Source organism: Schistocerca cancellata, chromosome 4, assembly GCF_023864275.1.
Source record: "Schistocerca cancellata isolate TAMUIC-IGC-003103 chromosome 4, iqSchCanc2.1, whole genome shotgun sequence".
Taxonomy (NCBI): Eukaryota; Metazoa; Arthropoda; class Insecta; order Orthoptera; family Acrididae; genus Schistocerca; species Schistocerca cancellata.
In genome coordinates, this window is record NC_064629.1 from 770,281,947 (window position 1) to 770,354,035 (window position 72,089).

Sequence of the window (72,089 nt, forward strand, 5' to 3'; positions counted from 1 at the left end):
ACTTTCTGTCATCTTTTAAGGCAGAAGCTAGTCAATTTAGAGGCAGATGGTTATATTTTTCAGGAACGACAGCAGTCAACTAGCATATATCACTAGTACCTCAATAGAGACATAGAATAATATTGTTAAAAAGCATACAACAACTGTTTGTAATGTATTTGTTAACTGACACCGAAAAGGTTGTGATTGGTGGAGACTACAGAGAAGCACATTGTAAATACTGTTTGTTAGGGTTTAAAACACTCCTGCACGGGGTCAAACACGCAATCCATTCTGTGGTTGAATGTTGCTGTCTCACAGCTGATAATACAGCACTCCTAAGCTAAGAACTTTTTATAAAAACTCTATAAGCTGGCTACTGATATCTTTGGGGACACGTGTAGGCTTGTGATATGACATATATAAAGAAAGAGAAAGTTTTCCAGATATGTTTAGCATGATCTGTGACAGTGTAACTACGTTGTTCCTTTTGCTATCAACATTTTAAAAAAGTACAACTACTGTTTAACATCATCTGCATTGCTTAAACCCAGCATCAAGTTCAAGTTGTATTGCGATTTTAGAAATAAATAGGCAAATTGTTTAAACAATGCCTTGAGCATGCTCTATTATCCTACTGTCATGACACCCTCCCAGTCCAGCAGCTACGCACAGACAGCATGAATTTTCCGCCATTTTTTGCCTGGGCCACCATCTTGGATTACGACATGGAAGGGGGAAGGGGAATGGTCAACAGCGCCGAATTAGTTAAATTCTTTAATGAGTCATCTGTAGAGCAAGTGACTCCAATCCCAATTCCTCCAAAACAAGAGTCGTCTGCAACAGGTGAACCACCATAATCATTCACAGCAGTGGAGTCACAGTCATTACCAATGAGAGCAGCTGACCAACAACAACACAAAGCAGCAGAGGCACCATCATTATCAGCAGCAGATTAGCAACAACCACCAGTAGCTACAGAGGCTCTGTCAGCATTAGCAGCACAGCAGAAAAACCAGCAGCAGCAGAATCACCATCACCACCCATCACCACCATCAGCAACAGTATCTAGTCCAGCAGAAGCAATTAGTCAAGTACCAGCCAGAAGGAGAGTGACACAACCATAACACTTGATGGATTTTTTTCTGCCAAGCAGCCTGAAGGGACACCAAGGTGAGCAACTCACCAAATCTAGGTATCAGTCCCTCAACTTTGGTGTGTCAAAATGTGCAAGGACTAGACAACAAAACGAGAGCTGGAAGTCATTTTAAACTGTAGCCTTAAGGAGTTTTCTGTGTTGTGTAATAATGAGCACTGGCTACGTGACAAGCAGATTTTTGCGACAAAAACACCACATTTAGACCTGGTAAGTAGCTTTTGCATGTAAACTTAAATATGGATGTGTACATATTTATATTAGGACCGATGGTGAATCTAAAGAGGTAAAACTTAGAAAGATGAAGATTTTAGAAAAAGATTTTGAATATTGTATATGTGAACTGAAAGGTTCTCAAATTATCATTCCTTGCATCTACAGATCACCATCATGTGATTTTACCGTATTCTTGCATTATACAGAGGATGTTTTAAATGATTTGGCCAGTAGATCAAAATAAATAATAGTGCTTGGTGACTTTAACATCAATTTTACAAAAGTAAAAGGAGACAGTACAATTACTACATCTGTTTAGTCCATACAACATGCAACCAACTGTGCAGGAAATTACCAGATATGGGAAGGGGCCCAAAACAACATTTAATCAGGTATTTACCAACAAACAGGACTGTGACTATAATAGTGAAGTAAGAGATATTGGTTTATCACATGTCTTAAGAAATGATGACAAGAAATGGAAAAAATAAGAAATCTGCATTCACTGAAAAATATGTACAGAGAACCCTTGGTAATGATAACAACATAAAGAGTTTTGATAGTATACTATAAAAGATACACTGGGACAGGGAACAAATTGATGATGCAGCAAGAATCATGAAACGTTTTTCACTGATTATAAAAGTTCCTATGATATGGCATTCTCATTAAAAGGAATTAAAGTCAATGAGGAGTCAAATGCGTGGATAACACAAGAGATTAAAATATCAGTGGTCACTCTTAGAAACTTAAGCACCATTCCAAAATGAATGCAACAATAAAACCATACTATAGAAAATACAGAAGGCTCTATAGGACAGTTTTACAGGTGGCAAAAATGCTAAGCAGTGATTCATACATCAACAGTGGAAGTAATAAATCAAAATCGATTTTGAAAGTTATAAACAGTAGTATAGGAAAATATAAAATCAAAATCCATAATCTCAAAATCGGAAGGGAGGGTACAGTGATAGAAGGCGCTCAACAGATTGCCAATATATTCAATGAACGTTATGTGAACTTAATGGCAAACCTAATTAAAATATGTGGAATTCAAACAACAAAAACGTAAAAGTACCAGCTTAAGAAAATACAGCAGTTCTGTACCCAGTAACAGAATCTGGGGTGAGAAATGCTACAGATTAATTAAAAAATAAAATGACTAGTGGCACTGACAGAATTCCAGAAAATGTAATCAAATATAGTTCCACTAGTATAAATTATCAGTTAACTGACATCATTAATACTTCTTTCAGGAAACAGGGTTGTTTCTATCAAAGCTAAAGTTATCCATAATAAATCCACTCTAAAAAAAGGATAATATAGCTGTCATAAATATTTGTAGACCAGTGTCGCTATTGTCAGGTTTTTCCAACGTAATTGAAAGAGTAATACATGAAAGGCTGGTTGGCTTGAATAAAAATGAAGTATTGAATAATGATCAAAACTGGTTAAGAATGAACAAATCAGGAGAAACAGCACTATTTCAGTTCATGAAAATCGTCCTAATTGCCTTGGATATGAATGAATTAAGATCTATGATATTCTTAGTTTTTTTTCACTTCAGTTGACCTAATTATTCGACGTAAATAGCCATGACTTGCTGTGTGTAGAAATAGATTGCTTTGGAGTCAAGAGTCTGCCCTTCAAATGGTTCAAGTCTTATGTCTCTGATAGACAACAGAGAGTACAAATACCTCATGAAGGCGAAGAATAACTTTCAGATTAAAAAAAAAACTGGCTATGGGGTGCCCCAAGGTTCTGTGTTATGCCCTCTGTTGTTCCTGGTATGTATAAACGATTTGCCGAATTATCTGAAGGCTGAAGACACAATGATGTTTACCCACAACACAAGCATTTTTATAAAAGGATTCACAGAGGCATATCTACAGAAGAATGTCTCTAAGACAATAAATGAGACAGGCAAATGGCTTAGGGATAACGCTTTGATCGTAAATAAGGAAAACACAATATGAACAAATTTCAGTAATGTTAGCAGTAAAGCTAGAAGCAGCATAAAATTTGAGTTTGGAAACTTTGCTATTGCACAAGCTCCACACACAAAATTCCTAGGCATAAGGGTAGATGAGCACTTGACATTGGAGAATTATCTAGGAGTTTTAAATAAAAAATACTAAATAAACGATGTTGGGTTCTACGAATGCTTTGGCACTCTTTCAGCATTGCATCACTATTCTGTGCCTATTATGCTTATATGAACATGTTATTTAGATATGGTGTGATCTTTTAAGGCATTACGGGCATGGGAAAACAAACTTCCAAACTTAAAAAAAGAATGGTTTCAATAATGAAAGGGGTTCCCTGTAGAGAGCAATACAGGAAAATATTTAAATTATTTAAAACAATGACAGTTTCTAGCTTATATATTTATGAATATATATGCTTTATGATAACTCAGAGGAATTTTCAGCATTGACTAATCAGGTTCATAATTACAAAACAAGAAACAGAGATTATTTTCGCAGATGAACCCACAAAAAAACCATTTACCAAAATGGTGTACATTATCAACCCAAAATACTGTTAGTGGCATGGTGGTTGAAGCAATTGCCTAGTAAACAGGAGATCCCAGGTTCGGATTCCGGTCTGGCACAAATTTTCACTCATTGCTGCTGAGTCTGCATAAAGCCCTGATGCAGCTGACACCAACTGTTCCTTCCCTTTCCTTTCTCCTCCTCCTCCTCCACTTTGCATAATGAGTATGCAGTAGGTAGGTCCTCACTTTCAAAGAAAGGAAAGGCAGCAGGAGTTTTCAACATTGCAATGAATGTACTGTACCAATTTAAGATAATGAGTTGCTGCTTTAATTTGTGTGCAAAAATAGCTACACAGTCACAGCGACACACCACTATATATACAGTCCTCAAATAAAATGACTAGTGGCACTGACAGAATTCCAGAAAATGTAATCAAATATAGTTCCACTAGTATAAATTATCAGTTAACTGACATCATTAATACTTCTTTCAGGAAACAGGGTTGTTTCTATCAAAGCTAAAGTTATCCATAATAAATCCACTCTAAAAAAAGGATAATATAGCTGTCATAAATATTTGTAGACCAGTGTCGCTATTGTCAGGTTTTTCCAACGTAATTGAAAGAGTAATACATGAAAGGCTGGTTGGCTTGAATAAAAATGAAGTATTGAATAATGATCAAAACTGGTTAAGAATGAACAAATCAGGAGAAACAGCACTATTTCAGTTCATGAAAATCGTCCTAATTGCCTTGGATATGAATGAATTAAGATCTATGATATTCTTAGTTTTTTTTCACTTCAGTTGACCTAATTATTCGACGTAAATAGCCATGACTTGCTGTGTGTAGAAATAGATTGCTTTGGAGTCAAGAGTCTGCCCTTCAAATGGTTCAAGTCTTATGTCTCTGATAGACAACAGAGAGTACAAATACCTCATGAAGGCGAAGAATAACTTTCAGATTAAAAAAAAAACTGGCTATGGGGTGCCCCAAGGTTCTGTGTTATGCCCTCTGTTGTTCCTGGTATGTATAAACGATTTGCCGAATTATCTGAAGGCTGAAGACACAATGATGTTTACCCACAACACAAGCATTTTTATAAAAGGATTCACAGAGGCATATCTACAGAAGAATGTCTCTAAGACAATAAATGAGACAGGCAAATGGCTTAGGGATAACGCTTTGATCGTAAATAAGGAAAACACAATATGAACAAATTTCAGTAATGTTAGCAGTAAAGCTAGAAGCAGCATAAAATTTGAGTTTGGAAACTTTGCTATTGCACAAGCTCCACACACAAAATTCCTAGGCATAAGGGTAGATGAGCACTTGACATTGGAGAATTATCTAGGAGTTTTAAATAAAAAATACTAAATAAACGATGTTGGGTTCTACGAATGCTTTGGCACTCTTTCAGCATTGCATCACTATTCTGTGCCTATTATGCTTATATGAACATGTTATTTAGATATGGTGTGATCTTTTAAGGCATTACGGGCATGGGAAAACAAACTTCCAAACTTAAAAAAAGAATGGTTTCAATAATGAAAGGGGTTCCCTGTAGAGAGCAATACAGGAAAATATTTAAATTATTTAAAACAATGACAGTTTCTAGCTTATATATTTATGAATATATATGCTTTATGATAACTCAGAGGAATTTTCAGCATTGACTAATCAGGTTCATAATTACAAAACAAGAAACAGAGATTATTTTCGCAGATGAACCCACAAAAAAACCATTTACCAAAATGGTGTACATTATCAACCCAAAATACTGTTAGTGGCATGGTGGTTGAAGCAATTGCCTAGTAAACAGGAGATCCCAGGTTCGGATTCCGGTCTGGCACAAATTTTCACTCATTGCTGCTGAGTCTGCATAAAGCCCTGATGCAGCTGACACCAACTGTTCCTTCCCTTTCCTTTCTCCTCCTCCTCCTCCACTTTGCATAATGAGTATGCAGTAGGTAGGTCCTCACTTTCAAAGAAAGGAAAGGCAGCAGGAGTTTTCAACATTGCAATGAATGTACTGTACCAATTTAAGATAATGAGTTGCTGCTTTAATTTGTGTGCAAAAATAGCTACACAGTCACAGCGACACACCACTATATATACAGTCCTCAAACGAATAGCAGGATGGACTAAAACCAATTTAATAAACAGATCAAATCGAATAAGATGAGGCAAGACGTGATTCCACAGATGCACAACCTATACATACATTTCCACTTATTAATACAGTAATTAATGTAGAGTCTCAGGATAAATCCAAGGATAGCTAACCGAGGAATAGGCTAACCATGGGTTAGCTTGGAGTGCGCATTGTACAACACCATTTTATTCCCTGGTTAGCTATTCCCAGAATAATATTCCTGTCCAGTTAAGTTGACAACTGAAGATCATGCTGGGTATGTCCGCATACGCCATCCCATATTTACTTACAAGGAGAATTCCCCAGTGGTGGGACTGGCTTCTTGAAACCGTCTATCTGGTGATGTGCAGCCATTCACCCTGGTGGGCCATCGTTTGCAAGCCATCGTCGGAAAAACAATCGAAATTTTACGTGATGGTCATTAGCGTTAAAGGAGAGGAGTATTGTAGACTGGCTGTGTGGTGTAATGGATCTCCCAAAAATACAAGAAACCCTACAGAATTTTGAACAAGCGGCAAGGACAAAAGTAAATCCGAAAAGAACTGCACTCACACCTATCGGAAACAAGAAACTTATCAAAAGTAGCTCACGGTACTCGGTAGCTTGAACACACAAATGCATGGGACTGCAGCTACACTTGTGTCCAATGAAAGTGGCGGTCCAAAACTGGCGTTCCGTTCTACACAAAATAAGAGGACTCACAAGATCAAACGGGAACAGAGAGCTGAACTTATTCCAGAAGGGGATTCTCATCAACGAACAACTACTATCAAAAGTGTGGTTTCTTACCCAAGTGTTAAGTCTTCCAAAAGAGATGGCGAGAGCCATCGAAGGGGCAATACATTACCTTCTATGGCGTCGTGAAATCTTTAAAGTGCGGTGCACCACGTGTACACTGCATATATACGAAGGAGTGGGCCTTATCGACCTAAAAAGGAAATGTGTGGCGCTTCTGATCCACAGTTTGAGTGTCACAGCAGGAAAAAATCGAAATTGCTTGACAGCAGACTTATTAAACGCATACCGGCCAGAGTCAGAAAAAGCGCTGGTTAACCAAGGAAAGATCCATTTTAAACCAAAGTACATAAAGGAATATTACTTGCTAAACTTATAGCTACTGACTGCACCAGACACAAAACCTTCCCTCAAACAACAAAGGCTAAGCACTATATGGATTTTAGACCAGACTGCATACTCAATAATAGAATCAAAGCAAAAAGACAACATAGAATACCTGTCATACTTATGGGAGGGAGATAAAAATGCTATGGTCTCCAAAAGATACAGATCAGAATTCATGAACTTTCTGCAAATAGCCCTCAATGCGGCACCCAAGAAGGCCACTGAGTACTCATGATGTTGCCACCTCCCCCACTCCTCGCAGATGGGAGCCCAGCTGAGGAAAGTCGAAGCCCATGGTCGTCGCCACTGTTGCTGCACCAGCCCTTAGACATGTCCCGCCCATACAGTACCCTATCCTGCAAAATGTCCAGAATGCAGTGAGTCAGTGTAGCCTAACGTGTTAACAGCAGCGATTGTCGTCACCACTACCAATGAATAGTGAAGAGCAGAGAAAGGAGAAAGCAAATTGAGAAAGCAAAAGGAAAAATTAGTATTCCGTCACTGCCAAAAAAGTGTCATAGTTTCACGTAAAATTTTAGTGCTTTATTAATAAATTAAACCTGTGTTGAAAATACTACTATGCTAAAACGCACCCACACAAAAAACTAAACGCCAGTCTGAAATCTCCTGCCTAATTACATGAAGTGATTAATTTAAACTACCCATCAATATGTATTTACCAATATTCCCTTTATTTAGGTATTACTATGTATCATAGTCTCCCTATCAATTCATAATAATGCTGAAGTTGCAACCCATATTATAGTCATAAAGCGATTTTATTTACATTGTAACGATGATAAACTAAAGGCCTCCAAACTATGAAGTGAAGTCCTCGAAAGATCGAAATATACTAAATTCCACTGCAAACTATGAGCAACAGAGCAGATAGTCAATCTCCTCTCATTATTTGTATCCAATAATAAGTTTTATTCTAGTAACATAAAATTATTTGTTTCTTGACATAAATTGTTCAAATAAAAAATCACACACAGTGAGGAAAGAAGTCAACAAAAATAACTCGAAAACGTTAAAAAAAGATTGAAATAAATCCAAAAACAGACACAGGGAAAAATATCCCAAGTCCAAAAACAAAACGAACTTTCAACACCGATGAGATATTCAATGAAAATGTAATAAAAAAAGGAAAGTTTTAAAAGGAAACACTGAAACGAAATTTAATGTAACATTTCTTAAGGATATGTGCTATTGGTATGTATATACTAATTGAATGAAGTTTTGTGATTGTTAACAGAAAAAGATAGGGAAAGCATTCATGTGCTGAAGGTCGTGGTTTCGAATCTCGTCAGGTGCTTTAAATTTTTCTGTTTTTAAATTTTCATCGAAAAGACTTTGATCATTATTTATATTCAGTTAATTGGTTTAAATGTTATTTTTTATTTCTATTCCTTTGTCATTTATTTTGAATCATCATATGAGTTTTTCATTTTTCTCATTTTTTCTTTATATCATTCTTTAATCTGTTCATATTGTCTGTGCTATGGTGTCGAAAATCTGTTTTCGTTACAAGATGTGCATTTTTCTTTTTTTTTGGTAAACGTCGTACAAACATTTACAACACTTCCTAAATTCCTGTTGAACTATGCATAAAATATACAGCGCAGCCGGCCCATTACTCCAAATTTAGGCAATGGTGCATCACGCACCGGCCCGCATGGGACAAAGTAGGCTGGCAGTACGAGCTGGTCAATGCGATACAACGCACGTCTCCGACCTTTCTCGCCGCGGACCACGTGGATCGAACTTCGTGACCCCCACAAACGCCTACGCAAGGTCTTGTGCATTCACTCATTTCATGGCGCGCATCAGTTCATTTCGCGGTGCTTTTTCTCCCATCCGCGAAAGACGTGATGCTTCGTAGGTCACGCCGAAAACTGAACTTTCAGAGACGCGGCCTTTGTCTGGCGATGTCCACGCGGTCGCGCCGCAGCTCATCACAAGAGTGTATACCCTCCAGGGTCGGTGATTGAGCCGTACCGCCAGTGCAACGCGCTTGTACTGGCGACCATTAATGATAAACATTGTTTGTACTATCTTGCAAGGTACAGAAAAATGCATTGTGTCACTAACAAAAACGGCTCTCATTATTTCCCGTCACCAAGGCTCTCCCTTGACCATAATGCATGGGTGCGGCAGTAATGACTGTAACCGGTGACAACCATATCCCTACTTCACTGGTGACCCTGATGTAATCTGAGGCTAACACATGATGATGAACGTTCGTCGGTACAAGTGACGTGTAACGGCATGTAGACTGGCACTTATGCTCTCATGCCTGAACGGTGCTCCATAGTGAAGAGCTATCGACTTTTTGGATGAAGTCATTTTTTGTGTGTGTGTATGTTTCACTCACGAAAGGTCTACTGTTATTTTTGTGTTTTTCTTGTCATGTGTTGTGTTATTTTGATTGTGTGCTTTCCCCTTGTGCGAGGACTTGACTCTAAGCTAAGATGGCGACTTTAGAAGAGCTGCAAAAGACTATCAAAGACCTGCTCGCACGCAACCAGAGGCTGGAGAGTGAGCTACAAGCACACCCTACTTGGACAGATGCTCTGCAGATGCTCTGCAGATGCTGACAGCCCAGAAAAATTTTGGAGTGCAAAGCCACACCACACCGGGAGCTCCTACAATTGCTGGAGCGCTTACAAGCACTGGACAGGTGTTGGTCAATCTACTCCCCTTTTGGCTCCACGACCATGTAAAGTAGTTCAGCCAAGTGGAAGTGTATTCATGAACAACCACGTAACCTGCAACCATGCAAAATTCAGGCATGTAGTGTGTCAGCCCAACCAAAATTACACAGCTGAAGTATGGTATTAATCGCTGCATGCCCCACCGATGCAGTAATCATACAAACGCCTCAAGGAAGATCTGATGTGGCAGATCTCATTGTGGGAGGAACAACGGGTCCACCACCTGCTGTGACAAGAGGAATGCACTAACTGGAGGCTCTCACAGTTCCTGCTCCACTTGCGGAGCCTCTTGCAGTCCAACATCATGTTGGACACATTATCTGGGTGCGAAGCCTCCCATCTCAGGTGCAGGCAGTGGTAGCAGCAGAGACAGAGATGCAGCTGGATGCCGTTCTAAATTTGTCTGACCAGGTGCACGATGCACTGGCGATGGTGTCTAGGACTGCAACCCTGGCAGCTTACGATACCATTCCCCCATCCCCGCACTGGCATGTTCATGCTACAGCTGCCACCTTGACGTCGACCTGCATCAGCTAGTGATCAAATTGACTGCACAGGTGCAGCTCTCACCACACAAGTCGACCAGTTGAGCTTCCATGGGTTGAAGACAGCAGGCACCACAGCAGCAGCCAATCCAGCCACTGCCGAACTCACTCGCACAACCGACAACCCAGCACAAGCCATTCTAATGGTATTCCACTGACAGCAGAGCAGCTGACGAGCGACTTCTGCTGATACCATGGGTGATTTGGCAATGAAGTGATGAAGTGTTGTCCTCCCTGTGCACACCCAAATTCCAACTGCAACTGGGCCTAGGCACACCTGCCTGCAATTCAGTATTGAGAGGTCTCTTCATAGCAGAATGGGCGGGCTGCATGAAGTACCTTGTTGATATGCGTTCAGACTTTATGATATTTCCCGTTCTATGTTAGGAGACTGCAGCTGAACCAAGGCACTCTGATTCACAGCGATGAACAATTTGGCCACTGAAATCTATGGCACACACAATCGCAATTTAAGCCTACAACTATGCTGCACAGTCTCATGGACATTTACTATGGCTGACATCAATGAGCTGATGCTGGGCACAGACTATCTCGACCTCTGCCAGCTGCTACCTGACATCAGAAACAGCCAGTTCATTGACACTGCTAATTCAAAGATAGCAGAATAGCACTGGCTGGCCACATCCTAGAGTGTGAAACCTGTGAAGTGCCTAAACCTTACACTGACAACCTTGAAACATTCCCTCACCTCACCTGCCCAGCTGGCGCACCGAAGGTCATTAAACATTCGATGGTGCACCATGTAATAACCACGCACAGCCCTCCCACATTGTGCTGTCCACGTTGACTCACACCCAGTAGACTTTCACTAGCAAAGGCAGTGTCTGGGGCCATGCTGCGGCAAGATATCATTCAACCATCAAGCAGCCCATGGTCATGGGCGTTACATTTAGTCCCAAAAAAAAATAAAAATAAAAAAAAATAAAAATAAAAAAAATAAAAAAAAACTGTGGCACCCACGTTGGGAGTATCACACCCTTAATTCGCGAATGATGCTGGACTGATACCCAGTTCCAGACCTCTGAGACTCTAGCCACATCTTGGCTGGCTGCGTGGTATTTAGCAGGATCGATTGTGCAAAGGCATATACCCTAATTCCAGTGGCGAAAGAAGACTGACAAAACAGCTATCATAACACCCTTTGGGCTTTTCGAAAGTCTCTTTGTTAAAAAATGGTTCAAATGGCTCTGAGCACTATGGGACTTAACTTCTGAGGTCATCAGTCCCCTAGAACTTAGAACTACTTAAACCTAACTAGCCTAAGGACATCACACACATCCATGCCCAAGGCAGGATTCGAAACTGCGATCGTAGCGGTCGCGCGGTTCCAGACTGAAGCGCCTAGAACCGCTCGGCCACAACGGCCGGCTATAATGTATGTCTTCGGAATGTTGCCCAGACCTGGCTGCAGTCCTGGATGGTGTCTTGCGAGGCTTGCCATTTTGTTTCACATACCTCGACAACATCCTGGAGTACTCCAAGTCGCCTGAGCTCCATCGCCATCACCTAATGACTGTCTTTCAGAACCTGAGTGAAGCCGGCATCATTATCAATACAGTGAAGTATGCATTCAGTGGGATGGAAATTGAGTTCCTTGACCATTTAAATACTCCCATCGGATAGACGCCACTACCAGAGAAAGTGCAAGAAATTATGAACATGTCACGTCTGCAGGACATAAAGAATTACGTCGTTACTTTGGCATGTTGAACTTTTATCACCACCATCTGCCCAATGCTGCCGCCATGCAATAGCCAATGACCAAGGCACTACGTAGCCCCAACTCAAAAGGAAAGAACTCTGTGAATTGCACAGATGTGCTGGAGCAGAGCTTCATGGACTCGAAATGGAATGTCACACAAGCAATGCTGCTGGTGCACCCAGTACATGGTGCCAACTTAGCTGTAGTGGTGGACGCCAGCAACTCCTCTATCAGTGTGGTGTTGCAACAGCATGTCGCTGGGAGCTGGCAGCTGCTCTTTTTTCTATCTAAGAAGCTATCTGAATCGCAATGTGCTTGGAGAACTTATGACCGAGAGTTGCTTGCAGTATATGTGGCAATGAAATACTTCCACCCATCAGTATAAGCCTGATAATTCGATATTTTCACCGACCACAAACCAATTGCTCATGCATTTCAGAACAATCAGTCTAAGTGTTCACCATGCCAGCAATTAGAGTTGTGTTGCAATTTACTAGTGGCATCCGCCATATTTTGGGGATAGAAAATATAGTCGTCGATTGTTTGTTCTGAGCATGTGCCATTACCTCACCCCTTGTGAACTTTGAGAACATCGTCTGAGTACAGGAGAGTGATGAAGAACTGCACTGCCTCCGTCAAAACACCTCCAGTGGCCTGAATCAGGAGCTGGTGCCTATTCTGGCTCTACATGGAAGATTTGATGTGACATCTCAACTAGCTTGCACAGACTGTTTCTTCCATGGGCTGTCACATCCTGTCACCAACACCACTGCAGCCCTTGTGGCTGTGCATTTTATCTGGCCCAGGCTTTGGAAGGACTGCTGCGAATGGCAACACGCTTGTTCAGCATGTCAAAGTTGGGAGGCACAACCACACTCCTGTGGGAACCTTGCCCACGCAACATGCCGATTTGCACATGTCCATGTTGACCTCAACAGACTGCTCCCCCTCTCTCAAGGCAAGTGGTATCTCCTAACTATGGTAGACTGCTTCACTCACTGGCCAGAGGCAACGCCCGTCATGGACACCACCATCGAGACTGTCGCCACCACCTTCATTGACACCTGGATGGCACACTTTGGATGTCCCCATCGCATGACAACTGACTGTAGCCCACAGTTTGATTGCGCATTGTTCACTCTGACAACCATGATACCTCAAGGACAGAGGCACTTCCACTGGTGCTGCTTGGCCTGCAAGTACCTCAAGGACAGAGGCACTTCCACTGGTGCTGCTTGGCCTGCAAGTAATGCCAAAGCAGGAGACTGACGTGTCACCTGCTCACCTCATTTATGGACTGCCTCTGACAATCCCAGGTGATTTTATAGAATAAGTACCACTCCTACATGACACTGTGGCACAAACTCTGGCAAAACGTCTGACCACTCACATAGCTGGCCTCCAAGTGCATGCACCAATGTGGCATGGCACTGGGAAGATATTCGTGCATGCCAACCTGCAGCATTGCACGCACATCATGTTGCATACCGACACAGTATAGCACTTCTCCAGCTGCCCTACTCCGGATTGCACCATATGATCACCCAAGGGGAAAAAACGCTGGACACTGAGTGCAACAGGAAGCGTTTTACAGTCTCAGTCGACTGTGTGAAGCTGGCTTACATCTTGCCCGCTAAGATCTAACAACAGACAACACTCCCTCCACCAGTGGTCAGATAGAACCTGCACCCATAGCCACCAATAATGCACAGCTGCAACCTACCGTCATCATGCTGCAACGTGTCCGTCCCGCCACACTGCCCATGCAGCTGGCACTGCCACCCAGACCGCAACCACCACAGGCAAATCAGCCACCCCCACCACAGTCGCCAGCAGACTACATCATGCACACCAACCATCGCATCAGATTCAAATGGCCATGCTGCGTCTTCAACACAACATGCTGCCCAAACCAACAAACATGTGCCCCAGCCACCATATGCCATTAGAATCTGCCATCCATTAGCTGCCATCACCTGTAGAGACCCTGTCTCCAACTGGCCATGCCTTCAACTGGTAGCTCCAGTCGAGCTCCAGACGATGCCACGTGTGTCCGTTGCAGTTCTCAGACTCGCATTCGCATCCCTGTGCCTGTGCCTTTTGCCGTGGCTGGTGTTGAGGTCGGATCGGCGTCAGCGCCAGTTACCATATTCACATTGCCAACGAGCTCCAGACATCACCCTCCACACTGCCGGGTATGTCCACAGCAGCATCGGGACCCACATTGAAGTTGCAACAACACTGTACTCATGTATACTCTCCGGGCCTCCATTGTCTCGAGGGTCGAGGCCAGATCAAGCGCCACGCTGTGCTTCTGTGACTGATTCAGTCAGCGAACTTGTGGGGAAGTACAACGAATGAACACTTGACTTGTTATATGCAGTGTCGCTCTGAAAAATTTAAATAATGAACTTTCTTCTATTGCAGTAATTAATGGCAGCACTAGTGAAGTCTCTGCATCGTTATTAAGATATCAGTGCATCAACCTTCGAGATGTCTTCTCAAGTGACTCATAGCTGCACACCTACACTGTGCATTACTATGGAAAGTTTGTAGCCAGTGCCTGCTGCCACCACTATCACTAGCTAACCATGCAAGGACACGCCTATGGCATGCTCGCCAGTCTGGCACACTGCCGTCATGGGCTGCCATCCTTCCACCACTAACTGACTCGCCGCCACCATGCCTCCACTGCCACCACACAGCCCGTGAACTTTAAACAAACATGTGCCACAGACCGATCGTCGCACTTTTCCTGCAGCAATGGAGCTCTACTGTCCAAGGGGGGATTTGTGTGGTGGCCGTACCACAGAAATGTGTAAAGGGCACAACAGTGGTGCAGCCGACAGAACCAAAGAGTGCCTCTGATTCACACAGCCAGCGTGCACAGCTTTCCCATTGTGCCAGATCTTGGCAATGATGTGTCACAAACCGGCCCACATAGGACAAAGCAGGTGGGAAGTGCAAGCTCGTCAACGTTACGTGGTACATATCTCTGACCTTTCTCACCATGTGGATGAAGTTAACGTAACTCCACACAAACGAATATGTGAGCTCTTGCGCATTTGCTCATTTCACAGCATGCATATTTTTTTTTGCGGTCCTTTTTCTCCTATCCATGAAAGAAGCCTTTGTCTCATGCAGTCCACATGGTCGCGCCACGGCTCATCACTGGAGTGTATACCCTCCAGGATCAATGATCAAGCTGTACCACTGGTGCAACGCGCCTTTATGGATGGACGTTAATGATAAACATTCAGTGTTATAAGTAGAATGAAATTCGAGGAAAATAAGGACACAAATAATGAATGCAATAACATGGACGAAAAAATAGGGTGATGAAACGAAACAAATTAAATCGAAGTTAATACATAAAATTAATTAAAATCACATGAACAAAAATTTCAGTTGGAAAAAGAATGATAGGAAGAAAAATGACAGCAAATGAACTTGACCTGATGATTAAAATGGCGTGACAAAGGAACAGAAATAAAAAATTACATGTTAACCAATTAATTGAATAAAAATAATGATCAAAATAATTTCAATAAAAATTTGAAAGTAAAAAAATTTAAAATGCCTGCCACAATTCGAACAAATGATCTTCTGAAACTAGATACCTTACCCTATCAATTTCACCACACCAGCTGCCAATAAGATGTTACTTTTTTATCTTATTCAGCATGATACAAAATTCTGAATTTTTTTTATCAAGACCTCGCAGGCGAGGACCCGCCAGGTTGAATCGCTCCATGGTGTGATGGCTGGGATCTTAACCTACATTACCCTATAGAAGGTTTCAGAAAGTCAATCCCACCGCTGGGGACCTCTCCTTATTAGTCATAGTCTGCAGAAACAGTGTGTCATACTATTTGTTTGAGGATATTTTGAGGCTGGTAAATACTGTTAACTGTAGTGTACTTGCATGTATAATAGGGTAGTGACCCATCATGAAATTAGTTAAAAGATCAGGTATTTGTTGTCTGACCAGTAAGAGATATTTCTAGATTTTCGAATAAAGTATGGGGGGAAAATGCAACAGTTTCCATTCACAAACAGCTTCAGATAGATCGACAGAGCATCTACAACAGATGTACGATTTTTTCCCAAGAAAGCAACAAAAAAATATTATGCCTTGAAAAGGTAAAAGAGTCTATAGATCAATGGCGCCCCATACGTGGAATACAAGTTGCAAGTTGTGTACAATGAAATATACGATTTGGTAAAGTTGTCGAGAGAAGGGCGTCTCAGTCAGTTCTATTCGGATGCAAGATTTCTAGACATGTCAGTATTCTGACATATGTAGCTGTATGGTAAATGATTAATTGTAAGTAGGGACATAATATAATTGTTTTTTTTTTCATTACAGCAATGGGTGCTCTACAACAAGTACGTTTTTCTGTATTATTGAACATTGTGCATCCACTTTTGCAGTTTTTGGGCATATATAAATTCTGGTTCTGTGATGTGATTATAAATATTTGTATTGAGCGTATATAAGAACAATGAGATACCAACATTTACAATAAATAACCGTTATCTTTTTTTATAATCCTTGGGTAGAAATGTACCTATGGCACATATCCAAACTGGAGGTGGTTGTTATTGTACCTCACCATAAATGTTTCAAGAACAGAAACTATTTCATACGTCATTTTAGTTCATGCAATCATCTCCAGCAGCTGTATGTAGTTTGGAAGGGAATGGGAAGCAACTGTTGGTATGATGCCTTCACTGTGGTCTTCTTTATTTCCTTGCCATCGACCTTAAAACTGTAAGTTTTGTTTTCAGAATAAAAATAACTGTTATCAAATGTGAAAGAACTCGCAGAGTTGTACATGGTGCTGCTTTACAAATAGCATGACAAGAACCAGAGAAGAGAGGAAGAACTGTATTGGTTAAAAAAAGATCACAGAGCTCAATATTAGGATCAGAAAATAAAAATTAAAAGACACGATTTCAGAATAAAAATATATTAATCCATATATATTTGTTTATTTTATTTTCATTTCATTAATCAGGGAACTGAAATAATTAACAAAACTAATCAAAATATCCACGGGTGTGCTGCGTGTCTATAGTGTCCAACGGGCACAATATTTCGGCGATCATACATGTCGCCATCATCAGGTGAACTGACGGACTGAGCTCCTGGCTCTCCTTTTGTGACTTCCTCACTGTGAGGAGGTTCGAGTGGAAGTTTGTGGCCTGTTGGCCTTTACTCCCCTGGGAATCTTGTGGAGTCTTCTGTCTGTACTGGTGGTTGGATCTATACTGGCAAGGAGTGTCGATGTCCTATTTCTTGAGTTTGTCGATATGACGATTTTTCTTCTTCTTCTTGCTTGTTGCTGAGGGCTCTCCCTCGGTTGGGATACTGGGCATGGTGTATCCTGCTTTTTCATACTCTCCGTTGACCAGAGCGAAGATGATGTAGCGCATTTGCCACTCTGTGAAGATAGGGAAGGAATTGATCAGATCGGAATCCTCCCTAGAAAGACCAACAAGGCCTTCTGGATATTCAATTGGTTGGTGTGGGGGTGGAGGTTTAGAATGGTTAGGTGGGACGAAAGGATAAGGGTTGTCGTGGTGGGGGTATGTACCATCGCGAAGCGAGTCAGCGATCTTCTTCGTCACAGCGCTTGCGCTGTACATGTCTGGAAACGGCAGAAATGGGACTTCTTCCCACTCCTCTTCTTGCGCTGCTGCTTCGGTGTCCTTCTTGTGCTGTGTCGCCTCCCCTTCGGCAGGCTCGTCTGTCTGCGTGGCCACCGTCGCGAACTCCTTCTCACGTGGAGGAGTCGTCTGGGTGGCGGTGTCCTCTGTTGTGGCGGAGACTTCTTTGGCTGAGCGAAGCTCCTGCGTCAGCACAGCAATCTGACGCCGAGCCTCGCCCAGTTCCGCCAGCATGGCCGCCCTCTCTTCCGCCATGGCGGTTTTGAAGGCGGACATGGCTTCTTGTACGGCGTCGTTGAGGCGCCTGGTGACGACGTCTTCCGTACAAGTGACCACCTCTTCGTGTGTGGTGGTCACTTGCTTCTGCGTCTTCTTCTCCGGCCCGCGCCAGTTTCTTCTGTAGGCGCAGGAACGGGCGTTGGCCGCATGTGCGCCGCCGCAGTTGGCGCAAGTGCAGGGGGCGTCCTTCTGCTTCTTGCAGTCGCGTGTGTCGTGTGCTTGCGCACACTTCAAGCACGCAACTGCGCCGCTGCAGTGCTTGGCGACGTGGCCAAGCACTGAACGGCCCTACCTTGAAGGGAAGTACTCCTGTTAATTGGATGGATGCAATTGGGAGAAGCTTTATTAAATCCAAACGAGAGCTCACAGAAGTGACACTGGTGCACAACACTGAACTGACCATGGAAGTTGGCCACATGGAGTGGCCCCTCAGTTTGAGGCGCCATGTCACGGATTGCATGGTCCCTCCCACCAGAGGTTCAAGTCCTCTCTTGGGCATGGTTGTGTGTGTTGTTCTTAGCATAAGTTAGTTTAAGTAGTGTGTAAGTCTAGGGACTGATGACCTCAGCAGTTTGGTCCCTTACGAATTCACATACATTTGAACCATGTATGTGGACGCTAGCCAGACAGCCAGTGCTTCAACAATGCATTGGTGGCAGCTGGCAGCCACTCAGTTTCTTCAAGCGGAAGCTTTCAGAGTCACAGTGCACCGAGAGTGCTTATGATCATAAGTTGCTTGCTGTGTTTGTGGCAGTAAGATACTTCCTCTTGTCGCTAGAAGCTCGTCCCTTCCTAATTTTCACTGACAACAAGCCCTTAACTCATGTGTTTCGGAACAATAATACCAAGTGTACACCACCCCAACTCTGGGAGTTGGAGTATGTGTTGCAGTTCCCCATGGACATCCATCATATTTCCAGAATCGCCAGCATCACTGCTGACTGCTTGTCCTGTGCTTGTGCCATTATCTCTCCTCATGTGAACTTCGAGGACATTGCCCAAGAACAGGACAATGGTGAACAACTGGACAGCCTCTGCACGACATCTCCAGTGGCCTACAGCTCAAGCTAGTGCCCGTTCCTGGGTCTGCCCATAAAATTTTAGGCAACATTTCAACAGGCAATGACGTGCACATACCACCAGCTATCATTGCACTGTCAAATGTGTTGCAGCCCCCCTTCGCTTTGCCCAGCCAGCTGGCACAGCTGCCCATTCTGCACTCACCACAAGCACGCAGGCCACCCCTACCTCAGCTGCCAGCAGACTACATCACATGCTCTGGCTACTGCATCTGCTTCAGATACCTGTGCTGTGTCATAACAACCTCCCAGTCATCACATGCTGTAGACACCCATCTCCAGTGAGCTGTGTCATCAGCGCATCATCTCCAGTCGAGCTCTGGAAACCATCTCCCATGTAACTGGCTGCTTGTTCGTCACAGATCCTGGACTCGTGTTCACGTCCCTGTGCCTCCGCCCTGTCGAGTGTTGATGCCAGATTAACTTCTGCATTGGATTTCTGTGTCCTTTCCCGTCGAGCTCCAGACATCTCCCTCCTTGCCACTGGGCTTGTCTGTCACAGTTCGGGAACCATGTTCATGCGACCAAATCTTACTCGTGCGAATACAGACATTTTGCATGATCTCAGTACCTCTGCTGTGCCAAAGCATCAAGTCTGGACTGAATTCCATTCTGTGCTTCTGCGACCAAGTACGTCTGTGAACTTTGAACAGAGAAACTTGTGAATGCTTTATGTCATTACCTTTTATTATAAGCATTTTTTTTGGAGATGACATCTTTTCATACAACTCACAGCCAGGGCTGTTCCTGCCACTACTGTCACCAGCCTGATGCGTGAGAACAGGTCGACCATGCACCCGCCCGCTGTCATCATGCACCACCACCATTACCGTTGATCACCCTGTCTCCACTGCGCTCATAATGACGTCACAACGAAGCACATTAAACCCAAACATCCGTCACACAAGTTGAATGCCTGCACTTTCTTGCAGCTTCCGAGCTCTGCTCTCCAAACGTGCCACAAAAATGCATGAATTATCCAGAGCCGCTCACGGCCGGCAGAAGTTAGCTTCATCTGATACTCGTTGGTATGCATGTCTGCTGATAGGCAAAATGGTGGGAATGTGTGGCGCGCACAGACACGGGGCAGAAAAGAAACAATGGCAGTACGAATTGAGCCGCAGTACAATACAGAGACGTTTTTCGAGAGTCTGTAACTTCAACTTCACAGATCTCATGGGTCGAGCTTAATATAATTTCCCACAGGCGCATACAGAAGTTTGTTTTCGGCTCTCTGTTTGTTTCCGCATTCGCTTTGTCACAAAATACACACCACCCCACTATCACGAAAAAAAGGCTCATTTCATTGCAGACACATGTCCACTGCTCTCATGTGCACACGCAACTGGATGACACACTCGTCACCAAGGAATGTACACCCTCCGGGATCTGTGTTCGAGTGGAACTGTTATGCAAAGACAGTTATTGCAACTGGCAGTTGATGGATATTACAAGCTGATTTCATTTTTGTCACTTGTTCTTTGACTCATTTGACAGAATAAATACATTTTCAGTAAGTGCACTTATCAATTTTCTTTAACACGCCGTCACCATAGTCTATGTCCTGAACAAGGTGCGTGGGTGCGACTGTGAAGTGAGCTCACTGCATGACTGATATGTAAGCAGCGACACTCACAGGTTCGCCATTCAGCACTGCTAAATAAAACGAAACAGTCCTTCCACCATGGAAGGAATTTAAACACATGTCAGATAAATAAGATTATTTTGGCAGGAATAGTCATTTTAATGTGTCTAATTTACATAAATAACACAACGGAATTAGCAAAGTACTGAAATCAAATGCCTGTTACTACAAATAAACAGTATTATTTTAGAAAACAGAGAAATAGTATCACCTATCAGTCATATGCTTCAGTATCTCATGTACAAGAGTGAAAAGACGAAGATGGCTTCCTTTGATAAGCGAAATTTGGATATAAATTGGGAATCCGCGTCGTCTCATTTTCTTTTCCTGCCTCATTCTCATGAACGCTTCATCCAAAATCCAGCGATCGCTGTCTGCGACTGCATGTGTCACTATTCCTGCCATCTTGGAAACTTATTCCCCGGTCAAGTTTGTTAACCAGCCAGAAATCGCCTGTTAAGTTATCCCAAGTGTATTCTCCGGTCACGCGGTATTCTGGGTTCGTACAATGCATTTCTCACGCTATGCCGAGTATAGAGCTGAACCAGTAACTAAAAGAAGATTGTACAACCGGCCCTAATGAGGCATACACAATGATTGCGCATTCGCAAACAGCATTTCTGAAATGAACATAGTCTCGTTAGCTACCTTTGTATGCTTGAAAGTAAGTAGGTATTAATAACCAGAACGAGTCACATTATTTCTAAGGATCATTAATTTACGGTAGTAAGTATACGAGAAGCGAGCTCGTGCTACGGGACACGGGACAATGGATGCCTCACCGCGCTCAGATTCGATACCAAAATCGAGGTCGATCGACATCCTAGCGATACACTCGATCAAGGATCCATGGAGCTCGGAAAAAAAAATAGAAAAAAATAAACAACCTCGACGATAGAAACTACTAAACTAGGCATGAATACGTCGTCGTGAGGTGATGGAGAAGTGTCACTGCTATCAATCTAGCATGTGCCGAATGCTCGTTCCAGAGATATTTCTACTTGTTGGTTGTATGTAATGTATGTCTGTGGCTGGGTGAAACTAAAAATCAGTGATATATGCAACAACTGTTCAGTGCGTTGCGTCGTTTGTTGTGTGGAGGGTGTTGCAACAAAGCACAAGCATTTTTGTATTCTGAGATGGCCAGTTTGAGAATTAATGGCCAGTTGTCTGAAGATCATACCGCATTTTTCATGTGTGATGTACAGGAAAAATTTAGAGGTGTCATTGCATATTACGACGCGGTTATCAGCGTGGCTGATAAAATGGTAATGTGATCTTATCTTGTCTGTGATTGTCAGGTATTAAATTTTAGTTTGTTAAACTTAAAATGGAGATTGCTTGAAACTGTAGGTGTGATTGTTAAACCCACGAAGAGAAAACATGTAGTCTGTAGTCACTGATAAAATGTGAAGATTGTGAAGTACGGTACCCTCTACATCGGACTTCACAGTTGCTTGCAGAGTATGGATACAGATATTTGTGATTACGAAAAAACCGGTGTAGACTTCATAATTTTGTTTACACTACTGAAAGCCGTGACCCATTGACTCAGAATTCATACGGTACTGAAAAATTACCGTCGCAGACATTGAATGATTTTATAGCAGATGTTTAAAAGGCACCTAGAAATTCTTGCAGCGAATTCATAGATCTGAGCGGTAAGATTAGCCATGTTACGCACGCTCGAAGCGGTAGGATCCGCTGATATATTCGTATATTGTGGATACCCTTACTATAATAGTACCAATGGTATTCACTCTTTTATTCATCTCTAGACAATTTCCTTTTTGTCGATGTAATCAGGCCACACTGAATTTCAGTTACACCTATTGATATATGTAAATCAACACAGGCATATCACCATTCAGTCGAAAGTATTATAAACAGTGTCTGTGGTGTCTTCACAGTTGTCATCAAATTCCTTCCACTTGACCACAGATAACTTCAGGATCATGACCATGCTGTGATACCTCTGTTACATCTCTGTGTTTTTCACTCTTCCTTTATTCATAAATCATCTGCACAGTTTCAGATTTTGTGTTATGCCTGACTTTTATTTAGTTTAGTAGGGAAGATGTATAATATTTTCTCAGGTTGGCACTTTGTAAGAAAACACCCAGCCATATGCCTTGAAATGTTGTCCATCTTTGTTTAGGTATTATTGCTATGTTAACACCACATTTAAGATAAAGACTATACAAACAACCTAGGCTTTGTTTGTCTGAGAATGAATGTGTATGAAAGCAAGGGAGGCTGGAAGAGGGCAAGTTGCCTTTTAACCAAAATTACATGCTGTCAGTGTTTCTTTAATGTAATTTAATGGCAGGTATCATGGTCTCTTTCAGTGGATGTTTGGAAGTTATCCATTTATCAAATGTCATTGACTGTTTTTGACATGTTTAAGGTTTTAAAGCCTCAATGTAGTTCTGAGAAACATCTTTCAATTGCTTGATATTTTAATACCTCTTAGTACACTGTGGTTAGTCTATTACTGATTTTACTGCAACTATGACATATACTATGTAATCAAAAGTATCCGGACACCCCAAAAACATAAGTTTTTCGTATTAGCTGCATTGTACTGCCACCTACTGTCAGGTACTCCAAATTAGCGATCTCAGTAGTCATTAGACATCATGAGAGAGCAGAATGGGACACTCCATGGAACTCACGGGTGATTGGGTGTCACTTGTGTCGTACGTCGGTATGCAAGATTTCCACACTCCTAAGCATCCCGAGGTCCACTGTTTCCGATGTGATAGTGAAATGGAAACGTGAAGGGATACGTACAGCACAAAAATGTACAGGCCGACCTCATCTGTTGACTAACAGAGACTGCCAACAGTTGAAGAGGGTCATAATGTGTAACAGGCAGACATTTATTCAGATCATCACACAGGAATTCCAAACTGCATAAGGGTCCACTGCAAGTACTATGACAGGTAGGCAGGAGGTGAGAAAACTTGGATTTCATGGTCAAGCAGCTGCTCATAATCCACACATCACGCCGGTAAATGCCAAACGACACCTCGTTTCGTGTAAGGAGTGTAAACATTGGATGACTGAACAGTGGAAAAATGTTGTGTGGAGTGATGAATCACAGTACACAATGTGGCGATCCGATGGCAGGGTGTGGGTATGGTGAATGCCCGTTGAATGTCATCTGCCAGAGTTGTGTAGTGCCAACAGTAAAATTTTAAGCTGGTGTTGTTATGGCGTGGTCGTGTTTTTCATGGAGGGGGTACTATCACAGCACAGGCCTACATTGTTGTTTTAAGCACCTTCTTGCTTCCCACTGTTGAAGAGCAATTCGGGGATGGCGATTGCATCTTTCAACATGATCAAGCACCATGTTCATAATACATGGCCTCTGGTGGAGTGGTTACATGAGAATAACATCCCTGTAATGTACTGGCCTGCACAGAGTCGTGACCTGAATCCTGTAGAACACCTTTGGAATGTTTTGGAACGTCGAGTTCGTGCCAGGCCTCACCAACCAACATCAATACCTCTCCTCAGTGCTGCTCTCCATGAAGAATGGGCTGCCATTCCCCAAGAAACTTTCCTGCACCTGATTGAACATATGCCTGCGAGAGTGGAAGCTGTCATCAAGGCTAAGGGTGGGCCAACACCATATTGAATTCCAGCGTTACTGATGGAGGGTGCCACCAACTTGTAAGTCATTTTCAGCCAGGTGCCTGGATACATTTGATCACATAGTGTATGTAGATTATGTAAGTTAATGTTTTTGTACCATTGCATTTCTTTTTGATAGGTGAAAACAGCAAAAATATTGAATATACCTTTGATAGTGACTGAGCAGTACCCAAAGGGCTTGGGACGCACTGTATCTGAGCTAGATATCAGCCATGCATATCTTGTGGAAGAAAAAACGAAATTCAGTATGATAACTCCAGTAGTTACTCAAGCTATGCAGGAAATTTGCAAAGGAGCTGTGAAAGCTATTGTACTTTTTGGCGTGGAGGTAATTTCATCATATTTTATTTAATGCGATTTTAGATGATAGTGTGCTCCTTTCCTGTTCATGAATATATGATATTTATTTGTTTAAAATCAGAACTTTATCATGTTTTTGTACACATTTTATATACAGAATACACACTTACCTCCATCTTTTTCGAATCCATACAAGGCTTCACTCAAAACAAATATCTTTTAGTAATCACTTTGTAACATTTAAGTTTGTATTTCCATAAATAAATTCAGCATAATGAGCCAGAGAGCTTTGCATTCAGAAAGATGTGATGTACAGGTAATTTTGGAGACCTTCCATCTAGCTTTTAAAACAATTTCAATGTGATAGCAAAGTTTTAGTATGGATCAATGGATGACCAAAATTGCTACAGGTGTAAAGAACCCAAAGACCACCTTTCCTTCTGCTAATTCTTTGAAATAAGAGCACTCGGATGCTTAGTATTGAACACTCTATATGTAAGGTGTGTGAGAAAAGTAATGAGACTGACAGCACTGTGAGTGAGTTGGCAGTGCTGTACTGTGTGTGTAGACCGGCATGTTCATCCCTTCAGATGCTCAGTCCGAGTTTCGGCTCCATAAAGCCATCACACCATTTTTGAGAGCGACATCAGTGAAGTTGTGTTTTTGTTGTGTATTACAAAAATGGAACAGTGGAATTTAGAGCAATGTCATGCCATCAAGTTGTGTGCTAAACTCACAGAATTGCGAGTGTGACCTTTGAAATGTTGAAATATTCATATGGGGAATATTCCTTGTCAAAAGCACAAGTTTTTTGCAGGCACAAGTCAGCTTTAGAAGGCCGAGAACACAATGAAGATAAACCTCACTCAGGGAGACCGTCAGCTTCAAATATGTCAAACGTGTGCTCTTGTGAGATCAGACCAACATTTAACAATGATAATGGGTGACCTGTTAAACGTAAACACTTTCACAGTACATCATATTTTGACTGAAGCTTTGGACATGCAGACAAGTGGATGCTGCATTATGACAACACCCCATGTTACCCAGCCACTTCCATCGTGGAATTTTTAACCTCAAAAGGCATTCCTGTTGTCCCCCTGATTCCCCCACCCCCCTCAAAAAAATAAAATAAAATAACCTGCTCTGAATCAGTGTCTTGTTTTCTTTTCCTGGAATTGAAAAATATCTTAAAAGTACCTCATTTTGGGGCTCTGGAAAACATTCAAAAGAATGTGACTGACGTTAAAAGCCCTACTAGCTGAAGCCTCTCAGCACTGCTACCACGACTGAGAACGACAACTCTGCCAGTATGTAGCTGCCAAAGAACACAACTCGCACATAAATTAAAGTCGCCTCCTCATGCCCGTCTGTACGTGCAGACCAATCTCAGGAACTGACTAATGGATGCACTGATTCATGAGGAAAGTTGTTATATGTAATTTATAAATATTTCATACACATTGTCTGAGCTATGATGAGCTATAGTTTCATTGTGAAAGCAATGCCATTGCCAACTAGCGAGCAGCTGCCATAATTCAAGAGAGGAGCAGTTACTTGAGAGTTTTGAAAGTGTGACACAATTTCAATTTGGTGTAGTGGTCTAAAGGTAAAATGTCTGGTTGGAAACTGGAAGGCTGGCTCACTTTTTTTCACTCTCTCTTTTAACCTAGCATTAACCTCTCAAATCATGTGGAGATTCGCCAAAAACTAAGTGTATCTTGGATTCCATGTTACACTTTAGTTCCCCTTTTCCGGGCTGGATAACTGGTTAGGGACAAGCAAGTCATCTAAGTGTCATCCTGTTGATTGCAACTGTACCAGAACAATTGCAAAGCAAAAATAACATGCAAGTCCAAGACCTGTGGTTTTCAACTCTTTATGCACAAAATAAACCCCAGCATGGGATGCAGTTTTACTTTGTTTGTATAAAGTAAGTTATACAGCAGAGCGGTATATGACTTCAACATTCAGCTTTCTCCTTTCCTTGAGTCGAACATATGAAGGTTGGAACTTAAATATAGGAAACTATTCATTCACAACCGATACAAAAGAGTTACATGTTTGCACCTGTTATTGTCCTTCAAAGTAGTCACCAGTGCTGTGTACAACCCGTTACCAGCGATGTGGAAGGCATAGTATACCTTTAGCAGAGCCTGTTCCGTTGATGGTGTCAATGGAGCAGTCTAAAGTTATGGTGAGTCTCGTGTATGATGGTGATGGTGTTATCCTAGCGCATTACGTTCCTCCACAGCAGACCGTCAATGCACAGTATTATTGTTCGTTTTTGGAGCATCACCTGCGACCCGCTGTGCTAAAGAAGCGGCGACACTTTCTGCGCAATGCTCTGTTTGGTCGATGGGACTGGGAAGTACTGCACCATCCATCATACTCCCCAGACTTAAGTCCTTGTGACTTTGATTTTATTCTGAAGATGAAGGAACCACTTTGTGGCATTCGCTTCAGAACTGTTCCAGAGATTCGATACGCAGTAGACCGCTCCATTCACACCATCAACAGAACAGGCTCTGCTAATGGTATACTACGCCTTCCACAGCACTGGCAACGGGCTCTGCACCACGCTGGTGACTACTTTGAAGGACAGTAACAGGTGCAAACATGTAACTCTTTTGTATCGGTTGTGAATAAATAGTTGCCACTATTTGAGTTCCAACCCTCATGCATGCAAACATGATTCTCTGCATAGTGGGGTGGAATATATTATATGATTGGACACATTCAAATTATGTGGAATACTGATAAATGAATCTTTGCTATTGACACATTTTGAAATATGTTGACAATTTCAGCCAGCCAGTTTCTGCTTCCCTCACATTAGCAACTACAATTTGCGTTCTTAATTCACTGCAAATATTTTGAACAATGGGCAGTCATTTACCCAACTTTTAAGTGTTCTAATAAATGTGACCAATAATGAAAAGAGGACCACCTCATCATGTGATGTGAGATTTGAAATAATCAGATATTTTTAACCAATAGTTTCCCTGCAACCATTTGAGAACAGTTGCATAGCAAAAAATAATGTGAATCCAAAACATATGGAGTCTTTATTTTTTTATGCTTCAAGTAAAATATTTTCTGAAAAAACTACTGCAGCATTTTTGTTTTATTCACATCCAGTATGTTCCTTCAGTAGACAACTCGCCTTTCAGCTTTCTGCTTTCCTTGAATCAAACCTAGAAGTGGATACGATTTTTTGCCTGGCATGGCGAAGAAGTTGGCTATAAAGAATCTAGGAAAAAGAAATGCGCCAATGAGTCTCAATAATGCTTCACAGTCTGTATTATGCTTCACAAGAGGAATGCTTTAACATGAACTGAACATGTAGATCATGTTTACTTTCTTCTTTTATTTGTGCCATGTCAACCACCCTCCAATACATTCTGAACACACACACAATTCTCATACAATATTTGAATAGGTTGTAAACATATTATTTCCGACATGATGTACTCCCATCACTGCCATGAGATGTCACCCCAAATGTCAATTCAATAAGGAACACATAACATTCATGCCTTGAGACAACTTTATTGACATGCGCTCTTACAAGGCTTAAGCTATATGAAAGGGATGATATTTGCTTACTTAATATTGTTCTCTGAATTTTATTCATGGCCCCCAAACAAAGTATGCTGCGCCATTCAAGTCATCTGGTTGTGCGAAGCCGGGCTGCATTGTTAGTATTGTAATAATTACCAGTATGACCAGTAAACCAGTTCATTATCATGCTATATTTTGAGACTATAAGATGTGAGGCAGACATTTTTAGACTGAATGAATCCTGTAAAATTCCTTGACAGATTGCACACATATAAAAATGTCTGAAATGTAATGCTTTTTGATTATTATGCAAAAGTTAAACATCTGTATTAAAAAAATAAGAATCACTTTAAAAATTATTGAAGCTATGCTGCTTTTACTGTAAGCTTTTTCTTTAGAGGTCCAGTTGATGATATAAAATCCCTCAGTATATTTCTCTGCTCTGTTGCTACATGGCTTGCAGCTTCCCTGTGCATAACAGACACAAGGCTTCTATTCCATAAAAATATCACTCATGTATGTCAAATGTATTCCCCTCTTCATACAACATAATGTGCCTGATGTTGTTGTGCATGTGTCTATGAAAAAGGGAACATACTGTGAGTATATGGAGCCAGAGAAACGACTGCAATTTGGTGACACCTAGTCCCCACCACTCAGCTAACAGAAACATCACTCACATTGTTATTGTTATTATAATATAATGTCTCACTTGAATAGCTGTGTATGAATTCTTGAAGTCTTTGTCAGCAAGACACCATTGCTGTTAATTATACACAGTGCACCAAATGAGGAAGTTTGGGGCCCTTTCTCACCAGTTTTTGAATGTATTCAACCCTAGTTTAAGGTAATACATGATGATGTCTAATGGTTGATGACACATGGATACAATAATCCTATAATAAGAGTATGGAATGTTCAAACCAGTGGATTTTCCTCCAAAGAAGGGGAAAGCTGTTCTATCTAATGGAAAGTAGGAGTGATAGCTTTTGGAATTTATAAGGTTTGCTAATTATATGGTATCTGGTACACAGAGAAAAATCAGTGTTCAATGTAGTGATTTTGAATTAATAAATTTTGTAAGAAATTGATTGTAGAATGATCACGTAGTCGTAGAACAGGATTTCTTCTACCAGAACACTACACATCCACAGTTGCTTATAACCCTACCACTACTACTGTAATTTAGTATGGTTTTGCCTAAATAATAGAAAACGCTGTCTCTATGTTTCCACGTTTAACCCTCTTACTAAATTTAGTTTAGTTTCCAAATAAAGTACATTATGGGAGGATTGTCCTCTTAATAGGAAAAGCTAATCAATAGAGTTACCATTTTTACAGGATTTGACTGTGTGTTGTGTCGAATAGATAAGTAAATCAGACTATTCACTTCTTTTCCTAATGTCTTACCTAGCAGTTAGAAAGAAACACAGTATAAATAGTATTATATTTAAGCTAGGACAACGCAGTTCCAAGTTCATTTAGTGGTTTAAAATATATGCTAATGGTAGCCAGCCTATCCTGGCAATGAAACAGTGAAGTATTGGAAAAGCACGAGTATGAATTTTGCCTACTTTCTTACTACTGCTTAAGTTGCTTCTTCAAATAAATATTACTCCACATAAACAATGTTGATGCAGAAACTGGAATTATTTGACTACTACACCCGTATACATTATGTTTTTAAAAGAGAAAAAGCCCAGTAGATAACTTCAAGGCAGCTAAAAAAGATTTGGCCAGGGGGGACCTTTAGAAAAGCAGTTTGCAGAACCAACAAACTTAAATACTAAAATACTTAGATACTAAAGCACATGCATTTTATACTGAACATTTCACTCCTGGGAAACCTCTTTTGTTCTGGAATTTACTTTTAAAAGCTATTACTCTGTTAACTAACTCTGTATAGTCAATTAACAGATTCTAGTTATTTTGATTCACTCTGAATTTTACATAAGCAAACTTTTGCTTTAACACTTGCAATAGTTAAGAAAACTTTTAAAACAAGATAGTTTGACTTTATTTCTCTGTAATGTACTAAAGCATGGACATATATTACTCTAACTAAAATTTTCATTATACCTTTCAGTGAAACAACTAAGACAACTTTTGTGTAACTGTTGCTCAAGATGAAAATATTTGTGAACTCTTTAACTTTATGATGCAAAATTACATTTAAATTCACTCTACTCAATTTACACTCTTCCACTACTGAGGCGTAATTTCATTACAACAGGACTGAGTCCCTCACACATATATCTCATTATTTACACGTAAACAATGTAAATGAATATTTGTGAACTCTTTAACTTTATGATGCAAAATTACATTTAAATTCACTCTACTCAATTTGCACTCTTCCACTACTGAGGCGTAATTTCATTACAACAGAACTGAGTCCCTCACACATATATCTCATTATTTACACGTAAACAATGTAAACTTTATAAGTCTGTAAAACAGGGTACTTGGATTAATCAAACACCAGGAAGGAAGCCTATACAGGTGTGTGATTAGGATGAAATAACAGGGTGAACCATTTTCTTTAAAGTTCAAGAATGATTGTTCACTAATAAAACACAGTTTAAATTAATGGTTCAAAAAAAAAAAAAAAAAATACACTACCCACAGTACAGCCTGAAAGTATCTTACTGTATGGGCTCAATTTCTCTTCTTGGCATCGTTCAATTTTACCTACAGAAAACTATGCCATAAGCCATTTGCAGTCTTCATCCAATGCATTTTTGTGCAAACTTGCAGACAAAGCTTCTCCTGTTCCACAAGGGTGTTGCCTCAATCACTGCTGTCTACAGACTGTGTGACTTACTCCCTACACTTGCTCTAGGTAGTGTGCCAATTCACCCTTGCACCTTTTCCACTCCCCATTTTCGTTTCAAACAAAAGCACACTGGCTTTTACACAACACCTATTTCTTAAATTGTTCCTAAGCATTTCCTAAAATTGTCAAATTTACATCAACATGAACACCGAGCGAGGTGGCGCAGTGGTTAGACACTGGACTCGCATTCGGGAGGACGACGGTTCAATCCCGCGTCCGGCCATCCTAATTTAGGTTTTCCGTGATTTCCCTAAATTGCTCCAGGCAAATGCCGGGATGGTTCCTTTGAAAGGGCACGGCCAACTTCCTTCCCCATCCTTCCCTAATCCGATGAGACCGATGACCTCGCTGTCTGGTCTCCTTCCCCAAAACAACCCAACCCAACATCAACATGACCAGTGTATACTTACAAATATTTTTAAATACAAAATGTCATCAGAAAATTATTTAACATAATAAACAATTTACATAGTATTTTACGTACATTACTCACATACTATACAAAGAACTTCAACCTCCAGTATAGCACACTGACTTTACATATACAGAAAATATAGTACCAATATGCGAAAATTTTAAAGCAAAAAATTATAAAAATTTAGATGAACCATAAAAAATAGTGTTATATGCTGTGGCGTGACAGAAAAAAAATGTTTTGCAGGGTTAAGGGGAGTACGTACGTCCTATTCCCACAGTGTTAAATTTGCAATATTGATGACCCATTATCTCAGAACCTGTGACAGATAGAGATCTGAATATATAGTATCACTCCTTTTCTGATTACTGAACCAGAACCGAAATGTACAGAGAAATAATTAGCTAGTTATGATTTTTTAAAAATTTTGTTCAATGTTTTCTTTTAAAAGTCCACTTTTTCTTCTGCAAGTAAAAAACTGTTAGAGGTAGAGATGTTTTTTGAGGTTAAGTGGCTGCAGTATACTAACTGGTAACATAGTGTAAAATTAGAGATATGTATCTGTAATAGCCCTTGAGATAATGGGTCAAATAATTTTAAAAATGTCATTTCCGGCAAATCAAGTTCAAACATTTTATTTGATATTAACTTACACATGGAGGCATGCCAGCTTCTAGAAACAGCCAGACCCATAATCAGCATTATCTGGATCCTGTTCTTGACTATCCTGCAAACCTAGAAGCTTCCTTCTTTTCCTGCCTCTTGCTTCTTTAGTCATTTCCTCTGCTGCACGCTGGGCTTTCATGATCCTAAGTCGATCCATTCGCTGAAAGGCTTGCAGTGTGTTGGCACCTGGAGTGATACCAAGTTCCTCTAGTACCCCAATTCTTCCCTTTATACCATCATTAAATGTTATCACAGCATCACAAACACTCAAGCATAGAGTTTTCCTTCCTACAAAGACATTTTTTGGTGTGCGGGTCCAAATTACATTATTGAAAGACTCATTCGGGTTTTGTGTTCGACCATGGAGACATTTGGAAAGAATGTCAGGATGAGCTAATTCTCTATATATTGGTTTAATAGCTTCCATCACTGCAGATGGTATGCTATTTTTGTGCCTAAATTGTTCCTCGCTACCCGCTGCCTGAGCTTTGCGGTACTTGCACCATGAATCAGCACCAGGTGGACAAAGACCGTGTATAGGTGTATCATCAGTGGAAGATTTGTGGAAGAATGTAGCCCACACTGCTCGTTTCATCCCTTGTAGGTCATGTGTATTGTTTCTTATTGCCATTCCATAATAATGCTGGAGTTCATCAATGTTTTTGTCTGTGAGTCTTCCTTTACCGTTTAGAGTCTTTCCATCTGATAACTTCTCTTTTCCTTTTGTCTGCTTCAATTTTCGGAGACGTGTTCCCATCCATTTTTGAATGTGGCCCACACGTTCGATCTTAACAATCTGCTTATTACCATAAGGTTGGCTTTCCACTACTGATTTGTAAGCTTTTGAATCACCATCCCCCAAGTACTCAGTCTAACACACACCTCTCTCCTGTTGTGAACGTCTGAACATAGAAACAACTGCAGTAGCCGTCCGCCGCTCGTGGTCTCGCGGTAGCGTTCTCGCTTCCCGAGCACGGGGTCCCGGGTTCGATTCCCGGCGGGGTCAGGGATTTTCACCTGCCTCGAGATGACTGGGTGTTTGTGTTGTCCTCATCATTTCATCATCATCCAGGAAAGTGGCGAAATTGGACTGAGCAAAGATTGGGTAATTGTACAGGCGCTGATAACCGCGCAGTTGAGCGCCCCACAAACCAAACATCATCATCAACTGCAGTAGCCTCCATAGCTCCACTAGTTCCCTCATAATTCTTAGCACAATTTGTTTTATGGCTTTCACTTGTTTCATCAACTCATTTACACTGATGGCAGTATTTAGTTTGCACTTCAATGTCTAAAACTTTACCTGTGTCAACACTAGTGACAGTTGCAACTGCATTTTTTGATGTGTGACCTCTCTTCTTCCATGTGCCATCAACTGCCACAGACAAGTCTGTTGTGTTATTTAATTGTACTGCTTCTTTTGCAGCAGCTTTCATAGAAGCAACAGATTTGACACATTCACCAATTACTTCTGTGTACTTACTTGATCTGGTTGGTGGGTTTGACAAGTTCAGCATTGCACATAATACTTCAGCTGCAGTCAATCCTTTCCCAATGCACCTCATTCCATACAGGAATCTAACATTTCTCTCAAACAAGTTATTCTTGCACTTTTCAGAAGTCCAAAATGATGTTGAGAGCTTGCAAACTTCGCACTGAATATCATGTTTGTTAGCCAGTCCAGTCCTTGCAGATGAGTCCTCAGAGATGCTAATTTGCCCACCACAAACCTTACATGACACAGGATCTTGCAAAAATTGTCCTAACACACTCAAATCTAAAAGAACATAACCTAAACTATTTTAATCTTTGCCAATAAATAAATCCTCATGGTCTCCAAGTTTCCTCTTCGAAGCACTAGTAGGCATGTCCTTATCACGGGTCTGTGAAAAATCTATTTCAGGATCAACACTGGATTCAGATTTTGTGATATGCTGATTTCCATGGAAACGTCGCTTTTTAAAACAACCCTTTCTTTTCGTCATGTTGAAAAGAAGTATAAGAGCGTATAACAACACACCAAACCACTATGTTTTCAGTTCAAAACTTATGAAACATGACAACCACAAAGTAAATAAACAAAATGCATGTGCTATACCGCCATTTCTGTTTACACAGTGCATCCAACCTCTTAACACGAACATTAACATGATTTCAAGGAATAAATAGCTGAAAACCACAGCCTTCTAGATTGAATAGTTCAAGAGATAGAGATACTTAGGCAAGTCAGTGCAGAACGACCAGATAATTTTACACACACACTATTAACTTTGAAATGATAAAAACTACACTTCCAATGGAATTTTTTAACAAATAATGCATCAAATTATTCAGGAGAGATCAAATATTAATAAGAGATAATAATCCGAAAATGTCACTTTTTTACCAATTCCGCCATACGTACTCACCTTAAAGAGGTAATAGGTTTTAGACAATTACTCTGCTTTTATATGGATTGCCTGGTTTCGTAGCACCTTTGTCTTACTAATGTGACATTGTTAGTGCCCTTGGCAATTGGAGATATAAGGTAGGGCTTTGGTTTTATAATGGAAGGCATGTAATCATTGAAAGATGACTGAGAGAATGATGTGGGACATTGACATATGGTTAGAGCTAGGAAAGGATTGGTATTAGGAAAAAAGTAAAGCTGTTTTGAGCCTCATTGCTAGTTTGAGCATCAAAGTCTTTACTAGCTGTGCTCCTGTTTGGATGAGAAATGCCCTTGCCTTCCTCCAACCTCTGATCTGATTTATCCAGCCAGTTATATGTGGATGTACCTTTTACTGTGGACTTTAAATCATGGTACAACCTGACATTTTATACACTTACAAATTGTTACCAAAGGTGAAAGAATCAACAAATGTGAGAACAAACACTCCAAGTAACGATCCATGCCAATGTTATTGGGTACCTGTAAAAGGGAAGTGAGCCATGTGGTATCAAAAGGATGAAAGAGTGTGGGCAGATAGTAAATAATGCAGTATATGAAATAATCATCATCATCTTGGGATATGTGGCACACGTGACTGGTGTTGACAAGCAAATAGCATATTGGACCGAGACAGTCACACAGAGAGACTGCAAAGTTTACTCTGAGACAAGGATGATAAAAGGTTTGAAAATTAGAAAAGATATTCCCTGTGCAAAGGCAATAGAAGCTAAAAGGCCATGCAATGATCAAAAAGTAGTATTTTGTGTTGACTCTTATATGCTCTGTATGGGCTGGGAAAACTGTTTATTATAGGCAAGGACAGTCTTACAAAGTTCTACTGTTACACAACTGCTTTAATTTTCCTGACAGACCACAGGTGAAAGAAATGTTTTAGATCTCCTGGATACAAACACACATGATCTTCTTGAGAGTGGCACCAATGAGGGAGGGCAAACATAAACATAGTCAAAGCCTTGCAGACAAACAAAAATTACGCGAAGCAAAATGTAGTGTGAGGAGGGCTATGCGAGAGGCATTCAATGAATTCGAAAGTAAAGTTCTATGTACTGACTTGGCAGAAAATCCTACGAAATTTTGGTCTTATGTCAAAGCGGTAGGTGGATCAAAACAAAATATCTGGACATTCTGTGACCAAAATGATACTTAAACAGAGGATGGCAGACTAAAGGCCAAAATACTAAATGTCTTTTTCCAAAGCTGTTTCACAGAGGAAGACTGCACTGCAGTTCCTTCTCTAGATTCTCGCACAGATCACAAAATGGTAGATATCGATAAAGATGACAGGGGGATAGAAAAACAATTAAAATCACTCAAAAGAGGACAGGCCACTGGACCTGATGGGATACCAGTTCGATTTTACATTGAGTACACAAAGGAACTTGCCCCCTTCTTGCAGTGGTGTACCCTGGGGCCCCAGAAGAGCGTAGCGTTCCAAAAGATTGGAAAAGGGCACAGGTCATACCCATTTTCAAGAAGGGACGTCGAACAGATGTGCAGAACTATAGGCCTATATCTCTAACGTCGATCAGTTGTAGGGAATTTTGTAACACACATTATGTTCGAGTATAATGACTTTTCTGAAGACTAGAAATCTACTCTGTAGGAATCAACATGGGTTTCGAAAAAGACGATCGTGTGAAACCCAGATCGCGCTATTTGTCCACAACACTCAGAGGGCCATAGACACGGGTTCCCAAGTGGATGCCGTGTTTCTTGTATTCCACAAGGCATTCGATACAGTTCTCCCACAGTCGTTTAATGAACAAACTAAGAGCATATGGACTATCAGACCAATTGGGTGATTGGATTGAAGAGTTCCTAGGTAACAGAATGCAGCATGTCATTCTCCATGGAGAGAAGTCTTCCAAAGTAAGAGTTACTTTAGGTGTGCCGCAGGGGAGTGTTGTAGGACCATTGCTATTCACGATATACATAAATGACCTTGTGGATAACATCGGAAGTTCACTGAGGCTTTTTGCGGATGATGCTGTGGTATATTGAGAGGTTGTAACAATGGAAAATTGTACCGAAATGCAGGAGGATCTGCAATGAATCGGCGCATGGTGCAGGGAATGGCAATTGAATCTCAATGTAGACAAGTGTAATGTGCTGTGAATACATAGAAAGAAAGATCCTTTGTCATTTAGCTACAATATAGCAGGTCAGCAACTGGAAGCAGTTAATTCCATAAATTATCTGGGAGTAGGCATTAGGAGTGATTTAAAATGGAATGATCATATAAAGTTGATCGTCGGTAAAGCAGATGCCAGACTGAGATTCATTGGAAGAATCCTAAGGAAATGCAATCCGAAAACAAAGGAATTAGGTTACAGTACACTTGTTCGCCCACTGCTTGAATATTGCTCACCAGTGTGGGATCCGTACCAGATAGGATTGATAGAAGAGATAGAGAAGATCCAACGGAGAGCAGCGTGCCTTGTTACAGGATCATTTAGTAATTGCGAAAGCATTATGGAGATTATAGATAAACTCCAGTGGAAGACTCTGCAGGAGAGACGCTCAGTAGCTCGGTATGGACTTTTGTTGAAGTTTCGAGAACATACCTTCACCAAGGAGTCGAGCAGTATATTGCTCCCTCCTATGTATACCTCGCAAAGAGACCATGAGGATAAAATCAGAGAGATTAGAGCCCACACAGAGGCATACCAACAATCTTTCTTTCCACGAACAATACGAGACTGTAATAGAATGTAGAACTGATAGAGGTACTCAAAGTACCCTCTGCCACCCTCTGCCACACACCGTCAGGTGGCTTGCGGAGTATGGATGTAGATGAGTAACCTTAATGGTTTTACAAAGACTTAAGGTCAGAAAAGGTAGTGTTAGCCCCAATCTGGCTGCCCCACATCAGCTACTTGCCTGTCCATGCCAACCACTGCCTACAGCTGTCTGGGGGGCCACTCCAGCTTTAACAGCCTGGTTTAGCTAAATACATACTTGGTGATAATAGATGGCATCCACATTGTTTTTGTGGTAACATTTGGAGAATGAAACAGAGACTACTACAACTTTACTACTAAAGAGAATATAGAGAAAGTAATAGAGAAAACTTGGCGTCAGTTTGTGTGCCAATAAGAAAGGCTATGCATAAAGGCTACAGTAATTTCTACAGTCAGATGGTGAGAGATCTATCAGAAAATCCTAGTTCTGGTCACTCATAAAGTTGACAAATTAACCCAAACCTTCCATTGAACCTCTTGTGGATTGGTCTGGTGTTGAAACTGAAGACTTCTGTTCTGGAATAAGCTAACCAGTCATTGGAAAAACAAGTAAGACTGCTCAAAGCAAAGAAGGCACTAGTCACTGACAAAATTTGTATCAGACTTTTCATTGAATATATTGCAAAATTGGCCCTTTTCCTAGCTCATATGTATTAAAACATCATTGTGCAGTAAATAGTTGTGGGTGAGTGGACTGACTAGGGCTTCTGTATCTTATCACAGCTGGACCCAGTACAATATGTTGTGACACTTGTGAAAAGAATCAGAGGAAATACTCATTTAAAGTTTTAATTCAATATTGAAGACAGGACAGTTTTCCAACTTGTGGTGGGAGACAATTTTGGTTCCTCTCCTCAAACTAGAGAAAGACTGAATGCCTTAGTTGTTAAAGAAGTATCACCATCATAGGCTCATGAGTTGTGTAAGACCCTGGAGCTAATGTCAGCGATTGTTTGTTGTGGACACTAGTGATCAGGCAGCTTCTTAGCTGGTCTTTGTTTGATTTCAGTAGGTATCAATCCACTGTCAACAATCTGATCCAATTGAAGGTGGCTATAAAACAAGCATGTATATGAATAACTTTTTGATAAGCCAAAGACATACAACACTACATGGAGTGACACTGTTGTGAGACAGCTCCACCAATGGAGCACCTGGCTATATCCATGTGGTCCTTCCCATCCCATTCTTCTTGCAGGTGTAACGTTGGTGAAGTTTAGTCTGACATATGTGAACAGGAATATTTTAAGGGCAATCAACATGAGAGTCCAGTTCAGTGCTCATTATTTGTCTACAGCTCTACAGTTTTCTGTTTCTTCTCCAACCCTGCCTCAACAACTTGTCATTAGCAAGTTGGAGAAGTTGGAGCAGTTGGCTGCTGAGACAGCTTTTTATTTTATACAGATAAGAGTATGGGGGTTGGGGGTCTGAAAACACTCAATGCGAGATTATTAGCATCCTTGTGAAAACAGTGTGGATTAAATATTTGGAACACACACACACACACACACACACACACACACACACACACAGTGGATAAATTAAGAATGAAGGGAATAAAGGTGATTTGACCATTTCTGATAAATAGTACGTTATGTTTCTTGACTGTCCCATTTACCACCAAAATATCTAGACATGAACATATGTGTTCCATATATCTATCAAATGAAGAGGTTTCCACTGACCTCTTGATGTGGCCCTCCACACCTCCCCATTAGATGATGACTATACCGAGGACTACCTTCCCATCTGACTCCACTGGCTAAACTGTGGTAGTGCCCAGAAGGAATCCACCAAGGTGTGTGCTGAGGTAGATAAATTGACTTGACTGTGTTTTAACATGGACGAACATTATTAACCATGCTGTTTGGAGAAACTGTCACACCGTTTTCAGACCATCAAAAGAATCTTGTGTTTGGGTGAAGTAAGGATTGCTGCTTGGCATTTACAAACACAGATACATGTTTGTATGGAGTTTTGAATGCCAACCAATTGCTGTTTGTATTACTGACTTTCAGGTAGCAATAGTAAAGTGTTGCAGAATAGTTTAAGAGAACATAAAGAGAGTATGGGTTGCTAAACACCATAAACCATTCTACTCCATTGTAGATCATGAGAAGCATTCCAGGAAGGGTTCCATTTACTGTTATAATGAATAATGGCTGTCTAAAACTGATCAAAAGAGACATGCAGACTGTAGTGGAATATTTTACCATTTTTCAGTCACATTATGTAAGATACAAAACTTTGTGCAAATATTGCTTCTCCTGCAACATGACATCAGACTTCTTACTGATTGGATGTAACATGATAAAAGGATTCCGACAGGCTGTATCCCAGAGCAGACTCTTCAGTTAAATGACATTCTGTATAGTGGCTGTTGTTGCAGATTGTGAAGATTCAAGGAAGTCCTAGTTTTCACAACAAGGTTACATTATTGTTTAAAATGAATAGTGTTTTTTTACTGCTGTCAGTATTGTTTGGCACAGATATTAGGCTTCTTTGATTATCTCTTCAGTATGTTGAAATTTTCACAAGAATGAGTATAAATGCTGTTACTACATTATTTAGTAAGCTGAATGAATTTCGGAAGGAAAAAAAGGGAAATTAAGGAACTGAATAGAAAAATGAATCCTTAAGCTGTAGGAAAAAGCATTGTGGAATGTTAATGGGAAAAGGAAGGATGGGGCGGGGGGGTTGCATTTGTTTGATAAAGAAAGAGAATTATGTGGGAGAATGGTTAAGGTGCTCATAATGAGTGAGCTCTTAACTTTTGTGTTCTTATAATAAAATGACATAGAGATCAATATATTTCTCATTTTGGAATTGTAATCTCATTGGGAGCAAGCATGTTCTGATTATATATTATCTATTTTCTTATTGAAAGATGGATATCAGTGCCTATACGTTATGTAGAATGTATGTCTCTGTTCTGGTGTTTATGTATTGCCTGTAGATTAGGAGATGAAATTTAAGATTTCTCTCTGCCATAAAATAATCAGTGTAACTAAAATCAGAAGAGACTGTATTTATGTATGCATGCTTAGAACTTTTAAAGTTATTTTCAAAGAATTTTGTAAGTTTGGATTTCATGCCTTATAGAGTTGTAATAAATGGGAAAATTACTTATGAATGTTATATCAGGTCATATCCAAGCAAAAACTGCTACTGTATGCAAACAAGATAAAATGTAGAACAAACACATTGTGCCAGTGTTTCTTTTCCCTTACCTGTTATTAGAAAAATCTTGAGAAAAATTGCCTCTTTTGCAGAGTGCATTTCTTTATTGCATGTAAAAGGTTTTTTTTTGTATGTAACAGGCATTTGTGTAGGTGTTTTGTGTGACGTGTATTTAATTCTGATGAACTCATTGCCATTAACAGGGAGTAAAGAGGGGGAAAAATCTCTACAGGGAGTGAAAAGTAGCCACAATACACCGGTCTTGTGGAGCAACTGCTGGTTGTAGGTATGGCAACAGAAATCCCTGATAATATAAGTTGCGATTTTGTAGACTGAATCTGATATCATTGTAATGGGAGATGAGTAAGGAAGTCCATTGTTTCTGTTAGGTCCTGACAATTTAGCAGAGAAATATCAGTGGTGAGAAGACATAATAATAAATCACCGAAACAGCCTTGCATTTACTTTTTTCATTTAATGCATGGAAGGGTTCATGACAGATGCAGAATATTAGGTGAGTCAACTTGGAATTATTTATAATTTGTTCAGTCTGTGCTTGCTTACTCTAAACAGAAACTGGCTGAAAAATAGAGAAAATATTTATTATTATTATATTCTGTTGTTGAGTGTGTGCACCATGCTGCATGCTACAGCTTTCAGAGTGATAACAGTGATTAGTATTAATCCTCCTGGAAGCTGTCCCTTTGGCTCTTATCAGCTTAGTGGTGTCAGGATTTATTTCTACTAAAATGAAATTATCACATGCTACATTATTTTTTGTGGGAGAAGCCATTTACTTAAATCACAGTTTTCAACAGAAGGTACAACAGTTTTCCATGTAGGACATTAGAGAAGAAAATGCTTCAAAAGTAATAGAATGCATTTTCCTAGCTTTCCTTCATACAGCTGTGGATCATCAGTAGTATCTATCCTTTCAGACATGCATGTAAGTTTTTCTTGCTTATCATCAACAGTCACCACATACGTAATATTTGTAATTTATTGATTTCATTTATGTAAATGTGTTATTGTCTGCATCATCTCAGTTGTCATAATTTTTATAAACTGTATTTTCTGCCGTTAAGTTTATTTTGAAATTCTAGAAAAAACATCTTGTCGTTAAGTACTTCATTATTATACTTACATTAAATAAAAATTAGAGATTTGTCCAAGAAATGTTTAAAAAGATACCTTGTGTGACATACATGTCGTATTTAAGAAATGAAGTCATTTTTTGTTGTTCAATGTTATAGGCTCATGTTTGTGTGGAACAGACAGCAGCAGAGTTACTAGCCCATGGTATGCAGGTGCATGTTGTCGCTGACTGTACATCGTCACGGTCACAAGAAGATCGTTTCCTGGCTCTTCATGTAAGTAGCATCTATTAAAATGCTATTAAAATAGCATCATCTTTGCACTTTTCAAGTAAATACTTTATAAATACTGAAGTGTCATTTAGGAAATCTCCCTCCCCCCCTCCTCTCCCCCTCCCCCCTCCCCCCTCCTCCTCTTCATCCTCCTCCTCCCTCCCCCTCTCCTCCCCCCATTTGTGTGTGTGTGTGTGTGTGTGTGTGGGGGGGGGGGGTTGTTTTTGTTTGTTTGTTCTGAATTGTTTATAATCAACTACTTAGCTGTGACATAAGCAATTTAATAATCACCATTTTAATTTTTTTGAATGATAGAAAAACAGAAAAATGGTTTAGTTCTGAGCTGATGTCAATCTGAGTGTAAAAACAGCGTCTTGAATGATTTGACCCAGACACAAAAAGTCACTCATGTATTTTGAACTTGCCTGGTATTAGACTGCATTCTTTCCTGCCAAATGTGTTTTCTTAGATATATAGCTTAATGCAGATGAGAAACAACATAGTTTGATATGTGCATCATGTGTGGTACTTGAGCAACCTCTTTTTTTGACCAAACTGCACAGTCACCAAAATTTGAAAGAGAATGGAGTGGGGCAAAATAGTTGTTTACTAATCCTAATCTTTTGAAAAGAATTGTGAAGAATGAAGCAGTTGCCAAAGATGGACTGTGTGGAAACTTGTTTCACCACTGTGACCTTGAAATTTCCTGGCAGATTAAAACTGTGTGCCGGACCGAGAGTCGAACTCAGGACCTTTGCCTTTCACGGGCAAGTGCTCTACCAACTGAGCTACCCAAGCATGTCTCACGCCCCGTCCTCACAGCTTTACTTCTGCCAGTAGCTCGTCTGTGAGGACGGGGCGTGAATCGTGCTTGGGTAGCTCAGTTGGTAGAGCACTTGCCCGCGAAAGGCAAAGGTCCCGAGTTCGACTCTCGGTCCTGCACAAAGTTTTAATCTGCCAGGAAGTTTCATATCAGCACACACTCTGCTGCACAGTGAAAATCTTGTTCTACTGTGACCTTACAAGCATACAACAATACTGAATCTGCACACTCGTGGATCATTCTTACATGTCCGATCTGCCATTATACAGATTTTTTGTCTTCCTGAGATTGAAATAAATAATGTATGGGCATCGTTTTAAGTCTTAGCCTGTAACTGTATATACCTACTTCAAGAGTTGCTGAATGACTTAAGTTTGTTGATGGATGAATCTTTGCATACCACTTATATAAACACTATGGCTAAGCCATTTCTCTGCAAGATCCTTTCTCTCATGTTTTCTAGTCCAGCAAGGTATGCAGGACAGCTTCTATGAAATCTGGAAAGCAGGAGAGAGACAATGGCAGAAGTGAAGCTATGAGGTCAAGTCATGAGTCGTACCTGGATAGCTCAGTCAATAAGACAATGCCTATCAAAGGAAAAGCTCCGCACTCCATTTCTTGTATGGCTCATAATCTGAAACAATTAAAAAATGTGGGAGAAAAAACACAAACAAAATTACATTGATATAATGGTGGAAGTGAAGTTGTGAGGGTGGGTTGTGAGTCGTGCTTGGGTAGCTCAGTCAATATAGCACTTGCACGCAAAAGGTGAAGGTCCAGAGTTCGAGTCCCTGTCCAGCACACAGTTTTAATCTGCCAGGAAGTTTCAGTTACAGCATGTTGAGGTGATAGGTAGGACAAAATTTGTTGGAGTTGTTCAGAACCATAGAGATGAAACAGATTTTTATTTGAATATTTTTCTGGCCTTTTAGCAGTAGTCTCAGTTCGTGCAAGGTATTTCATGTTAAAAAGTACATAGTGCAGTAAATCCCAGTTTTACACTTTTCAAGAGACTTTAAAAATTTGTGAAAAATGCAGGAAAATGTAATATATGGGAAATAGCTTTTTAAGCAGAAGAAGTTACGTGTAGAATTCTCCTCCTCCACCCCCCCCCCCTCCCCTCCCTCCTGCATATTCTTAGTTTTTGTATGATATATTTACATAATAGGCATCAAAATATTTGCCAGGGACTCATTTACGATCTAATAAAGGTCATCTGAATTTTGTACTATGTTTAGCCACTGATGTGACATTTACCAACACTTTTGTATAAGAAATGCGACTAAAAATTATGTATTTTGGAGAAAGCAAACTCAGCACCCACCTTGCTGATTTATGTATTTGTGAAGTAAAGGTGCCGTATTTTTTGTAGACTGCAAATATAAATTTTGCAGTCTACAGAAAATGCAGTTCAGGTGTACACTGCATTAAAGAGCTCTCCTAAATGCATCATTTTTATTGTAACTTGTCCAGCAAAATTGACGTCAGTGGATGAACACTGTATGCTGAACATATCGAGCAGTTTTGTAAGGGAAAGTGCATGAAATATTGTAAAGTGCATTAAATATGGCACTACATTATGGATCAATCTGTCACCACAGTCTTTATTCACTGGCTTTGCCAACTTGTAACAAAGTTGTAACCTTGAAATCAACCCAGACGTCGGGCTCTGGTACAGATCAGTTTGTCACAACAGCCAAGATTCCAGGGGAGGGTACCATTTCACACTTCCGCCTTTTAAGCACACGCTTAATAAAACATTAATAAGCTGTTTTATTTGTTATACTGATCTTTAATTTGAATGGTCTTACATATATGTGACACAGTGAACAAATTGATCCAATATTATGTGTTGGGTTCTTTGTGAATTTTTTTTTCAGTATGATTTTCCAGTCCATAAACACAAGGGATAGGTATGGCATCTACATCTTCAGCAGAAATATATATTTTTTATTGTCTTCATTGCTGCACTTACAACTGCAGTAGAGGGAACCCCACTGTCATCAACACTATCACTTCCTACACTGTCATCATTTTCTTGTATGTGAAGCCAATCACGTCTTCCACAGATGCACTTTCATTTGTTACAACATTGTCATCAACATGTAGGAAATCTTGCACTGGATACTTCAACTGCAGCTTTTCTCACAGTGAAGCGAGCAGAGTTTCAGTGTCATCATTATTACTCTTAGCTGGTGTGTCCGATCCATTTCCTTTGACTGCTGTGTCAGATCCATTTCCTTCATCTGCTTGAATGACTACTGCTTTTCACAAGCAGTTGGACATGGTTGACTCCTTCACCTCTGTCCATGCCTTGGAAATATAATGCAAAAAGGAGGCTTCCAACAAAATTATTGCCTTCTTCATAATGGCTTTCCTGTGGTAAGCTTTAATGACATGGATAATACCCAAATCCAAAGGCTGCAATTTTCTTGTGCAATTCAATTTAGGAAACTTTAACTGTGCATTAAATAAGCTTTTATTTTTTCGATGTGCAGGTCAACAATCCGCAAACAAGAGAATTCTCGCAACATGGCTATGCAGTTGCTTCTCGAATAATTCCAATGTCATCCGCACTTTATTGGCACAGTAGTTTATTGGCAGTATTTTTGTATTTTCTTAACAGCATAGTTCTCTGATTTTCCAACCACGAACAGTTTAATTTTTTCTGAGCCGTCAGTGTTTGTACCTAACATTACTGTCAGGCAAACTTTATTGTGTTTCCCTGCATGGCAGTTTTTGTTTTGTAATCTGCCTTTATGAGATTCACTAAAAGTTTTTATATTTACCCTGTTTCCTTTGTCATATACGGTTTTGTACACAAGATTGTATTGCTTCTTGAATCTTTCAATCTACCCTTTAGATGTGGAGAAGTCCTCGATTCCAAGCACACTGACCACATTCAGTGCCCTTTTTGCACAACTTACCCTGTTCATGGGGTGTTCCAGGCACTTGCTGTCTGAAACAAGTTCTTTGTAATTTCTTTCAGTTCTGCATAATTAGAATAACTGGCATATTTCATGTTTTTGGAATTTGGCCCACTGGTACTTGCACTTTCCAAAATAGTCTTTGTTTTTAATGATAGTGTCCAGCATAGACACAGATATTCTTAAAATCTGTGTTAGTGCAACACGTGTTCTGTGATTAACTTGAACTCTTTTGAGAATTTTTACTCTCTCTTCCATCAAAAGGGTTTTCGTGTGAGCGACACTACACAGTACACACAATTGACTTTTGACATGGCAATTAACAAACAATAATGTAAGGATACTACTTGTTGTATAGCACACAGTATTGAAAGCTAAGGTTGGTAGTAACAAGAAACAGATGAATGTTCATCAGGAGTCACACCTTCCTCCGACTTCTATTGAAGCAATTCCTCCCATCTGCTACCACACCAAGTAGAGCTTGGCAACAACAGGAGACAAAGCACAAATTGTTCTGACTTGAACTGATTCAGACCTGCTGAGTAGAGCATCTAGGTGTCAAAAATGTTGACTGCGTAACGTTTGTAAACACTACTTGAAGGTCAGTGCCATGCCAGCATCATTTTATGTCAATTACTTCAGTTTTTTTCTTCATGAACATTGTTTCCTAATGAATAACTCACCAGAAAATTGCAATTATGGCAAAAATGGCTGTGAATAAACATTGTGTACACAAGAAATTTGACAGGCGTGATAAACTATTTTGTAAACATGTGGAAAGACGTTAATTCCGAGAATGTAAAAGTGGGTTATCTTTGTGTAATATTTGTTTTCTGTCATGCATGTGCTATTTTCTTCTTTATTCTCTCTCTTTTCAATTTAGTTATTTGCATGTTCCATCTATCATAATTGCAATCTTTCACTATGATTTGAAATGAAATGAGCCAGGTTTACAATAATTCATAAAAATATTTTGCAGTAAAGTAGGGAATCTTAATCAAATCTCCACTGCTATGTCAAAGTGTGTTTCTTGACTGAATTTTCAGTGGTAATAGTGAATCTACATTATTCTCATCTTTTAGTTTACACATTTTGAGCCACAAGAGATGATCGAGAAGGGAAACTTCTTTGCCAACATCAGCAATAGTAACCTTTATTCTTGATGAATGATTTCGTTAATCAGTATTACCATCTTCAGATCCGGAAGGCATTTATACAGTGCAACTATATACAAAACAACTGTAATGTATGATATTATGATGTCAGGTAAAAAAAAGTTTTAAGAAAAAGGAAGTACGGCATACCTTGATACACAGGTTATTGCAAATTTCTTAAAATAGGAGTAAAATTGCTCTTTCTTGTGAATTAGCAATTATGTAAGACTAGAAGACAGATGCATCAGCATATGAAAATTAAAACAACTGTATACACAGTTATTCACCACATACACATCTGTCTCATATCACCCACTTTCGAGCACATCATTGCAGCCAGGGCACTGCTAAGCTGGTAGGCAGTGAGCAGTAAAGGACAGACATTGACAATTGCACCCATAGGTGCTGGAAGTTCACCCATATGTCTTCCTGCTGTACTTCCAGCATCACATGTCGAGTTCACGGACACCCATCACTTCCCAGTACTCCATGTGCCCTGCCTCCCATCTGTGTCAACTGCGGAGAGCACCATTTGCCTTGCTCGCCAGACTGCAGCATTCTCCAGAAAGATAGGAAAATCATGGAGTACAAGATCCTGGACTGACTGACCTATACTGAGGCTAAGAGAAAATTTGAATGCCTGCATCCTGTGTATATGACATCGTCTTACGCTGCCACTTCAACAGTTCAGGCATCATCAGCTCCACCAACTCGTCACCTTTCAGAGCCGGAAGACTACACCTGCCCTCTTGATGCTGGGGGCATTTCCCTCCCTGTTACTCCTGCACCACCTACTTCGGGATCTACACACCCCCCCCCCTACCCCCCCCCCCCTACCCCCCTCCCCCCCCCAACCATCGGCGACGTCCATCCCCACTTCTAAGCCAAAGAAGCGTAAGTCTTCTTCAGCTTCTCTTGCTGGGAAGGGGTCCCTCAGGTCACTCCATTCCCAGGTTTCTGCTAGTGGGAAAGTTGAGATCCACCACTGGCTGAAGAGCCCAAAAGCAGCTGGTCGTAGGGCTTCATGCTCATCCTCAGTCCCAGACACTGAGCCAGTGTAGTCCTCCCAGCCAGGGGGATACCCAAGGAGCAGCGAGAGAAATCAAAAAATAAGACCTCTAAGACCAAGGAAATTGCAGTGCCACCCACACCATCGCTACCTACAAGCTCTGTGTCTATGGATGGCTTGGAGATTTTGGCATCCGCTGAGGACCTAGATCTCGCCAGACCCTCAGATACAATGGTTATAGACTGCTCAGGCAATAAGATGGTGGCAGCAGGCGACTCTGAGGCGTAAACTACCTCATTGAATGTTCCATGCCTTCCCAATCTCACGATGATGTCATCCTCTTGTGGAATTGCGATGGTTTTTTCCACTGCCTGGCTGAGCTACAGCAACTGTTAAGCTTTACACCTGCTATCTGCATTGCCCTCCAGGAAACCTGGTTCCCGGCAATGTGGATCCCTGCCCTTCGCGGCTATGAGGGATATTACAGGAGCCGTAGCGACTATAATCGAGTGTCAGGTGGAGTTTGCGTTTATGTCCTAAACTCAGTCTGCAGTGAACCTGTGCCCCTTGAAAGCCCTCTTGAAGCTGTGGCTGTCAGAATAAGGACAACACAGGAAATAACTGCTTGCAGTGTTTATCTTCCTCTAGATGGTGCATTACCCCTGAATATACTAGCTGCACTGATTGATCAACTCCCCAACTAAACCTTTCCTACTTTTGGGAGATTTTAATGCTCGTAACCCCTTGTGGGGTGGCACTGTGCTTACTGGCCAAGGCAGAGATGTCAAAACTTTACTGTCTCAGCTCGACCTCTGCCTCTTAAATACTGGGGCCGCCACACATTTCATTGTGGCTCATGGTAGTTACTCGGCCATTGATTTATCACTTTGCATCCCAGGACTTCTCCCATCTGTCCACTGGAGAGCACATGACGACCTGTGTGGTAGTGACCACTTCCTGATCTTCCTGTCACTGCCCCAGTGTCAGGCCTAAGGACGCCTGCCCAGATGGGCTTTAAACAAGGCGGACTGGGAAACTTTCACCTCTGCTGTCACCGTTGAATCTCACCCACACGGTAACATTGATGTGATGGTTGAGCAGATGACTGCAATAATTGTTTCTGTGGCAGAAAACCCAATCCCTCACTCCTTAGGGTGCCTGAGGCGTAAGCCAGTCCCTTGGTGGTTCCCGGAAATCGCTGAAGCAATTAAGGAACGTCAGTGAGCTCTAAAGCAGCATAAGTGGCACCCTTCCCTGGAGCACCTCATAGCCTTTACACGGCTTCGTGCCCGCGTTCGCCAACTTACCAAATGACGGAAGCAGGAGTGTTTGGAGTGATACGTCTCGACCATTGGGTGCCATATGTCACCTTCCCAAGTCTGGGCAAAGATTAAACGTTTTTTTTGGGTGCCAGACCCCAACAGGTGTTACCGTAAATGGCTTGTTATCTACCGACACAAACACAATTGCCAAGCACTTTGCTCGAGCCTCTGCATAGGAGAATTACCCCCCAGCCTTTCGCACTGTCAAACGGTGGCTTGAAGGGAACTTCCTCTCATTCGCTACATGCCACAGTGAATCCTATAACACCACATTTACAGAGTGGGAGCTCCTCAGTGGCCTTGCACATTGCCCCGACACAACTCCGGTGCCTGATCGGATCCTCAGCCAGATGATTAAACATCTCTCATCTGACTACGAGCGACATCTCCTCATCATATTTAACCGGATCCTGTGCGATGGCGTCTTTCCTTCGCAATGGCAGGAGGGCACGATCATTCTGGTGCTCAAACCCGATAAAAACCCACTTGATGTGGATAGCTATCGGCCCATCAGCCACACCAATGTTGTTTGTAAGCTGCTGGAATGTATGGTACGTCGGTGGTTGGGTTGGGTCCTGGGGTCATGTAGCCTACTGGCTCCATGTGAGGGCGGCTTCCGCCATGGTCGCTGTACCACTGATTACCTTGTGTTGCTAGAGTCTGCCATCCGAATAGCCATTTCCGGGCGTAAACACCCGGTCACTGTCTTCTTTGATTTATGAAAAGCGTATGACACTACCTGGCGACATCATATCCTTTCCACATTGTATGAGTGAGGTCTCCGGGCCCACTCCCGATTTTTATCCAAAATTTCCTGTCGCTCGATACTTTCCATGTCCAAATTGGTGCCTCCCATAATTCCATCCATATCCAGGGGAATCGAGTCCCAAAGGGCTCTGTATTGAGTGTCTCTCCATTTTTAGTGTCCATTAACGCTCTAGCAGCAGCTGTTGGGCCCTCCGTCTCACCTTCTCTGTATGCAGATGACTTCTGCATTTCGTACTGCTGCTCCAGTACTGGTGTTGCTGAGCATCACCTACAGGGAGCCATCCACAAGGCACAGTCATGGGCTCTAGCCCATGGCTTCCAGTTTTGAGACGCAAAGTCGTGTGTCATGCGCTTCTGTCGGCATTGTTATGTTCATCTGGACACAGAACTTTACGTTCATGACGATCCACTCACTGTAGTCCACTCACTGTAGTGGAGACATATCGATTCTTAGGACTGGTTTTTGATGCCTGATTGGCTTGGCTTCCCCATCTTCGTCAGCTTAAACAGGAGTTCTGGCAGCACCTCAATGCCCTCCATTGCCTGAGCAACACCAATTGGGGTGCAGATCACTCTACGCTCCTGTGGCTCTACAGAGCCCTTGTCCAATCCCGAAATTACTATGGGAGTCTGGTTTATGATTTGGCAGCACCATCAGTTTTGCATTACTCGATCTTGTGCACCACTGCAGGGTTTGACTAGCGACAGGAGCTTTTAGGATGAATCTGGTGACCAGTGTACTGTTGGAGGCTGGTGTCCCTCCATTGCAAATCAGATGTGCACAACTGCTCGCCAGTTATGTAGCACACATTCGTAGTTTTCCTGAGCATCCGAATTACTGTCTCCTTTTCCCCGCCCACAGCAGTCCATCTCCCACATCGGTGGCCTAGGTCAGGGCTAACAATCGCAGTTCGCATGTGGTCTCGTCTCTCTGAACTGGAGTCCTCTTTACCACATCTGTTTGCGGTCCATTCATGTACACCTCCACGGTGAATGCCCCGGCCGCAGCTTCGTCTGGAACTTTCACGTGGCCCTAAGGACTCTGTTAACCCTGCAGCTCTCCGCTGTCACTTCCTCTCGATTCTTGACGTCCATGGCTCAGAAGTCATTTACACCAACATCTCAATGGCTGATGGTCGCGTTGGCTTTGCCTACGTTCACGGCAGCCGCATTGAATAGCATTCCTTACCCAATGGCTGCAGCGTATTCACTCCACAGCTGGTGGCCATTTCTCATGCGCTTCAGTATCTCTGTTCATGCTCTGGGGAGTCTTTTCTTTTATGTACTGACTCCTTGAGCAGTCTGAAAACTATCGACCAGTGCTACCATCGTCATCCTTTGGTAACGTCCATCCACGAGTCCATCTATGCCCTGGAACGGCCCAGTCGTTCAGTGGTGTTCATCTGGACCCGTGGACACGTCGGAATCCCAGGAAATGAACTTGCTGACAGGATGGCCAAACAGGCTACATGGAAACCGCTTCTGGAGATGGGCATCCCCATAACTGATGTGCGTTCGTTATTACGCCGCAAGGTTTTTCAGTTTTGGTAGACGGAATGGCAAAATCTCAGTACACACAACAAACTGTGAGCAGTTAAGGAGACCACAAATGTGTGGAAGTCCTCAATGAGAGCCTCTTGCAGGGACTCCGTGGTTCTCTACTGGCTCCGCATTGGCCATGCCTGGGCGACCCGTGGCTATCTCCTGTGCTGTGAGACCTACCTCAGTGTCAGTGTGGCACCTGGTTGACAGTGGCTCATATTCTGGTGCCCTGTCCCACTTTGACTGCCCAGGTTCGAAATCTTGGGTTACTGGACTCGTTGCCGCTCATTTTATCTGACAACGCCTCATTGGCTGATTTAGTTTTACATTTTATTCATGAGAATGGATTTTATTTTTTGATTCAAGTTTTAGCACATGTCCGTTGTCCCTCTGTGTCCTCCACCCTAGTGCTTTTAGAGTGGAAGTTTTAATGTGTTGCAGAGTGGTTGGCTTTTCCTTTTTAATTTCGTGGTTGGCCAACCACTGTAATCTGCTTTCTTGTTTTACTCTCTTCTAACTGTTCCTTGCATCTCTCTGTTGTTTGCTTTTCCTCTTTTGTTCCTTTTGTGTTCGTTGCCTTTCCTTCGTTCTTGTGGTCTTTCCTTTCTTTCTGTTTGGTGTTATATGTTTCGTCTGTTTTATTCTCACACTTGTGGCATTGTTTTATTAGGAACAAGGGACCGATGACCTCGTAGTTAGGTCCCTGTCCCCCCCCCCCCCTTTTTAAAGAAACCTACCTACCTACTTACCAGTAGCCTTTACTGGTTACTGCCTGCCAGTCTTGCAGCGCCCTGGCGGCAGTGATGTGCTCCCTTGTGATTGATATAAGACAGAGGTGTGTGGTGAATAACTGTGTATATAGTTGTTTTAATTCTGACGTGCTGATGTATCAAGCTTCTAGTTTGTTACACGCCTGCCAGTTCGTGAGAAATAGCACTTTCACCGTTCTTTTAAGAAATATGAAATATTTGTTGCAATTTTTTTTTCTTTTACACTGTACCTGATCATGCATATTACAATTGTTTTCTATATAGTCATGTAAATGCTTTGCAGATCTGAAGGTGGTAACACTGATTACTGAAACCAGTTATCGAGAGTAAAAGTTATTATTAGTGATCTTGGCAAAGGAGTTTATCTTCTCTAATGTATTCTCACCTCTTATATTGTCAAAGTTATGGTGTACTGTATCACTGTGTGCACTTCAGCTTGTGTTTATCATATTGAAACATTTTGCTTTGAGTAAATTGCGTTTTATATTTGAATGTTTGAAATTTTGTGAATGAATGCGATTTTAATTCATAAATGACTGTAAGGTTCAAATTAATGATCTTGTATTTTTCATTAAATACAACTGAATTTATTTTGGTTTCCTTTAGAGAATGAGTCAGATGGGTTGTTACATCACCACCAGTGAAACAGTTATATTCAAATTGCTTGGTGATAAGAACCACCCTAAGTTTGCTGAAATAAGGCCATTGATCAAAACTCCATCACCACCAACAGGATTGGTTAATTACTCTAAAATGTAAGCATTAAGATCATCTATATTTGCTTCAACATTTCTCTTAATAGTGTTGAGAGAAACAGCTTTTGTTTCATTGAAATACACATGGTTTGTTGGATATTATTTGTTGTTAATTAAATATTTAGACTTCTTAAAATAGTTTAATTGTGTGAAAATCCTTCCTGATTGTTCATTCAATTTTTTAGGTGTAACTAATATATCCACTGAAGGGGCACTACTGCTTTTTATTAAATTCTTGTCATGTGTGGATTCCAGAAATATTTGGGTAGAGGGAAATCAGTAAAAATTTATGGAACAAGTTGATGTTCTTGTACTTGGTGAGAATACATTGATGCATGCAATTTGATTATCTGTTGTTATTTAACAAGATTGTGCTGTGATAATTGTAACATAATTGGTATCTTCAGTAAAAAACACCTAATTCAACTCATTTACAGGGAGGGTAAGGACATGATCACATAGAAGAAAAGAAAAAGCAGAAAAGGAAATGTCATTGAATTTAACTGCATTCATTATCAGTCATTCTGACTGAAATGTTAACCAGTGCTATTAAGTTATCCTTATTGCACCTACTCAATGTTTTTCCATGTCAAGTATTTCATTTCATTTTTAACTACTACATTATAGACTTAAGTTTTGTATGAAAATATGATTTCCATAAACTCGTATCAGATTGTCAATCATTTTCCTTTTTATTGTAGACACATACAGAACATAGTTTCTGGCCACTATTTAGTAATTGTGTTATCAGATGTTATGTAGTTTGTATGATTTTGCCACAAATATATGCAATTAAACCTGCATTAGCTATCATTATATAACTGAAGTTACAAGTGAATTCAACATAATACAAATTTTGATTATGTTGTCTTCAATATTGTCCTTTCTTAAAAAATAATTTGTATTAGTGACTTTTGTAAACAGTTTGGGGAAGCTCACAGTACAGATTAACTTCCAGTGAGAAATATGCCCAATTTTCTCCATGCAGCTTGTTTTAAAAATAAACAGTGATGGTGATGGATTTAAAATTGATTGTTCATGTATCTTGAAAGATACTGATTTATAATTTCAGCAGCCATAAAATGGTTTGTGTTATTTGATCAGTTAAATAAGTGCAAGTAAATATTGTGTAATAAGAAATTATATCATGGAATAAAGATACTACAACAGTGGTGGTATATTTTATTTTGTTCAAGTTAGTATTAGGACAAGAAAGATTAAGACAGTGGAGAACGAGTAATATTATTCAATGTCTCAATGTAATTTGATGTTATTTCATAGATGTGTGACGTATTCTCAGTGGTGCTTAAATTAAGTGTTCTACACAGTTACAAGAATAACTTTGGTTCATTGTTATATTACACACCTACATGTGAGAAAATAATGTAATAAATTGCATTGAAATATTAAGCTAAATTTTTTTTAATAATTTGATACAGAAATGTAAAATACTTAATGAAAAATAAATTTAACTTCATTTAATGGGCATTACAAAGCATACAAAGAAAAATTCCTTTTGTAGATTTCAGATATGAGACAGAGCTAAGAATAGAAGTATGATTTACCAGAAGAGCATGTCATTTCAATGCTGGTTGTGTTGTTCCACATTAAAATCAGACATTACAAAGATCACAAATGAATTGGAGCACCAACATACACATTAAGAATAGAAGTTATAAAATTAGTAATGATGAAAACATCAAGCAAACATCCACATTTGCTGAGGTGGATAAGTAACTCACAGAATGGCAAACTGATGTCGAAGGCTTTTTTTGTTTAGATTGATATTTGTACCTCCCAAAGACAACACAAAAAATGCAAAAGGAATAATAGTTTTGTGTGTGTGTGTGTGTGTGTGTGTGTGTGTGTGTGTGTGTGTGTTAAGTATGTAGAGTACCTTTTCCAATCTTTCATTTTTTGCTGGTTACCTGTTTATATGAGCAGCTTTGCTCTCAAATGATTTAAGAGTTTTGAATGTTCATTGTAAGGCTTGTTTGTATTATTTAAGTAATTAAAAAAAAAATTCTTCAGAAATTATTTTCTGGTATTTCCTGCCCTCTGCCATTTGTAACTAGTTACTGCTGGAAGAGTCCACACCAGTGAATGAAATGATTCATATTCATGAAAAATAAACAAATAAAGCACACATAAATCTGCATATTTGTTTTAATGGAGTAATGTGTAAGTAACTATTGATATATTATAGGTGATATGCTTCTGCACTTCGTAAGCCTGATGTCTGGCTCACCCAGCAAGCTACTGAGCAGGGCGTTATATGTTAGCATGAAATGTGAGACATGGCCTGACTTGACATTTTCCATGTGTACAAAGCATTCAGAGAAATGTAAATCATGCCAAATGGTAGAAAAAGGATAGAGCACTATGAGTACTGTACTTACAATGGGAGTAATGGGGTTTAAATACCCATACATGTTGAATCAGAGCATGTGTGCAGCTTCTAATGATCACATCTTCAGTGAGACACAAACCATTAATTTCACTCATCATTTAGATCCCACAAAATTGTCGAATATCCCAGTCAGTATAGACTGTACAAATGTTTTGTAAACAACCTATTTTGTGCACAAATGGCAGTTGTACTGTATCCTCTGACACCATGAGAGCCTGCCAGATAAGTGTACGATATGACTTTTTCAGTGTTGATTAATGAATAATTTAGTCAAAGACTACTACATTTTTACATTTTGTATGGTGAAGAATTTAATGTTGCTCTCCAGTAGGTGCTAGTTGTCAGTGTCTGGACATGAACTGCCTCATAAACCTGTAATTTATTACACTAAGCTGTTGTACAGTGAGACACTTGAATGAATGGTGCCTAGAAAGAGAGTCCTGGTAGTATGCAATATTTCAGGAGCTTTGCCAGCTGACATACTAACATCCAAGAAGTCACTGGGCAAAAACTGAATCAGTCTGCATGAACACCTTAGCCGTAATTGATAAGAGTGCAACAGTTCTGCAGTTGGGTATTATTCCTTTGTGTCATTACAAGAACATACTGCCATGAGCAGATGCTGGCTGCCAAGGGATATGATGAAGTACTTGCTGGAACTGGACAAGTCTCTTTGGAATCTTCATGGCAGTCTGGAATCTCCTTATGAGGCTGCAGTGAATCTGTATGCTGCCACATCATGACCCCTGTCTAACTTCCTTATAGGGAAGTTGGAAAAATGCTGTCAGCCCATAGGATCAGAAAATACTGGCAATGGCACAGATTGGAGGGTGAGGAAGTTATTTGTGAACTGACCACAGTTGCTTGGACCTACTCCATTGATGGCTGCATATAGAGGCTGCTTCATTTCCAAGTCTGTCAATGGTTGGTGCTGTGATGATGGTGGAACTCAAGTTATGTCATCAACTGGCTACAACAGGGCAGTGCCGGCCGCGGTGGTCTAGCGGTTCTGGCGCTGCAGTCCGGAACCGCGGGACTGCTACGGTCGCAGGTTCGAATCCTGCCTCGGGCATGGGTGTGTGTGATGTCCTTAGGTTAGTTAGGTTTAAGTAGTTCTAAGTTCTAGGGGACTTATGACCTAAGATGTTGAGTCCCATAGTGCTCAGAGCCATTTGAACCATTTTTGAACAGGGCAGTTGGGTAGGTGGCAGATGTGTCTGGCCCAAAAGGTCTTTTTAGGGTGAAACTGATATGGCAGATGACTCCTATGCTACAATTGTGATGTGATGTGAGAAATGGCGATATTCTGAGGTTCAAGTTCCAGGGGTGACCTGAAAGGTTGGCCTTTGATGTCAAATGGTGCTTGTAACCTTCCACCTATTCACCAGTTTTGTAGCACTTTTACAAGTTGTGTGAAGGTAAAAATTCAACATCTCTATATAATAGGGCTTTCTGCAATTGTGGCTGGTGAAGCTACCACCCTGACTTACACCCATCTGTTTTGTTGGACAGGTCTCTGGACTCAGTGACACTGTAACCTGCAAAACCCATCTGTCTGCCTTTTACTGCATGCATTCTTCCGTCATTGAAATCCTTTTGGTGACGCATTTGTATCATGGAAACCCACATTACATCTGCAGGAAGACCCATAATCCACCACGTAAAAACTAATCCTGACCTTAACATCCTACATACCAACAAAGGCTCTACGGCTGTGGCTATGAACTACTGGAATTGCTTTACTTGGCTGAGGGCTTTCACCAGCTGTCAGACACCAGTTCCTCCTGAAATCCTTAGGTCCATTCCAGAACCACCCCCCCCCCTCTCTCTCTCTCTCTCTCTCTCTCTCTCTCTCAACACCTTCTGCCTGTTACCTGTAACCAACCCTATATGAAAGCCACCAATAATTTCCTCCTCAGACTGTCCACAATGTTGACTTGTATTTCAACAATTTTTCTGGTACCGTAATTAGATAAATATGATTTTTTACTTCCTGTATAATGTTTTATCCAATCCTAAATGGTTACTGGCATTGATCATGTTTACTTCTTTGGATAGAGTGTTAATTATGTGTAGGCTCACAGACTTTATTGATGTATAAGAAAATATACATGGATGGCTGATGTAACTGTAATAAGATTGATGTGTGGCTGATATGGCTTTGGACTTTGTACCTCTGTATCCACAAATACACTATTGCATACCTGTGTTTCCTGTTTTAATGTAATTAGGTTGTGATATGGCAGTGTACTTTTAGCATTTTCTATGTCTTTATTATTTTCAACCTGCCTTTTTATTGTATCTAATTGGCATCTGGTGTTTTTATACTCAGCCTGTAACATCTACAAATTAGCTTTTTAATAAATGTATTGGCAGGACTACACAAGGAGAGATGTCAGAGTTTTTGCGCTCTTGTAAAGATAAGTTATCTGGATTGTAATAACAGTCAGTTCAGTACAAATTATTCATTAAATACATGTATTAGTGCATTTTTAAGCATACTATTAAAGGTATCACTTTCCTTTATGTATTAGTGCAGAAAACACGAAAAGATCCTAAGATCAGGTTGTAGTCATATATTTGTTTAAGTTTTGGCGCACTCAACTTAGAGGATCCCATTTAATTGTTCTGTTTTTCTTTCCAACATTTAATTTCTGTGTGTCATTCATTATTAAGTTCATATTTCCAGAAAGTAGCATAAATCTTAAGTTATAATTTTATTAGATAGATAAAAAATCTACTCACCAAGTGGTGGCAGAACACACATACACAAAGGAAGGTTATGATTATGCAATCTTTCAGAGCCATTGGCTCCTTCTTCCAGCAGAAGGGTTGAAAGGGAAGGAAGAGGGCTGAAGGAAAAGGACTGGAGAGGTCTAGAGAAAGGGGTAGATTTTGGAAATTTCACCCAGAACCACAGGTCAGGGGGGGACTTACCAGTCAGTAAGCTGAAGGCTTGCATAATTATAACCTCCTTTTATGTGTGTGTTCCACCACCGCTTGGTGAATAGATTTTTTATCTACCAAATTATATTATACTATATTATATTATATAAGTGATTGTAAATCTTAAGTTGTTTGATTTGGAATCTCACGCACTAGTTGTTTATGTGCAGTTTGCACACAGTAAAGTTACATTTTGTTGTGATTATAATAATTCACAGATACTCAGTTGAGTGAGTGCTAAGTTGTTGTTGTAAGAGGAAATAAATAACTTTTTACATTATATCATACACCTGAAGTGCTTAGGACTGAATTTTGCTGCTCATAAATAATGGAGATGCATGTAGTGTAAAGTGTGTTAAGTGATTTAGTTCTATTTTTAAGCATGTAATCTGTGTTACAATCCATGATAAGTGTGGATGTTGCTGTAGGACAGTCAAAGAGGGAGTGTTATGGGTAGACTGTGGGTTGGAATTTCACTGGAGTGATAGTAGTGGGGAACTGAATAGGAAATTCGATGAGGTTCTTCCAAGGATCTGTAGGTTTTGCAAAAAAGACAAGAGAATCACTGAGCAGGAGGCTGAGATTTGTGCCCTTCAGGAGGAATTAGATCATACGAAATTTGAACTAGATAGGTTGAAGGAGGAAAAAGATCCTGGGAACTGGGTAAGGGTAACAAGCAAACAGGCGAAAGGGAAGCAGCCTTTCATCCATACTTGAGCTAACGGCATTGAATAAATTTGACTTATGACCTGAAGTACGATATCACAGTAGGGCACAACAGATTTCTAGCAAAGAAACTCAATGTAAGCTGGTACCAAAAGAGAATAGGAAGAAGAGGGTCTTGCTGCTAGGTAGTAGCCATGGGAGGGATGTAGGCCAGATGGTACGGGACAAATTAGGAAAAGGGTACCAGGTCACAAGCATTGTGAAGCCAAGTGCTTGCCATAGTCAGGTGACAGGGGACATTGAGAATTTGTGCAAAGATTTTAGCAAAAAGGGTCAGGTTATTATAGTAGGTGGAGCAGGGAACAGTCTGACTAAGAACATTAATTACGGCATCAGGGTTGACCTGGATGAAATAAGAATAGCAAATACACACACAAATGTGAGTTTTGTGAAAGTCCTGCAGCACAATGACTAGTTCTGGGTTAATACTGATGTGAGCCATGTGAAAACTGAGTTGAGGAGGCTGCTGCTGACTGAAATGAAATCTCATATGAGTGCAGTGCCTGATGTTACAATTGGGAGATGGGGATATACTATGCATGGCTTACAACTGAGTAGGAGAGGGAAAGACAGGTTGACTGAGCTTCTTGCAGATGGTATATGGAGGGCCACCATCACACATAGCAAAATCCCTGTGGTTACTGGTGTCAGGGAGGCACCTTAGAATCAGGATTCAGGCACCATATTTTGAAAGAAGAGAAAATCATGGAAGAGCCCAACAGAATGCTTAAGAATGAACAGAAAATTAAGCTTATCTTATTTCTTCAAGGAATTAGGTGATTGAGTGGTAAGGTAGAAGAGATTCTTATCTGTTTGGAAAATTTAGAGAGGTCTGAAAAGATAGACATTGTGTGCCTGTGTGAGCACCACATAACCACAGGTTTCGATAAGTTACATTTAAAAGATTTACTCTATAGCAGCATATTCACGCAAAACTAATACGGGAAAAGGAGGAGTTGTTACATATATTAAGAGAGAACATGAGTTCAAAGACATTGGTTCAAGTATACTTTGTAGTGATCAGCACATAATAGCAAGTACATACAGAACACTTTCAGGGAACTTTAACCTCTTCACAAAAAATCTGGAAGCTTTGTTGTCTCATCTCACAGTAAAAGATAAGGAAATAGTGGTTCCCAGTGACTTTAATGTGGGCTTATTTAAAAATGCTGGCAGTGAACAATTATTACAGTTAGTAACACTATCATTCAATTTAATTCTTACTGTGAACTTTGCAACTAGGGTACGTATATACTCTGAGACTGATGTTGATATATTTATAGGAAAATCTAGGCAACAAAGTCATATCACAAAATCAATAGTAAATGGACTATTCGATCAAGACATGCAGCATCTTATGTTAAATGTTGAAACTTGTCAGGATAAATAATTATTAACTATGAATACAGGAGGGTAATAAATTGGCCAAAAGTTGAGAATTTTAGGAGCTTACTCAAAGACATGAACTGGATAGATGTTTACAATACTTAACTGGTAACTGGTGAGGTGATATTTTTGTAACACAACTGGTGAGGTTAGGTTATAGATACGCAGTAATTTCCATGGCCCTCATACTTCAATGGTGAAGGAGAAATGAAAAGTTTCTACATACATTGCAAAAGTAACTTTTATTGACATCTCTGAACAACTTTTGGCAGCAGAAAATTATTTAAAATTATTTACAGTGAACAGAATAGACAATTTTTCAAATATATGCAAGTCCATAACAAATTTTGCAACATGTCACGAAATACATATATCTGCAGATTTTTCATAAACAAATAAACCAAATTTGAATATTACAGTATAAAGCAACAATGAACCTTTATAAAAGCACATTATTTTTTGACAAGTTATTACACACAGAAGAATTGGCAAGCCATTACTCTACGCAATCTCGGCATACAGGAATCGTGCAGGCTCCGCAAATCGGTATGTTGCAGCTGTTACAGACCTTTTTCGTTTTTCTGTCAGAGTCTGGTGGGCACTTCTTACACCTCACTTGTTTGCCCAAGTCTCGTCTGGCTTCACATGGAACTGGTATCTTTAGAATTCTGCTGATGTTTAGCCGCAATTCACGGGGCAAATGGTCATTTTGAAGTCGACGATTGAGATGAGGGTCTACGAGTTCCTTGGCAAGATTTTTGATGTATTCCAATCTGGTTAGCTCTGGATTCCCTGGGAATCCACGCTAGATAACATAGACATTCACTAGGCTAATGTTAATTAGAGTGAAAAATGTGGCTAATGCCCATCGCCTTGTGCATCGACTTGTTGAGTATACTGTGCATTTCTCATCTAAGGCGTCGACCCCACCTTTTGTGTTGTTATAAAAGGCAATGATTTCTGGTTTCTGGATCAGTTGACTGGGTATGGTGCATTGATGAGACAAGTAGGATGGCCTTGCCTTTCTTTGGCACATAAGAGAGTAGTGTTGTCTCCTTTGTGAAACCATTGAGAGCTTCTTCTACTTCTCTTTCCTTGGCAGGTAAAAATTATTTCGGTATTTCTTGTTTATTTTTTTGCAGTGTTCCTACGTATGTCAAGCCCCTTTTATGTAGTTCCTGTATGAGGGCAATGGACGAAAACCAATTATCTGCTGTGATATTGCGGTTACTTCCGATAATGGGTTTGGTCAATTGCAACACTGCTTGAGTTGGCTTGGAAAATTTCTTCTCCTCATCAGTGAATGTTCTGCCATCACTATCCTTTCTGGAGTAAATGTAGGCGTTTAGAAAGTAGTGGGTTTTTGCATCTGCCAAAGCCATTATTTTGAGTCCATATTTTCTAGGTTTGCTGGTGATATACATTTTAAAGTGGCATCGACGACAAAAGTCTACCAACATTTCGTCAATGCAAGTGTACATTCCAATTGAGTAACTAGCCATACAGTTTTTCATAAACTCTTGGAAAACTCATTTTATAAGAGCTGTTGCATCACATTTTTTCCTCACATCTCTGTCTGAGGCGTCATCAAAACGTATACTGAGCAGTAACACCAAGACCCTCTTCAGTGACATTGTACAACGAAAAATATCACAACCAGTACCGTCGGTTGCAAACATAGCTTGAAGATCTTCATTATTAGATTTGAAGATGGCTGTGAACATGAGAATCCCCAAAAAAGCCTTGAACTCGATCAGATCCAAGTCTTTGTAGTCAGTTCTTGTATCATCAGACAACTTTTCCCTCATGAGGCTCAATTTTTTATTGGTTTGCAGAATTATTTCATTCAGTATTCTCTCACTAAAAAGTAGCGTCCAAGCAGTCTGGGGTCTACAAATCTGACCAAAGACTTTAGCAGGGCCAATTATTCCTGGTAAATGTGAAACGATATTATGTTTCCTTGTGCGAACATTTGAAGCTGGAGGTTTTTTGGACCATATGAAATGGTTCTTCCCATAATACTTCTTTCGCTCGTATTGACAATTCTGCCTTTTTGAAAGGGGTTCATTTTCATCTGATGATGATGTGTCTGTTTCAAAGGAATGTGGTGGTTGTAATGAAATTGGTGATGATCCAGGAACTGTTGTTGTTGTTGTTGTTGTTGTTGTGGACTTCAGTCGTGAGACTGGTTTGATGCAGCTCTCCATGCTACTCTATCCTGTGCAAGCTTCTTCATCTCCCAGTACCTACTGCAGCCTACATCCTTCTAAATCTGCTTAGTGTATTCATCTCTTGGTCTCCCTCTACGATTTTTACTCTCCACGCTGCCCTCCAGTACTAAATTGGTGATCCCTTGATGCCTCAGAACATGTCCTACCAACCGATCCCTTCTTCTAGTCAAGTTGTGCCACAAACTCCTCTTCTCCCCAATTCTATTCAATACCTCCTCATTAGTTATGTGATCTACCCATCTAATCTTCAGCATTCTTCTGTAGCACCACATTTCGAAAGCTACTATTCTCTTCTTGTCCAAACTATTTATCGTCCATGTTTCACTTCCATACATGGCTACACTCCATACAAATACTTTCAGAAATGACCTCCTGACACTTAAATCAATACTCGATGTTAACAAATTTCTCTTCTTCAGAAACGCTTTCCTTGCCATTGCCAGTCTACATTTTATATCCTCTCTACTTTGACCATCATCAGTTATTTTGCTCCCCAAATAGCAAAACTCCTTTACTACTTTAAGTGTCTCATTTCCTAATCTAATTCCGTCAGCATCACCCGACTTAATTCGACTAGATTCCGTTATCCTCGTTTTGCTTTTGTTGATGTTCATCTTATACCCTCCTTTCAAGACACTGTCCATTCTGTTCAACTGCTCTTTCAACAAATCCTTTGCTGTCTCTGACAGAATTACAATGTCATTGGCGAACCTCAAAGTTTTTATTTCTCCTCCATGGATTTTAATACCTACTCCGAACTTTTCTTTTGTTTCCTTTACTGCTTGCTCAATATACTGATTGAATAACATCGGGGATAGTCTACAACCCTATCTCACTTTCTTCCCAACCACTGCTTCTCTTTCATGTCCCTCAACTCTTATAACTGCCATCTGCTTTCTGTACAAATTGTAAAAAGCCTTTCGCTCCCTGTATTTTACCCCTGCCACCTTCAGAATTTGAAAGAGAGTATACCAGTCAACATTGTCAAAAGCTTTCTCTAAGTCTACAAATGCTAGAAACGTAGGTTTGCCTTTCCTTAATCTTTCTTCTAAGATAAGTTGTAGGGCCAGGCCAGGCCAGGAACTGTAGCATTAGGTATACCATGCACTTCATTCTCAGCTTCACATGCTCTGATTCGGTTTCATGGGCACTCTCGAAACCTTGTTCTATAACATTTTCATCCCCCACTACATTCACTCTCAGACTTATCCAGTATAGATCTCGCCCAGTCACCAAATCCAGGATGACTATGTTTCATAGACCACCTTCTAGATGGCATGTCAGCTGAAAATCGGAAAACGAGAAAATCTCAGGGTAACTAACGTGGCTATCAATAAGCAGAATTTCTAGTAATAACGAATCAAATAAACTCACTGCTTTGATGAGAACTGCATCCAGGATTATTAGTTATCACAGGAAACCTGCTAGATGCCATACTACCTATAAAATAGAATCCGAGAATATTCCAAAAATGTTCCGCAACTGGTGAGGTTGGGTTAAAAATACCCAGTAACTTTCAAAAATTGCGTATAAAATCAAACAACTCACCGCTCTGTTGAGTACCGCGCTTCAGGCCGACTTGCAACAAACTGACTTGAAGGTATAGGAACCAACAATGATGTACTCACGACAATCTGGTAATAATGGGGCTTCAAAGATTTAGCTGGGTATCTCACACCCAACATTACCAGTTACGGGTTGAGACTCAAATGGAAAATACAAAGCATTACTCATTTGGAAATTGATTTGCCCTAAAGGTAACTCAAATCAAACAGAAGTTTAAAAATAATCCCTGGATTACACAAGCAATAAAGATATCATGTGGGACAAAAAGCAGACTATTTACTATCTAGGAACAGCTCTGATGTTCACATTGTAATGCATTATAAAGAATAATTTATTATCTGAAAAAGATAATTACATCAAGCAGTAAAATAAAAACTTTATGGGATATAGTGAAGACAGAGACAGGTAGGGCCAAAATGGAAGAGCAACAGATAGCTCTAAAAATAAATGAGACATTGGTAATAAGTGTTGCAAATCTCTTAAACAAGTACCTTGTTTTTATTACTGGCAGACTGGGGTTATCAGGTACAGCAAACAGTGCAAAGGAATATCAGAGAACAGTCTTTACAAATAACTCAATTAAAATGGAAATGACACTCATGTCACCCAAAGAAGTTACATCCATCACAAAATCCTTAAAATCTAAGTATTCTAGTGGTTATGATAACATATCAATGAAGTTAATCAAAGATTGCTCATGGGAGTTGAGTTCTGTCTCAAGTTATTTGTGTAATCAATCTCTTATCAGCAGAACATTTCCAGACTGGCTCAAAACTGCTGAAGATAAGCATCTTTAGAAGAAGGGGGATAAAGAGATATCATCAAACTATCTACCAATTTCACTCTTGCCAGCTTTTTTGAAAATATTCAAAAATATTGTGTTCAAGGATCTCCTTAATCATCTGACTGCAAATAATATATTGTCCAAGTCACAGTTTGGGTTTCTTAAGTGCTGTGATGTAGAGAAAGCTATTTACACATTTTCTGTGACCTGTCAAAAGCCTTCGACTCTGTGAATCGCAGCATTCTCTTAAGTAAGATTAGAATATTATGGTGTCACTGGAAGTGCTGTGAAATGGTTTGAACCTCATCTGACTAACAGGAAACAAAGGGCGTTGTTCTGAAATACCTGTGGGAGGGTCCATTTTGGGTCTGTTGCTTTTTCTTGTGTATATTAATGGCCTCTCACCTGTTAAATTGCCAGATGCTAAGTTTGTTTCATTTGCACACGATACATACACTGCAATAATTAGCAAGTCAAGTACAGAGGTATAAATGGCTACTAATGAAATTTTCACTGACATTAGTAAATAATTAAAGCTAATTCGCTGTCATTAAACTTTGAAAAGACCCACTATATGCAGTTCAGAACTCAAAAGAGACTTCCTTCCAGCTTGTGTATAGCATATAAAGACGTGCAGATCCAAGAGGGTGACAGTGTTAAATTTCTGGTATTACAGCTTGATAATCAATGCAGTTGGGAAGGGCATACTGCATAATTGCTGAAGCACCTAAACAAGTCTGTATTTTCAGCACAAATGGTGTCAGATGTCGGAGATACAAATATAAAAGGATTGCATACTTTGCGTACTTTCATTCTACACTGAAGTGCCAAAGAAACTGGTATAGGCATGCATATTCAAATAAATATATGTAAACAGGCAGAATATGGTGCTGCAGTTGGCAACCGCTATAATAAGACAACAAGTGTCTGGCGTAATTGTTAGATCAGTTACTGCTACTACAATTGCAGGTTATCAAGATTAAAGTGAGTTTGAATATGGTGTTGTAGAGGGCGCATGAGTGATACCTCCGAGGTAGCGGTTAAGTGGGGATTTTCCCTTACGACCATTTCATGAGTGCACCATGAATATCAGGAATCCAGTAAAACATCAAATCTCGACATCGCTGTGGCCGGAAAAAGATCCTCCAAGAAGTGGACCAATGACAACTGGAGAGAATCTTTCAGCGTGACAGAAATGCAACCCTTCTGCAAATTTCTGCAGATTTCAATGTTGGGCCATCAACAAGTGTCAGCTTGCTAACTATTCAATGAAATATCATCAGTATGGGCTTTCCGAGCTGAAAGCACACTTGCGTACCCTTGATGACTGCACGATGCAAAGCTTTACGCCTTGCCTGGGCCCGTCAACATTGACATTGGACTGCTGATGACTGGAAACATGTTGCCCAGTCGGATGAGTCTCGTTCCAAATTGTATCAAACAGATGGACATGTATGGGTATGAAGACAACCTCATGAATCCTTGCACATTGCATGTGAGCAGGGCTCTGTTCAAGATGGTGGCAGCTCTGTCATGGTGTGGGGCGTGTGCAGTTGGAGTGATGTGGGACCCCTGATACATCTAGATATGACTCTGACAGGTGACACGTACGTAAGCATCCTGTCTGGTCACTTGCATCCATTATTGTCCAGTGTGCGTTCTGACAGACTTGCAGCAGGACATTGCGACACCCCACACATCCAGAATTGCTACAGAGTGGTTCCAGGAACACTCTTCTGAGTTTAAACACTTCCGCTGGCCAACAAACTCTCCAGACATGAACCCCCTGTGGGTTCGGGGGTAAGAATAGGCCCGTGGTATTCCTGCCTGTCATAAGAGGCGGCTAAAAGGAGTCTCGAGCATTTCGGCCCATATGTGATGGTCCCTTCTTGGGTTTGAACACCATATTTCAAAATTATTCTGAAGAATGAGCCAATTAGGGAAGGGCACCTTACTTGGTGCATTGTGTCCATCGTGCTTTGAGACCTTTAGCCATCTTATTCGTCGTTGCATTGCAGTCCTGCTCGCTCTCCACCTCTTGAGAGAGGAAACATTCCTGGGTGCGATTTCTGTCGTGCACTCTGCAGTGTCGCTTTCTGCGCTGACGACGACCATGGACCACTTGCCACCTAATATTCAGCATGGTAGCCATTCCATTGTGGTGGGACCACCATGTATCATGTTGGTTATAGCCCCCTGACAACACAGGGATCGCTCTACTGATGCCTGCGCTGTTAACTCCCCATGTATGCCAAGGAGTAGATGCCTATCTCCCTGGGGCATCAGGACTCCCGGCAATGGCCATGCTGCCAGGTGGCCCTTGCCGTGGCTGGGTGGCACCTGTGGGGAGGGCCCTTGGTCGGAGTAGGTGGCATCAGGGTGGATGACACGCATTGAAGCATGGCACATCTTCTCTTACTGGTGGCCAACCACCAGCAGTTTCTAAGCGTTCGAGGGCTCACTTAAATGCAAACATGTATGACCCCAAATCGTTCCCCTCCCCCATATGAGGAACGAAAGATTATGAATGACAGCGAGACGTATTCACCCTGCTATCTAGTCTGAACGAGAGCTGATGGTGAATCCTTTGTGTCTATGAAGCCTCAGTTCTTCGTAGAGCATTTAGAGGACAAGTTTGGGGAGATGGAGGTCGTGCCAAAAATGCGGTCTATGTCAGTCTTAATAAAAACAGCATCCTCTGCCCAGTCACGGGTATTACTCACTTGTAAGAAGCTGGGGGATGTTTCTGTTACTATTATGCCCCATAAAGGCTTAAATATGGTCCAAGGGATTATCTTCCACAGGGACCTTCTTTTACAGTCTGATGACAAGCTGCGCACCAACTTAGAGTGACGAGGTGTCCATTTCATCTAGCACATCCACCGGGGTCCGAGGGATAATCAGGTTGCCACCGGTGCCTTCATCTTGGCTTTCGAGGGTGACATGTTACCCGAGAAGGTGAAGGTGATGGTCTACTGCTGTGATGTCAAACCATATATCCCTCTCCCAATGCAGTGCTTCCAGTGTTGGAAGTTCGGCCATATGTTTTCCTGCTGTGCTTCCAGCCTCATATGTCGCGATTGTGGTCGTCCGTCCCATCACGATATTCCTTGTGCCCCGCCTCCCATCTGTGTCAACTGCAGAGAGCACCATCCCCCTTGCTCGCTGGACTGTAAGATTCTACAGAAGGAACAGAAAATAATGGAATACAAGACCCTGGACCGACTGACCTACACTGAGGCTAAACGGAAGTTTGAATGGCTTCATCTCGTGCACATGACATAGTCCCCACTTCTAAGCCTGAGAAGCGTAAGTCTTCTTTGGCTTCTCTCATTAGGAAGGGATCCCTTGGGTCACTCCCTTCCCAGGTTCCTACCAGTGGCAAACCAGACACCCGCCAAGGGCTGAAGAAGCCCCAGGTAGGTGGTTGTAGGGTTTTGCAGTCCTCTTCAGTCCCTGAGACTGAATCGAAGAAGCCCTCCCAGTAAGGGCAACCAAAGAAACAGCGTGAGAAATCGAAATCAAAGACCCCTAAGACCAAGGAAATTATGGTGGCACCCACTCCACCGCTACCTACAAGCTCTGCGTCTGAGGATGTGGTGGAGATTCTGGCGTCCACTGAGGACCTAGATCTCGCTGGTCCCTCAGACATGACGGATGTCACTCCCATTGGTATTCAATCAGTGACAGCAGGTGACCCAGTGTCGTAACCTGCCTCCTCGGTCCCTTCACGCCTTTCTCGGCCATGGACAATGTCATCCTCCAGTGGAACTGCAGCGGTTTCTTCCACCATCTTGCTGAGCTCTGACAACTTCTCAGCCTTTACCCTTTCCTCTGCATTGATCTTCAGGAAACTTGGTTTCCGATGGTGCGAACCCCTGTTCTCTGTGGCTATCAGGGTTATTATAAGAACTGGGCAGCTTATGAGAGGGTATCTGGTGGCATTTGCATCTACAACCTTCACTCTCTTTACAGCGAGTCTGTCCCTCTAGAAATGTCTTTAGAGGCTGTCATTGTTCGGGTGTGTACGCCTCAGGATGTTACTGTCTGCAGTCTCTATCTTCCACTGGATGGTGATGTCCCGCAGCATGTCCTGGCTGTGCTGATAGCCCAATTGCCACCACCTTTTCTGTTACTGGGCGACTTCAACACCCATAACCCTCTGTGAGGTGAATCAGTGGCAACAGGCCGAGGCAGCATCATTGAGAAAGTATTGGCACAGCTCGACCTTTCCCTTTTAAATACTGGTACCTTCACAGATTTCAGTGTGGCACATGGCACATTACTCAGCCATCGACCTTTCGATCTGCATCTGTCCAATGGAGTGTGCATGACAACTTGTGTGATAGTGACCACTTTCCAATCTTTCTGTCACTGCCACAGCGTCACTCTTCTGGGCGCTCCTGCAGATGGGCTATGAATAAGGCTGACTGGGACTTGTTCACCTCCATTGCCACTATTGAGCCTCTTTCCAATGACACCATTGATGCGGTGGTTCACTCGGTCACCACTGGCATTGTTACTGCCACAGAATCTGCCATTCCCTGTTCTTCTGGGTCCCCTCAGCGGAGGACTGTGCCTTGGTGGTCGCCCGAGATTACTGAGGTGATTAATGATCACAGGCGGGCACTCCAGCGTTACTAGCGGCATCCCGCATTGGCACACCTCATCGCCTTTAAACAGCACCGTGCGCGAGCCTGCCACCTCATTCACCAACTCAAGCAGGAGTGCTGGGAAAGGTATGTCTACACCATTGGCCTCCGTACCTCTCCATCACAGGTTTGGGCCAAGATTAGGTGACTATGGCTATCAGACCCCCGTCAGTGTACCTGCGCTTTCACTGAATGGAGCAGTCTGGACTGACTCCGACACAATTGCAAACTGCTTAGCGGAGCATTTTGCTCAGAGTTCCGCTTCTGTGAATTACCCACTGGCCTTCCGCTCCCTGAAAGAGCAGTTGGAATGTCGGAGCCTGTCATTTCACATGTGTCACCCTGAATCGTACAATGCTCTGTTCATTAAGTGGGAATTCCAAAGTGCCCTAGCCACTTGCCCTGATACGGGTCCTGGGCCAGATCGCATCCACTGTCAGATGCTCAAACACCTCTCGGTGGACTGCCAGTGCCGCCTCCTAGAGCTTTTCAACTGTATCTGGGTTGAGGGTGAGTTCCCGTCGCAATGGTGGGAAAGCATCGTAATCCCCATGTTGAAACCTGGCAAGAATGCACTGGAGGTGGACAGCTACCACCCATTAGCCTCACCAACGTTCTTTGCAAGTTGCTCGAATGCATGGTGAGCCGGAGGTTGAGTTGGCTACTTGAGCCTCGGGGCTTTCTGGCTCCGTCTCAGGGTGGGTTCCATAAGGGCCGCTCTGCCGCCGATAATCTGTTTTGTTCCTTCCGCATGCAAGTTGCGGCCTCCCATAGTTCCTCCCAAATTCAGGAGAATGGGGTACCGCAAGGATTTGTCTTAAGTGTCTGCCTCTTTTTAATTGCAATTAATGGGCTCGCTGCGGCAGTGGGAACATCTGTCTCAGCTTTCTTGTATGCTGACGACTTCTGCCTATACTTTAGCTCCATTGGCATTGCAGCTGCTGAACGGCAGGTGCAAGGTGCTATACGCAAGGCGCAGTCTTGGGCTGTAGCACATGGCTTTCAGTTTTCAGCTGCCAAGACTTGCATTATGCACTTGCGCCAGCATCGCACTGTTCACCCTGAGCCACGGCTTTAACTTAATTGTGAACTTCTTGCTGTGCTGGAAACGCATTGGTTTTTGGGATTGGTTTTTGATACCTGGTTGACTTGGTTCCCTCATATTCGGCAGCTTAAACAGATGTGCTGGCGGCATCGTAACGCTCTTCGTTGCTTGAGTCACACCAGCTGGGGTGCTGATCGGTCTACCCTTCTACTGCTGTACCAGGCGTTAATTCAATCCCATCTAGATTATGGGAGCCTGGCTTACGGTTTGGCATCACCTTCCGCATTGCAGTTGCTTGACCCCATCCTTCACAGCAGGATCCGACTCGCCACTGGAGCTTGCCGGACAAGCCCTGTCAAAAGCACACTTGTGGAAGCAGGTGTCCCTCCATTGCAGTTCCGCCGCCAACGATTACTGGCCGCTAATGCTACACATGTTTGTAGCTTGCCCAGGCATCCCAATTATCGTCTCCTGTTCCCTCAGTCAGTTGTCCATCTTCGGGAATGGCAGTCCCGGTCAGGGTGTACGATTGTGGTTCAGGTCAGAGCTTTCTCTCTGGGCTTGAGGTTTTCCCTCTTCCACCTCTTTTCCGGGCCCCTCTGCATTTACCCCCGTGGTGTGTGCCCCGTCCATGCCTTCAGCTCGATTTGGCTCAGGGGCCGAAGGACTCAGTCCCTCCTGAGGCCCTCTGCCGCCGCTTTCTTTGCCACGTTTCAAAGCTCTGACGTTGTCTATACAGACGGTTCGATGGTTGCTGGTTGTGTCGGTTATGCTCTTACTCTAGGGGATAATTATGAACAACACTCTTTACCGGGTGGCTGCAGTTTTTTCACTGCCAAGCTGGCTGCCATCTCTCGCACCCTAGAGTATATCCGCTCCTGCTCAGGCGAGTCTTTTGTTATCTGTAGTGACTCCCTGAGCAGTTTACGAGCTATTGACCAGTATTTCACTCATTATCGTCTGGTGATGTCTACCCAGGAGACCCTCCATACTCTTGCCCATTGCGGCTGCTCTGTGGTCTTTGTGTGGACTCCAGGTCATGTTGGCATCCCAGGAAATGAACATGTTGACATGTTGGGCGAGCAGGCTGTAGGATTGGAGATTAGCCTTTCGGAGAGTGACCTCAGGTCAGTTTTGTTGCAGAAGGTACTTCGCACCTGGCTCACCCTTCCTTCACCCAACAAACTTCGGGCCATCGAGGAGGCTACAGGAGTGTGGCACTCCTCCTTGCGGGTCTCTCGCAAGGACACTGTTGTCCTCTGCCGGCTGTGCATTGGCCACACCTGGATAACACACAGCTATTTACTGCG

At 41.3% G+C, this 72,089-nt stretch overlaps 1 protein-coding gene across 3 annotated transcripts; it reads left to right on the top strand.

Moving 5' to 3' along the window:
- The first annotated feature begins 21,670 nt into the window (after window positions 1-21,670).
- LOC126184572 (isochorismatase domain-containing protein 1-like) lies at window positions 21,671-54,443 on the top strand. Of its 3 annotated transcripts, XR_007536845.1 has the most exons (6): window positions 21,671-22,050; window positions 24,561-24,770; window positions 41,850-41,966; window positions 52,885-53,033; window positions 53,219-53,350; window positions 53,471-54,443. XR_007536845.1 is itself a non-coding variant. In XM_049927003.1 (5 exons), exons 1-5 carry the CDS (start codon window positions 21,841-21,843, stop codon window positions 53,226-53,228), a joined length of 696 nt encoding a protein of 231 aa, XP_049782960.1. In that variant the 5' UTR covers window positions 21,671-21,840; the 3' UTR covers window positions 53,229-54,443. The 3 variants fall into 3 exon arrangements, 2 of the variants coding, with proteins under 2 accessions (XP_049782960.1, XP_049782959.1); XM_049927003.1 differs by having other exon boundaries at window positions 53,219-54,443; XM_049927002.1 differs by lacking the exon at window positions 53,219-53,350.
- Window positions 54,444-72,089: the final 17,646 nt, after the last annotated feature.

Excerpts from the sequence above, each read along its gene's own strand:
- LOC126184572 (XM_049927002.1), top strand. The coding sequence starts at position 21,841 with ATGCAACAACTGTTCAGTGCGTTGCGTCGTTTGTTGTGTGGAGGGTGT. Across the intron at positions 24,771-41,849 it reads TTGTACTTTTTGGCGTGGAG|GCTCATGTTTGTGTGGAACA; the intron begins GTAATTTCATCA and ends TCAATGTTATAG. Across the intron at positions 53,034-53,470 it reads TTGGTTAATTACTCTAAAAT|GGAGGGTAAGGACATGATCA; the intron begins GTAAGCATTAAG and ends ACTCATTTACAG.